The sequence below is a fragment of the Bidens hawaiensis genome, unplaced genomic scaffold, assembly GCF_021521415.1.
Source record: "Bidens hawaiensis isolate Kalapana, Puna unplaced genomic scaffold, B.hawaiensis_p1.1 tig00036699_1, whole genome shotgun sequence".
Taxonomy (NCBI): Eukaryota; Viridiplantae; Streptophyta; class Magnoliopsida; order Asterales; family Asteraceae; genus Bidens; species Bidens hawaiensis.
The window spans coordinates 86,600-158,688 of NW_027505422.1; the positions used below are offsets into that span (position 1 = coordinate 86,600).

General features: G+C 37.5%; 2 protein-coding genes across 2 annotated transcripts; one reads left to right on the plus strand and one right to left on the minus strand.

Moving 5' to 3' along the window:
- The first annotated feature begins 9,692 nt into the window (after positions 1-9,692).
- On the plus strand, positions 9,693-13,143 carry LOC143613108 (reticulon-like protein B1). Its single transcript, XM_077086914.1, has 5 exons — positions 9,693-9,941; positions 10,667-10,847; positions 10,921-11,062; positions 11,175-11,244; positions 12,820-13,143. Exons 1-5 carry the CDS (start codon positions 9,737-9,739, stop codon positions 12,984-12,986), a joined length of 765 nt encoding a protein of 254 aa, XP_076943029.1. The 5' UTR covers positions 9,693-9,736; the 3' UTR covers positions 12,987-13,143.
- Positions 13,144-13,318: 175 nt separating this feature from the next.
- Positions 13,319-18,121, minus strand: LOC143613106 (golgin candidate 4-like). The gene is made up of 15 exons (XM_077086912.1): positions 17,984-18,121; positions 17,602-17,700; positions 17,268-17,375; positions 16,949-17,065; positions 16,599-16,737; positions 16,460-16,524; positions 16,010-16,177; positions 15,819-15,896; positions 15,560-15,697; positions 15,162-15,458; positions 15,001-15,066; positions 14,713-14,915; positions 13,895-13,949; positions 13,618-13,803; positions 13,319-13,534 (listed from the first exon to the last, which is right to left on the minus strand). The coding sequence occupies exons 1-15, from the start codon at positions 18,119-18,121 to the stop codon at positions 13,424-13,426; spliced, it is 1,968 nt and encodes a 655-aa protein (XP_076943027.1). The 3' UTR covers positions 13,319-13,423.
- Positions 18,122-72,089: the final 53,968 nt, after the last annotated feature.

Sequence of the window (72,089 nt, forward strand, 5' to 3'; positions counted from 1 at the left end):
ATTACGTGAAGGTTACCATCTAAGATCAAGAATCCACTCCATTTTAGCATTGATAATTAATACTCAAACATGTGGTAAACTTGCCGTAGCAATATATGATAGATAGCTCCTTAAACCTTAAGTGAGCATCTTTGGCACTAAGGAGGTAACATGCGCATTTTAAAGTCTACCATTTCCTAATGTCATACTACCTCAAGAATGTCAATTTAAGTTGGCAAGTAGTTTCGTAAAGTAGAAAGATTAGGATTGACTTCGATTTCTCAAATACCAATTCTAACAACTTCGGGTGGTTGTAGTTTAGTCACACAACCTCCCCTTGGTTGATTTATGTAGGTTATAATTACACATTCTGTTAACATATGATTTCTTTAACTAGCACGATATCCTAAGCAAGGCCATTTTCGGATTACCAAGACTTAGAGAAATACATCATAACTTATATCTCATCATTTCTAAGTACAATATAAGGATCCATGTTTCGATAATGTATCAAAGTATTTCTATCTTTCAAGAACATGAATTGATCATGAACGATTGCCAATATAATTGGCAATCACCAACTTTGAATTAGTATTTTAAGATGGTGAAACATTTCTCATCAAAAGATAATTGTAAGATAATCATGTACTTTACTAGACTACACCACATGTTTTCAATAATCATCAAGTAAAACAAAGCTTCTTCATAGATTTTAGATGGTAAATGGAGTTTAGCTCATAATGAGCATGGTGATTAACATTAGGATGGGTGATAATAACAAACACATGATTAAACTAGAACAATCTAACCAAATGTAAATGAGTCTTCCTTCTTAATGATGATGATGATGGTTGATGGTGATAACCTCCAAGCCTTCAAACTCTTCACTAGATCTTCAATATGAGTGTTAGTGTGTGTTTTATAAGAGAAAACCGGATAGAACTCTTTTCAAGGCACACTTCTCAAATGACACAAGATCCTCTATTTATAGGTTGTCTGGAGAGAGAAGCACGGCCCCGTGCTTTATTAAGCGCGGCCTATGTCTACGTGTCCCATTTGCATGTTGTCAGATCGTACATGATGACTCACCACGGCCCCGTGCTTCCTGAGGCACGGCCCCGTGCTATTTAGTGACATGTGCTAATTCTTTTTTTTCGTTTCTGAAAGGTAACCATGGCCCCGTGCTTTTGTTCTCAGTTTTTTGTCTTTTCTTGTAGATTTTTGTCTTTTCTGGTGTTCAGAAAAATGGGGGGCGTGTTTCTTGAGGCATGGGGGGCGTGTTTCTTGTTTTTCTTGTGTTTTCTTTTAGTTTTTCTTCGTCTTTTTGCTTGTTTCTTCGTTTGGGGATTGGTTTCACCTGAAATTACATTTTATTATGATAAGTAGCCTTTTGTGCTATGTTATTTAATAGAAATTACAGTTTTTAAAGATTATTTGATGCCGAAAAAATGGATAATTTTATGTACATTAGCCAACACTTGACCCATGTAACCATCAAGCTTGGACCTTTAGGGCTTACAATGTTCAAAACTAGATCTAGGGTTTATTTTATGAGCCATATCTATTCTTGGGTTCGTTACGTTCATTTTAACATCAAGTTTATAACTTTATGGTTTATTTAGGCCCGATCTACTCTAGGGTTAAGTTTTATTGCAAACCGTTCATAAAAACGTAATCTTTAAGATAAAGAACATACCTTTACGTGTTCGTTAGGCTACGGTTTAGCTTGGTTATGAACTTAAATCTTGTATCTTGCTTGTACGTTCAAGATCGATCAAGAATCCAAGTTCGGTTTGTTCTTGGATCTCTCTCTCTCTCTCCTCGCGACCGATTAAAGAAGGTTATGTGTGTGTTTTAGAGTGTGTAGGGAATTATGAAAGGTAGAAATGAGGATTTAGGGTTTTTGGGAGGTTTAAGGGAGTATTTATACTCTCTTAAGCTCATGGACCTAAGGCCCATCTCATCCCTTATTCCATCTTTAATTTCCCAAGTCCATACACTTTATAATATTTAATCTTAATTAAATATTGACACACGATAAACGAACATAAATCCTTTTATTTATTATTATTAAATTCAGGATTTACATTAGGGTTTCTTTTTCCACCGGTGCCACATCTCCCCAAATCCAGCGCTGGCCGTCCATGATTTGAGGTGTATCTGCCAACCGAATGTTGTGCGAACAATGTCACTGTGGCCTAATTAGTGCTCCATTCTTTTTGTAAACTTTCTTTTCATTTGTTAATTCCTAATATTTCCTATTCAATTAGTCAGTTTGTTTGATTATCAAATTAACCTTATCTAGATCTACAGTCAAATGTTGTAATTTTGGAACGGTGTATAACAAATTGATTGCGAAAATGAGTTTTTTGGTTGTTAATTTGAAGATTACAAGTTTATTTTTATGTTTGCGAGCTTGATTCAGAAACTTGGAGTATGCTATAAGTCCGAAAATGATCGATGGGAATTAGAGAAGATAAGATCAATAAAAGATGAAGAAGCCACTATTTTCTTATGGAAAGGTGAGTCTATTAGTATCGATAAGATTTTGTAATTTTTGCCTGCCATCGACATAAATATACCTCAAATTAGAAAAGAATAATGTCAAAAACCTTTTCAAATTTCGAACACAAACTCTGCTCAAGCAAGCTATTCAACCCGGTTTGCTCGTTATCACGTATACTCGAGAAAAAAGTGTGCTCGCTATAATTAATGGTTTTACAAATAAAAAAAAGTCTGCTCGAGCAAGCTATTGAACCGGCTTTGTGTAACATCCCGAATTTCACATAAAAACATTTAATATATATTATTATTTCGATGGAAAAGTTTACTCGAGTTAGTAAATTAATAATATAATAATGAGGGAAAGATAAGTAGGCTAAATAGATGGAATTAATCATGGACTAAAAAGGAAAGATGGGCCCTAGGTCCATGGGCTTAAGGGAGTATAAATACCCCTTAAACCCTAATCCTTTCCATTTTCATCCATCTTATCCATAATATCCCCTACACACTCAAAACACACACACCTCCTTACCACTTACGGCCGAGAGAGAGAAGCGGGTCAAGTGAGATCAAGCAAGCACGTGTTTTGATAAATCTTTGATATACAAGCTTAATACAAGATCAAGGTTCATAGCCAAAGCTAGCCGTAACCTAGAAACATCAAAAGGTATGTTCTCTACGATTAAAGGTTACGTTTTTATAAACGGGTTGCCATGAAACTTAACCCAAAAGTAGATCGGGTCTAACTATTTCAAAAAAATGCAAACTTGATAATTTAAGTGGACTTAATGGACTCACGGTTAGATACGGCTTGTTAAAGAAAACCCTAGACCTAGTAAAGAACGTTTTATGGTTAAAGGTTTGAGCTTTATGCTAGAAACGGACTACATCTTGATGACGGATGTAAAACGGTTAAGGAGATTAGGAGATAGGAATTTAAAAGTGTGATTTTGGACCGATTAACCGTTATTTGAGCCTGAACTGGGTGTAAGGTTAGGAAAAATCTGAGCTGAAAGCATCAGACTAAGGTTCTCGGTGACCTGGGCCTCCGTCTAGGGTTCTCGATCAATGCGAGAACTCGGTCAATTTGAGTTCTCGTCAACGAGAGTTCTCGGTGACCAAGAGTTCTCAGTCACCAAGAGTTCTCGGCAACCATATGGGTTCTCGGTAAAATCAGGGTTCTCGGCCATCCAGTTCTCTGTTGGGTTTTGGGCTTAAGTCCAGTTGGGCCCAGATACCATAATGGCCAGTTGGGCTCGAATGGTAGACCGTTGGGCCTGAATTAACTAAGCCCACATGAATGCTAACCTCATATCCTCAGTCAAACAAAATAGCCCATTATCTTGAGTTAAATAACAAGCCCAACTTAGAAGATGTGTCGGTTAACTAAAATACCAACTAAATTAATTATGTGATTAATTAACGAATATATATATATATATATATATATATATATATATATAACAGTTAGCCGTGCATAATTAAAGAAGGGGATAATGATTAAAGGCGAACGCAACAGGATCCAAGTGAGTTTATAGCCCATTCCTTGTTATGTTTTCGGGGCTGTGTGCGTACTCGATGTGATTAGTTAATACACTTACCTTAAGTGGTAAGTGTATGCCTATTATGATATATGTGAATGTTATATAAGAATGTTTGACGGTACATGAACGATCTTAGGATATTGCATGTACTGTCAGGAGATAGTTGGATGATGTGATTGTTTATATATATATATATATATATATATATATATATATATATATATATATATATATATATGTTGTATGTATGAAGTATGTACATTATAGAATATGAGTATGAAAGAAACTATGTAAATTTATAAAAGAAAAGGAAAGTATGATATGAAGGAATTGACGGTAAAGGGTGGCAGACCCTAATAATATCTGTGAGGTTATGGGGTGAGAGGCTCTTTAAGGGTGGCAGACCCTAATAATATCTGTGAGGTTATAGGGCGAAAGGCTCTTTAAAACGTAAAAGTATGTATGTAAAGAAAGATAAATATGAAGTATGAAAGAAAGAAAGTATGAAAGTAAAAATGAGAGTATATACTTACGTATGTATGAAAGAAAGTAAAGAAGGACAAGTATGTAATATAAGAACGTATTGTATGTTGATTGTATTAACTAGAACTCACTCAACGTAGCTGACTTTTAGTATGCACGCATGTGAGTAGAATGAGGTAGTTAGCTTGAGGAGGATACATGGCAGGGTTGGACGAAGTTGGCATCTGAGGATTTTGTTATGATGTTTTATTACTGTATTTTACGTTATGTTTAAAAAGACAAATTATGGATGATTGTAACGAATGATTGACTATTTTATTATTCCGCGAAAGTTTTTAATTAACTCTGATATTTAGAACTGCGTTTATGAGTAAATCCAACGTTCCAATGTGAGGCACCGGTAACGGGGCCTTACACTTTGCTCATTATCAAGTATACTCAAGGAAAAGGTGTACTCGCTCTAAATTATGGTTTTATAAATAAACTAAGTGAAAATAATGAAAGTAGTATAACAAGTTAGATTAATAACAAATTATATTAATTAAGTAGAACATATGATTACAGTTTAGATTAACTTATTAATAAACAGCAAAACACAAAAAAAATTAAAAACTGGAAAACATAATAAAAAACTAACTTTAAGCCTTGAACGATTTATTGAATGAAGAAGGATGTGAATATTATTATGATTTATAATGAATAATTAACCATATTTTGAGATATGTTTTGATATAGAAATCCTACAAAATATAATTTAGATGTTATCTATAATAAAGAATATATTATATATAATTAATAATATATTTTGTTTCTTTATATAAAAGGTTTTAATTTATTTGTTAAAAAAATCCGGATTTATGGTTTTAATTCATTTAAAATTCTGTTTTGTATAGAATATCTATAATATAGAATTCAAATATATAATTATTTTAATTTAAAGTTTTGTTTTAATATATTCAGATATACAATTATTATAATATAATTATGTTTCTTTATATTAAAATTTAGTTGTTAATAAATAAATTCCGGATTTATGGTTTTTTATAATGTCTTGCTACAATAATGATTTTTAATAGATTATACATTGAGTGGCAACTGATTTTAGTAATTATTAGATGATAGTTTTGTCTACAATCATAATTAAACTGAAACTTCAAAATTGTTTTTAGTCATGTTCTGTTGTAATGAAAATAAAAATATAACTGCACTATAACTCAGCTGATGAAAGATTATTGCAGTATAAGTGATAAGATGGAATAATGCTTTCTTTTCAACAAACAATTTGAGTAAATAGCTGACTTATGAATGGTCAATGCTTTGGTCTTTGATATGCGGTTGATTTGAAGGCGAGCACATTCGAGTTCTGTATGTAGGGTGATATAACGCAGCGGATGATTTTGAGTAGTCTCTTTGAAGCTTCCACTATAATTCAGTTGATGAAAATTTATTGCAATATAAGTGACAAGATGAAAGATTAAAACTTCAATTTTCTGCAGAGTTTATCATAGTTATCTGCAGAAATCATAATTAAATGACATAATTAAACTCATTGTAGGTTAATTGTCTTATAAATATTAAATTGTATTTACTCATTTTCTACTACAATGATAAATAAAAACTAATTGCACCACAACTGACTTGATGTAAGTTTATTAGAATATAAGTAACATGATGGAAGTTTATAACATGATTTTCTGCAATGTTGTAAAATATTATAGAGTCAATTAACGAAGTATGAAAACAAATATCAAATTTGATTCAAAAGTCAATCTAATCGATTTAAGATCCTACAATCAATTAAAGAAACTCGAAAACAAATATCATCGTTTTGAGAATTTGTGGACTTCCTCTCCGTTATCAGATAGATTAGTAATTGTAGAGTTAGGCTTTAGGTGAGAGGAAGAAGAATTGGGATTATAACCCGAATTATAACGCATTTTCTTAAACCGATACTCAGACCTATGGATAGTGCTCATGACCCGCGAAACTAAAAGGAGAGATTGAATGAGAAGCCAGAATTCACGAGTGGAGCAATCTGGTGGCACGAGAGGGAAGGGGGCGACATAAGGCCTCCAATTTTAGGCAATTATCTTTACTATATATATTGCGTCACTCATGGGTAAATTAAGACACTTATTTTTAAGTAATTTACAAATCTCAAAGCATGAGGTACAACAATAAATAGGGACAAAAATGTTATTGTTACATTAAATCTCACTTGCATTTAAAATTTTTTCAAAATAATTACAATTTTCATCCCTTAAAGTTACAACATTGGTACTTAATCTTATACTTATATATTATTTTATTTTCACTTTTAACTCAACTACCCCATGATTTTTAAAATGTCATAACTTTTTCATACATTAATGATGTGGTGTAAAACCCACATGTTTTCCTAATAGTTTTTATGTTATTTTGTGCTTAAACGTTAACGAATATCAATAGTTCTTACGTGAATTTACACGTTTGTGTATGTGATAGGTCACATATTGAAGAGAGCGAGAAAACGAGTTAAATGAAGAAAGAATCAGCTTAAATGGAGCTCGGATGAAGTCAGTATGTGCGTACAAAGATAAACGAGCTGGAAGTCGAAAAACGTCGGAAAATGGCATGGCCGAGCTACGCGACCAGGTCATACCATTCAAGCAGCATGTGGTGGACTCCAACATGTCCCAAGGCTGCCAAGAACAGCCTGAAATCATAAAAACGTCTATTTTGTCTTCTAGTGGGCCTTGTAGGCTTGTTTTGACATATTTTATATTAGGAATGAGGTGTTTAAATATATATTTAAACCCTAAAACCCTATGAACTATTTTTGATCATCTTTCCAGCCATCACATCTGCTAAAGTCGAAATACCAAAGAGGAGGAGCTTCCAGATCGGAGTTTCATCAACCGGTTGTCGGTTTTGCTTGTTTTAACGTTTGTGAGTTTGTTTTTAAGTTTTAGACTTTGAAACAAGTTCCAATCAGTTTTTAATGAATAATTTGAGCTTAATTATCATTATTATCTACTGTTCATTCATCATGGTTGGCTAAATTTGTTTGAATCGCCTAGGTTTGATGTTTAATGGTTGATTTATCACTTTTCGGGTGCTAATTTCGTGTTTGATTGACATTTCTTTGGCCCTTCTAAATTGCAAAATCAAAATGCAAAAAAATGCGGGCAGGGTGGAGCTCGGCAGAGGGATTAATTCTTTATAACGCGCTCTATTTTGTTTTGACAAATAAGCCAGCAACCGTTGACGTTTTCCCAAAATTTTCCGCAGACCTCTCTGAGATAAATAGTCTTTTTTGTGCAATTCCAAATGTGAAGTAAGTCTCCGTATCTTATTGGTGAAACTTACTACTTGAAATTCAACAGATCCTCTGTTTTCTTTGTTTTCTTCTTGTTCTTTCAAAAGAATTGAAATAAATGAATTTTTTACCATAAAATAATTTGATACTCCCCTTTTTGCAGATATTGATTTTATTGATCAGTAATAATAAAACGGGTAACTAAATCAACTAAAGTGTTGGTAGCTTCTAGCCTCGAGCTGGTTTAGTTATTGTAAAGTTCATAATTTGTGATGCTATTCCATGAACCTTGCTGCCATTAGATGTATTTTAGGTTGCATGAGCCCCGAGTAGTTGATTATTGCATGAATTTGTTTCGTGTAGTCGTTAATTGCTAGTTTGGTTAATACTGAGTGTGTTGATTGATTGTGGTAGACGCGTGCCATTAGGGTTTATGTTTCTTGAATCATTTAGGTCAGTAGGATCATCCTCTTTGAGTTGTACCAAAACCTTAGGGGTTAGCTTATCTCTCCGCTTTAGTTGATTTAGTTACCCGTTGCGAGACCACGTGCGGTTTTCTACCCATCGACTAGGTTAGTTTGTAAGTTGAGTTATTTTATCCTTATTATTGAATTACCCCTCTCTTCCTAGGTTTATAGTTAGCTCGAGCGTGAGGATTGTGATTTTGATACGGACCAAGTAATAAATCATTAGGGTACGTAAATAAACAACCATAAATTAAAAGCTAAATAGACGTTGTTAGTGTTTTCTGGTAAAACTGACCGTAGGGACCCAGTTGCCTTGATTACATCTATCTTAGTTCATCTTTAGAAGCCGGTTTCAAACACTTTTTAGCACCTGAGCCGTCCTATACCCGTTAAGTCATCTTACCTAGGTGATTCGTTTTCTTATTATCGTTAAATCCCGTTAAGTTTACAGTTAGTTTCGTTAAGTTTCACCGTTAGTTAAGTTAAGTTAGTTAAGGAAGTTTAGATATATAAGTTAAAAAAATATATTATTTAGGCAGGACTTGAGTAGGGTTAGGAATCTGAGCCGCCTCACGTGTCTTTGTGTTCGATACTCGGACTTCCTTAGTTTTACATACGATCGGTACACTTGCCGGTTGTGTGAACTTAAGTTAGGATAATCCGTTTAAATTTAAATCTTAGTTGTGTGTAGTAGTTTTCATATATACATTTTCGCACATCAGTTAATATTTTTAAAATAAATGACATCATAAAAACGAGAATTTTATTATCTTTAATTTGAGTATGATATTACTATAGTTTTTGAAGTAAAAAAAACAATTTATACAAAAGTGTTTGCGGCTCAGTTTTGATGATTTTAAATTAAACCATTAGCCAACTTTACACGTTTTTTTTATCGTCGAAAATCGAAACTAAACTGTTTAAAATTAAAACCCAACTAAGTCAGACCATTACCAACGATTAGGTTCTGATATAGTTTGTACTTCAATAAAAAAAAATTGAGTTTAAAAGTTAAAATAAGAATTATTAATCTGCATGTACCTTCACTTCAAACTAAGCATCAACTAATACATTATTAAGAGAATCATACTATGAACAAAGATAACTTTGGTCACATAAATAATAAACCTTATTAGAATAGATAGAAGACGAAATCATAACAAGAACAAAGACTATAAAAAACATACTGGAAATTAGGCTAAATTAAAGTTGTAATATACGAGTTTTGCTTGTATTAAATAAAACTTTGTTTTAACTATATTTTAACTATGTCTAATATAAATTATAAAAACATATATGATACTAAATATGTAAATAATCAACATCCATCCGAGCCGCTCCGTACACGTATATAAATCCAATTTGGGCAAAATTAGGTCAACTGTTGTTGTCTGTCTACTTACTGTAAACATCAACTGTTAGGGTTTGTGATTTGATTTGTTTTGTTTGTTGTTGGTGATATGGCTGAGCACGTTGATGAAATCGACCCGCGCGAGTCGACGATTCATCGTGACGATTCTTCTTCGTCCGATTCTGATTCGGAGAAAAAGAAGCAGAAGCACGATGATGACGTGAAGAAGAAGCATGATGCTTCGATGAAGGCTAAGATCTACCGGTTGTTCGGAAGGGAGAAACCTGTTCACAAGGTTTTTGGTGGTGGAAAACGTAAGCATGCTTGAGAATCTAAGCTAAAAATAGTAGTTAATTAGCGAGTCAACCTTAGTTATTTAAACCGAGTCCAGCTCGGTTAAATAATTGAGCCAAACCGAGCTGAGCTAATGATCTAGCTGCCCTAGCTCGGCTTGGCGAGCCAATTCATGCCTTATATTTAAGATACATTTATGTTTTTTTTTACTCGGATTTTTTAGCTGCCTTGAACTTTTGTACCTGTTATTAGTTAGCGTTGTTCAAGAGCCGGGCAAGTTCAGGCCCAGCCTCGGTTTCAAAGCTGCTCAGCTTGGTTTCAAACCGAGCCATATGGACAACCTTAGTTAACTACGTTTATGTTTTGTTGGCCGTATTTGTTAGCTACCTTGAATTTTTTTAACTGTTGTTTGTTCGAGTTCATGGATTTCTATCCATTGTTGATGTGTTAATTGGTAGTTGGTGTAGTTAGTTAATTAGTAGAGCAAGTTACTTTTACATGTTAGGTGTTATGAAGTTAACCTAAAAAGATTGTCAAGACTCTGTTTATGTTATTTACGAATACAGATTCAGAATTATTGTTTACTTCAGTAGATGACTGCTGATGTTTTAGGCAATTTGAGAAGCAGGACACTGGTTTTGAGTCTCCTTAATTCACCAATGTTGCAAAAATTACATGGCGTCTTGTAACTCCTTGAAGCGGTTTTAGTCGTTCTGACACGCTGTTTTATTATGTATATATGCAGCTGCTGATGTGTTCTTGTGGAGGAACAAGAAGATATCAGCCAGTGTACTTGGTGGAGCAACTGCAGTGTGGGTGTTTTTTGAACTGCTCGAGTACCATCTCCTCACTTTGCTTTGCCACGTCTTGATACTTGCCTTTGCTCTTCTCTTCCTGTGGTCCAATGCTTCTAAGTTCATTAACAAGTGAGCTTTATGTCGAGTAACTGGATCTTAACATTGAGATCATTGACTATTTGACTGACCGGCCTGTTTACAGGTCTCCTCCACGTATCCCTGAGGTTCGAATTCCTGAAGACAAGTATCTTCAAATTGCTGCTGGATTAAGGAATGAAATTAATCGGGCTCTTGACTCTCTACGAGACATTGCCTCTGGAAGGGATTTAAAGAAGTTTCTTGGTGTATGTTGTGTGATCATTCTTCTCCCTCCCTTCGTTCTCATTTGACCGATTTTTCTCTGCTTTTTTTCCTAACGCTTTTTAACCATCTCCATGCGGCGACTTGTATTGGCAGGTGGTTTTTGGACTTTGGGTTCTATCTATAGTAGGGAGTTGGTGCAATTTCTTGACATTGTTCTACATAAGTAAGGACTATTACTTCTTACTTATTATTAGGGCTATAAACGAACCGAACCGAATGAAGCGTTGTTAATATCCGTTCGTTCAACATTAAACTTGTTCACGAATGGTTAATGAACGCTATCCGAATGGAAAATCTTGTTCATGATCATTCGTTAAGGAATTAAACTTGTTCATGAACAGTTCACGCACGCAAGCAAACATGTACAGTGTAAGAAAAACAGCAACAATCTTAATCCAAAACATCATACATAATCACCTTAATTAAATATAAAGTTATGCACTTGAGATAATGATAATCATAAACATAATCATCACACAATCAACGGTTTTATTCAGACAAGTTAAATTTGTTGTTAGTTAAAACAAGACTTTATAAAACAAACCATTAACGAAACAAACTGAACATAAAACAATACAATTATAGAATTTATTTGCTAGGTTGGTTAATACAAACAAAATATTTTAAAATTATAAATTTAACCTTTAACTAATGAACATAAATGACACGCTACCCATAGCTATTAAAAGCGCACTGGGCGCACGCCTAGGCGCTAATTTAAGGCGCAGCGCAGGTGAAGCGCCTGGTGGCGACCGAGGAGTGCTTCTGGCCAGATTCCGGCTAAAATCTGAAAATTCCGACCAGATCCCGGCTAAAACCTGGAAATTCCGGCCCGAAATAGAGGAGAATTACCTGGAAGGAAGCGGATGAAAGCCTTTTTGGTGTTCTCATTTTCTATACATGGGGTTTAAAGTTTAAAGTATAGAAAAGCTGCAACAAACAAGTTCATTTTGATTTATATTATAAAGTAATACTATAGCTGCTTATTGTTTGCACTTTGCAGCTCTGCTGCCATTGCAGCAGTGTGCTACAGTAACTCTAAGATTATCTAAATAATGATAGGTTAATTTAAATAATTGTTTAATTTAAAACTATTTGTTATTGAATTATTAAAATAATATTTGAAGGTTTTATGAATCTTTTTAGCTTTCTAGTCCCTATATTTTATAAGTAATTTTTAACTTATTGTTTAATTTTTAAATTTTATGCGTATTACATAATAGCTTTTGCTTTTTATATATGAATAATAGTATTATTTTTCTAATACATATCATATTTTTAATCTTTTTCATTTAAGTGCGCTTTTTTTTCTTTGGCCCTCGCTTTTTTTGCGCTTTGTGCCTAGGCCCTAGGTGAGACCTATACACCATGAGTGCGCCTAGCGCTTTTAATAACTATGACGTTACCGAACGTTCATGAACACAACCTTTGCTCATGTTCATGTTCGTTCATTTAACTAAACAAGCAAAATTTCTTGTTCGTGTTGGTTCATTTATTAAGCGAACGTACGTAAACAAACTTCCCACCAAACAGTTCACGAACTATTCTTGAGCGTTCGGTTCTTTTACAGGCCTACTTGATATGTTAGGCAAAATGGATTTTTGAATGTTCTTCCTCTTGTGTTTCTTTTATTAGATACATGATATTTGTGGGGGAGGATGTAATCAATATAATTCATGGTTTTTCTTTTTCTTTTTCTTGAAGCTAAAATGGATTACTTGATATGATTGGAAAACAGGTTTTGTGCTTCTACACACAATTCCCGTTCTGTACGAGAAGTACGAGAACCAAATTGATGCGTTTGCGGAGAAAGCGATGATTGAGATCAAGAAACAATATGCAGTGTTTGATGCCAAGGTTGTGAGTAAAATACCGCGTGGGACACTGAAAGAAAAGAAGGGGTAGGATTCTGGTTATCACCAAGTATGAATGTTGTTGAGTAGTTATATTTGTGTTGTGTAGTTTTCAAGTCGTGTGATCCTGATCTTGTACGCTTTAACTCGTGTTTGCTTTAATTAAGTGACCGTCGCAGTATTTTTTGACTAGTAACTTAACTTTTGAGAATATTACTGCACAAGGTTTAAGACTTGGTTTTAGTAAACAAAATCATATTGTTTTGAGAAGCTATCATGTAAAAGTGTTTGGTGATCAGAGATTATAAAAGCTTTTACATCTAAAATGAAAATATTTGGTGTTACAATGTTCAATCACTTCAGAGGTTCTGGTGTTTCATGAGCTTATCAGTAACATCATTCTTTTCCAACAACAAAAACACACCCTTACAACTTGTATACAAAAGAATAAATTGAACATGGCTATATGCAAACCAAAACCCTTGCTAATTACTTCATATCTGTCGAAGTACTCGAACCTTTACTCGTATCACCGTTCTCTCTCTTTTCCCTTTCTTCACCCTCTTTTAAAAGGAAATCAACCCACATGTCCGCAAACGACTGCAACAGTTATAAAATTACCACCATATCAGCCAGTAAATCATTTGATTATATTATTCCACAAGGATGAAGTGTTTTATTACCTGGTTATCTAATGCAGCTTGTGGGAGATTATCCGTTGAGGTTCCTCCTAAAATGCCACCTACAAGACGGCCTGGTAGACCAAAAACACCGCGAACAACACCTTTGCCTGCTCCTTGTTGGGCAACCCCGATTCGTTGTTTTTCTTCTTCAGAGAACCCTAGCATGCGTACCATAAGCTCCAGAACCTAAAACCTCATGTGTTCAGTTAACGTGTTCGTATTTCCTTTATTTTTTTGTATACGTAATTGTCTACACGATTTCTAGAATTAACCTCACCTCCTTACTGTGGTTCCTCTGAAAGTAAGTCACCAATAATTTAATCACAATACGCCTGCAAATATTGCAAGTCATTAACATGCAAAAGGTAAATATAATTTAACAGCCTATCAATAGCACAGAGTGCTCTCCAACTTGGGACGCCTACTTTGAAAATTAAGTAATAATGATAACTAATCAGTTGCTCTGAAAGCAAAAACATCACTAAAAAAACCCGCAATAGTGCATATGCTAACATCAGATGAAATCAACCTACTTCATCCTGATCGGCTGATTGTCCATAAAAAGCAGTATATCATAACCTATTGTCTCTTCGTGTTACTTTTTAGCTCACGAAGATTTCACAATAGCCTACAATTTCAAACCAAGTCGAATATGATGCAGATTATCTCCTAATTTGAATTAAGATTTTAAGATCTTTTATTATTTATGTTTATCCCGTTTCCTAGTTTATCTTTTTCATTGTTTAGTATAAATAGGGATCAATGATTGTCTATTTTTAGTTATTGATTAGAGTTTAATTTATAAGAACATTGTTCTTCGAACCTTTGGTTCGTTTTATCATCTTTGATTAATCATGAGTCTCTCGAGCCATTAATCGCTTCCGAAACTGCATCAGAATATTTCCCTTAAAATGATTCAGAATACTTATATCAAAACGGTTAATAGTAGTTGTTTGGTTCGAACATAAGATATGTCCTGACAAAACTACCATGCATGATACATGCACACAAAGATCAGAATTTCCCAAAGCTCATGTAAACCAATTCAATTAACAATAACCTGTAAGCAGAAAGAAAAACAATAATAAAACTAACCTGTCAACAGAAAAATCAGAGTCCATGGACATTCTATTAAGTCTAGTCATGCTTTCCTCTACAACACGGCGTAGTTTCGCGTTGTCTTCCTCTAACTTATTTACTCTCCCTTTTCCTTCTGCCAATAGTCTTTCAGTATGAGAAAGTTTCTCCAAACATTCCTCCTTTTCCTTCTTTGTTGTCTCCATTTGTTGGAATGCCTCCTGGTGAGGGAAAAAAAAGAGCTTGTAACATATTTAATTAACAAGAAAACATTAAACTAAATATCACCAGAGTGAAAAAACTAACCTTCAATCTCTCAGAAAGTTTAATAGATTCTCCTCTTGCAGAAGCCAATTCCCTTTCCAAATGTTCCTGATCATATATAGAAGCATAAATAAGTTTTACATAACCGAAACTATTATCAACATCTACTCAAATACGATACAATCTAGAACAGACATGGATACCTTAGCTTCTATTTCAGCATAATATTGACCAAGAGCAGTTTGAAGATTTAAAAGTTCAACGTTCTTCACATCTACGATGCTTTTAAGACTAGCCACTTTCTTGTTTAAATCATCGATGGTTTCCTTGGACTTCTGAAGCTCAATGTTGTTTGTCAACTTAACCTCTTCTTGACCGGCAATTGCTTGATTCAACGATTTCTCCAAATGTCTTATTTGAGCTTTTAACATTTCATTATTTTCTCGTAACCCTTCAATGATCTTGCTGTCTTCATCCATCTTTTCAGAGTCTTCAGACTCCTAAACAAATTCAGACCACAAGAAACAAACATACAAAAGAACAAATGACACCTACTGCGCATAAAAATAAAATAAAATACAACGAAAACATGTTTTTAAACCTTCTCCAATAAATGCTGTTTAAGCCGATTCAGCTGCTGTAATGCCTTGTCCCTTTGCTGAGCTGTCTCCTTCAAATCTTTCTCCATTTTCTGAAGAGATGACTCCAGTTCGTCTTTGCCAACAAAACTTCCAGATACCTGCTGCACATAATTTTATCATCAAAAATCAGAAGTTAGATTGGGAACACACATGTACAAAATTTAAAGAAAAAAAAAAAGTTTTTTTCGCACCAGGGTTTTATAGTTACAAGAAACTAACCTCATGAACACCATTTGAATTTGAGGACAAAGATTTACTAGCAACTTCCAAAGCAGCCTTCAGTTCATTTTTCTCTATCTATAGAAAACAGATAATTGTAAAAAAAACAATGAGCCGTGTGCCATATTCAACAAGAGAGCATTGTGTTCCAGTTTTCAATATAATTTCCAATTCTTATATGAAGATTTAACCTTAAGATCTTTGTTTTCTTTTTCCAATGATGCCACTACTCTTTTAAGACTCCCTGTGGCATCATTTGCTTCTGCATTTTCCTTTTTATTTAACTCCATCTGCAAATGTCTTACTTCAGATATTTTTTGGTTCAGCTCATCTCTTAATTTATTCATCTCTGCTAACATCTGCAGAAAAACAAAAAGTCATACCACAGAAAGAAGTCTAAGATTAAGAACACTAAAAAAGCCAGAACAAAACTGAAAATTTCCTTAGTAAACTGAGAACTAAAACCTTGCACTCTGTTAATGTCAGCAGAGTACTAAAGTTTTCTCCTGTAATACTTTTATAGCTCTATGGAGTATGTACTTTCATGTAGTTAATCTTTTTACGGTAAAAAGGTACACCAAATCATGGATCTTTGTGTGTGTCAGCTCGTAAAAATCTTTAAAAGCAAATGTAGAACTTACATTTTCTTTATTCGCCTTTAAAGAATCATGTTCCTTGTAAGAAGATCTGTTAAGTTTTTGTTCCTCTACAAATGAATATTAGCATCAGAAAAGAACCTCACTACATGAAAATGTAATCAGCAGTCAAATTTCTACACACCTTGGATCTTCAATTGCAAGCTTGCTGACATTTCACGTTCTTTGTCAAGTTCGTCTTGTAACCGTTTCATTTGTTGCTCATGTGTTGCTTGCAGTGTTGCTAGAGAATTGTTTCTTTCTTCCAGTAAATTAGATAGCTCCTAGAAGTTATCAGATATCTGTCGTCAAATTCATTCATTATGTACTAAAAAGCACATGATGAAAACTAGGATGGTAAGGAAAAATAAGGGCATCAAATTTCTATGATGTATCATCTACTTGATTACAAAGGCGAAAGCATTTACTAACATAACAGAATTATGTAATCATGATGAACAAATCATTCATATAATGTGCACAAGGAGGTGTTACCTTTTCACTGCTTTCAGTGCTTGAACTCCCTATCTTAAGTTGGGTCGTTTGTAATGAGTATGCATCTTCTTTCGATGTGACACCATTCTGCATTCTCTTTCCAAAAGATCGGTTTTTCTGCTGTTAAGTAAGTTAATATTAGCATAAAGAACTGGAAGCTAGTAAGATGTAGAAGTAAAAAAACCAAACAGACACATAACAAGGGTGAACCATGTTTTCAAAGCATGCTGAACAGGTAGTTGTATATACTCAACTGATCACGAATGTATCGCAGTCCTAAACAAATAGAAAATTACGTAACTGCTAACTATAAGCATACCTTGTTTCCAGACGGGCTATTAGGTGACGCCTTTAAAATCTCGCTTCTAGATGCATCAAGGTTTTTCTTCAATGAACTATTTTCATCATTCAATCGAGAAATACGATCCTGCTTAAGAAAAACACAGTAAGACATTTAAAGCAAAAGAATTACATTGAAATATAGAGGTGAAAAGCCGCTTTGCAAATTGCATAAAAGAAGAATTATGACTAAAGAAAGAATAGGAGGTAACACTAAGAAAGCACATCCTAAAACTGCTTCCACAACTGATTTGAGGATACTATTAGTACATTTCATAAAAGAACATAACAGACACAAGAAAACAAACAGGTACCTCTCTTTCTTTTAGTAAAGCTGCATAATTAAGTGATAGTGCCTTGATCTGTGCCTCGGATTCCTGAAGCCTCTTGATCTCTGCTTTGTAGTGTTCGATCTGGAGCATAGCATCGTTTAAAAGAGAACTGGTAAGTCTCGAAAAAAGTTCAAATTTTCATGAAGATTACTTTTAGTTGCATGGATGAGGTATCATCTTTGAATGCCATAAGAAATCACTCACTTGGATAAGGCATTCAGTGAATTATATATAAAGCACACTGAACTGCGATTGGTTATTTATTACTCGTAGCCTAGAGCAGTTAGTCTAATCAAGGAATCGGAAGAAAGTAAGTTTCATCGATGTCAAAACCCTAACAAATGAATTAGGTTAATTAATATACCTCTGAATCAAAACCATTGGCGATTGGATGATCATCGGAGTGATAAGAATAAGAATGATCGTCATCATCATCGTGAACATCCAGGGCGATTTTGTTTAGGTTTTCTTTCAAATTCGCAAGAGCCGTTGTGCTCCACATCATAATAATAAACGCACAATTGGCGTGTACAGATCGGAAGGAGGATTATCAAACGGACGTCCGTCGGTTAGGTTAGGTTAGGTTACTAAGTAGATCTGATATATGTATCATCATCATCACCATCACCATCACCATCACTGTTTCTTTGTGTTTAATAACATAACATCATTTTTATTTACGTTCTGGTAATCTTTACCTTTTTTTCAATATAACAAAATGGCAAAGGGCTTCATTTATGTTTACACGGTTTTTTAACAGGCATCCTTTGGCAAACTTAATAACATAAAACATCATTTATACTTAAAAACTCTATCACATTATGTCCGTTGACACTAACCCAGTTAAGTATTTTCATTAAATTTGGTCATGTGCAATGCACATGTGGGTATATTTGTAAATTTAAAATTAATTTAATCATCAAAACTATATTGTAAAAACATATAAAACACAATCACCACACACTCACATTCTCTCTCCCTCAACCACCACCATCACCAAACAACCACTGACTGTTGTAACCACCACCACCTACCGTAATCACCACCCGTCGTAACCACCACCTACCGGTCCCGTCGACGCCCCCATTAAACCACCCTCATCTACGCCTTGATCGCCACCGTCCTCCTCCTCTCGGTCTCCATCCTCTACCTCCGCCTGACCTCCATTATATAAACTAAAATTCTCTCTCTCTCTCTCTCCCTCTCTCTCCCCCCTAAACACAATCTCCATCTCAAACTCTCTTATCCTAAATCACGACTGCAGTCACCCCCCCACACAACACACACACCACTAATAACCATCGTCCCCGGCAGACTCTCCAGCATCATCGGCTCTCCTCCAACGCCAACGCCAACGCCATCCTTCTTCTCCCAATGTTATGCAACATCAAGTTGAGTAAAACATCATACGACACTAATTAGATACCCAAACCACCAAAATCAACCACTCACCAATCAATTGAAGATATTGTAAATATTGCCACATAGAAGCCACTTTCTGACCAATCAACTTCAAAGGCTTATTACCCCTAAATCAAACAACCACCGGCTAAGAGCGTCCATCGTTGTGCCGGACAAAGCTTGAAAGGGTTCAGATCTAGAAAACACAATGTGGCCGGAAGGAAGAAGCAGCCAGAACTGGTTTAGTGGTGACTGGTGGGTGGTTTCGGTTCTAAGCGGGGGTGGGGTACGGTGGCAGGGGTCCCGCTATCCTAGTGGTGTAAAGACAAAGGAGAAGAGAGAGGGATAATTAGGTGTTTTCGGCGACGGTGGCTATGATGTTGGATATGAATGATGGTAGTGGTGGTGGCCTTGAACTTGAAAATAATGGCTGGGAGTGTGGATTAAGAGAGAGAGAGAGATTTGGGGAAGAAGATGGGTTAAAAAGAGAAATTTTTTTATTTATTTAAAGCCCAAAATTTTAAGTCAATTACACAAATAACCCCTGAGAGGGTAAAAAGACTAAATTGCCCTCACATGAGGTGCACATGACTGGATTTAACGAGAAAAACTAACCCTCGTTAGTGAAAAGGACGAACCATGCTACGTTTTTTGACCATAAAGGATGTTTTCTGTCATTAAGTTTGCCAAAGGACGTCCATTGAAAAACCGTGTAAACATAAAGGACGCCTTTTGCCATTTTGTCTTTCTCTTTTTTTTTAAATGGAAAACTGTTTAGGTTTTTTTTTTAACGGGGTAGCTCAATGACACAAGCTGTACGGAGCCCTTTCAAGTTATCTCTAGTTGACACTTTCGGAATGGGGCGTTAATATCTCCGTTTTGGGGCGATAAATCTTTAGCCCCCACCCCCGCCCGACAAATGGGCGAAATGTGGGGGCAATGAATTATTGTCGCCCTGCTTCACCTTGGTTTTATTATTATTATAATTGTTTGTGTGTGGTATATATATAAACTAGCTTTAGAACCCGTGTAACACACGAGATGATCTAAATAAAGAAGTTACAAATAAAGCAATATATAATTTATATAGAAAAATGTGTTACATCTTTGCTTGTATCATTATACACAAATTGATTTTATTTATAATCATAAAATTATTTTTTCAAAAAAAAATGAACTTAAGAAAAAAAATAATGCACGTGCAAAAACATACACAAGAACACTCCGTCTATTGGAAATTTATTCTCAATATCATGTATGTATAATTGAAAGAAATTTGGTTATGAACCAATTTCGGAGAATACTTCTCATATAATAATAGTTTTGAGCTACATCATTAAAAAGATTTTGATAAGTTTTAGAGACTTCTCGACTTTACCAATTGACAAAATAAAAACATGTTAACCCGTTCAATTTTGTGAATGTTTTGTTTTACTTGAGCATAATTTTGTACGACATGCTTCACATACAACATTCTGATCACTATTAAAAAAAAGTCAATGTTGACACAAATGTTTCGAGTTTGATAAGAGTTTGAAGTATTGATAGGCCTGGAGGTGGCATATCAGAAGTGGTTATCATTTTTCTTAAACTTTAACAGTCATGTGGAAAATACTCAATGTGCAAAATCCCGAATCGTTTGACTATTTTCAAAAATGTCACTAAAAATAAATTCGAAACTTAGTCAAATTTAAAATTCTAACTTTCATTTGTTTTTACATTTTCAAGTCAAAACTTTGAACCCGTAACAAGTTTGACGATAAATCTATTTGCATTCTCAAAATTTTAAAAATATTTAGATTACCCTTACACATAACAAATTTGAGCCACATGTTGTTAATTTGTACCAAAAGATCTATCTATCAACATTTAACCCGTAACAATCAAATTTAAGTTTCACAAAAAACTCGAATTAATCCTGAAACTAAATATGATAAACTTTATTATATTTGAAAGTGATTGATATATACTATACTTATAATTTAACTATGTATAGTTTACTAAATTTACCGAAAAATTAAATAGATAGATTTAAATCATATATTTTTTAATTTATAAATTTATATGACAATGTATAAAAAAACCAATAGATAAATGAATTTATTTTTAAAAAACTGATCAACTTTTAAGCATATGTTTATAATTTAATGTTAAAAAAATTAATTTGTAAATTGAAAGCATATTAATGTATTTTTTTTAATTTACAATCTTCAGCAATATACATATTATAATACTTTAATGATAACATTTAAAATTATATTCTTTTCAATATTTAATAAACATGGTTTGTTGTAAATTTTTGGATTTCACCAAATATGTTGTGAAATATATTCTAACAATGTACATTAGTATAATATGTAAACAATGTACATTAGTATAATATGTAAATATTTATTTGCATAAAAGTGTATAGATATAATATAAATAGAGTTTAAAGAAAATAAATAATTTAATTAGATATAATATAAATGGAGTATAAAAGGAAAGTGAATAATTATTGATATATGTCATATATTAGTTTTGGATGGAAAAAAATTGTAAGGATTAACCACAAACTGACACGTGTCACAATTATTTTACTTTATTAGAATAGGTAGATATGTATATATATACTAGTTTGATCCTCCTGTGTTACGGGAGTTTATTTAAGTTTTTGTTTTTAATCGTTTTGCTATTTTATGATAATTTATTTTATTTTTTATTGTAGTTTGTTTTAATTTAATAAATATATATTAGTTTGTTATTATATTTTTTGCGTTTGGGTATTTTTCATTGAGATGTGTAGCTTTTTAGATTTTTAACGAACAAAAATACACGAATACGAACATGTTGATTTTTTTAAATGAACAAACATGAACACAAATATTTGTCTAACGAAAAAGGGGACATTGATGTAGTTGACGATGGCGGGTAGTATCGGAAGTTAACCGGCGATGGAGATGATAGACCATCAATGGAGAACATGTAAAGAATGTAAATTAAATTAGGGTTTGAGGATGAATGTATTTACTAATAAATAAGATCTTATAACCCATTTGAGAGCTATTAGGGTTTGGTAAGATCCATACTTGTGGAAATTATTCTTTGATGGTTAAGGGATTATTTCACAAATAAATGAGATGTTATAACCCGTTTGGGTTATCCGGGTTTGGTGAGACCTACGACCCGCTAAAGTTATTGTTTGATTATGAAAGAGTTTCACAAATAAATGAGATGTTATAACTCATTTAAAGACTATCTAGGTTTGGTAAGACCCATACCCGCGATTTCGGGTCAAATGCATGAGAAGCCTCCATTTAGAAATCAAGCAATTTGGTGGCTCTAGAGAATGTGGGGGACAACCTCAGAGCGACACGTAGCATTTCATGATAGACAATTATATAGATAGTTAGATATTATGCTACAACACCATTACACCCCAAAACAAAAAACCCATAATTTACTGATTGGGCGCCACATGACACAAAACGCCTCATTTTGTAACCCCCACTACGCATATGTAAGGCCCCGCTACCGGTGCCCTACATTGGACGTTGGATTTACTCATAAACACAGTTCTAAATATCAGAGTTAATTAAAAGTATTCGCGGAATATTAAAACATTCAACCAATATATTACATAACCATCATTTCTTGTCTTTAATGAGCATTCAAATCATTTAAACATAAAACATGGTCTTTTAAATAACATAAAATTTCATTAAGATGCCGGTGTCTTCAAGTCCATGCCATGTGCTTCCCCTCAAGCGAGTTGCCTTATTCTACTCACCTGCGTGCATACTAAAAGTCAGCTACACTGAGTGACTTCTAGTTAATCATACAACATACAATCAGTTCACATACTTGCACACATGCCCGAAGGTGTGTACATCATTCATACTTTACTTTACATGCATAACTATCCATCCTACTTTAAGAGCCTTCCGCCCTATAACCTCACAGATATTAGAAGGGTCCGGTCCCCAACATCACAGATATTATTAGGGTCTGGTCCCTACCGTCACATATATTATTAGGGTCTGGTCCCTATCCTCAAAGATATAATTAGGGTCTGGTCCCTATCCTCACAAATATTATAAGGGTCTGGTCCCCATCATCACAGATATTGTTAGGGTCTGGTCCCTTTGTTTCGTGCAACTGTACCATACCTGTCTTACATACTCTCACTGAAAATACACACAATATCCGAAGATCATTCACGTACTGTCAATACATCATTCATAATCACATATATATCATACATACATCATTCATACATCATATATATCAATCATATCTTTAACTACCACCCGTCGGTACATGCAATATCTGAAGATCGTTCACGCACCGTCAAGTAATCATCACACATGAATCATACAAATCATACACTTACCACTTAAGGTAAATGTATTAACTATCACATCGAGTATGCACACAGCCCCAAAAAAATAACAAGGAGTGGGGCTAGAAACTCACCTGAAAGCGATTACGTTCACCGTTTATGGTTATCCCCTTCCTGAGTTGTGCACGACTAACTGTATAATCATTACATATATTAAATACGGCTCTAGCTCTTCTTGTCACTTACTTAGTTAATCTTAAGTGTCTAAGCTGGTTTTAGTTAATTGAATCTTTACCCGGTCAGTTAATCGTTACTCGTTAACCTTTAAAAGTATCTTTTATCAATTATCAAAGTCCAAGGACTATTTTGTAATTATCTCAATCTTTTCTAAATCCAGGGACTATTCTGTCATTCTATTAAACTTTTAGTTCGTTACTCAGTTCTGTAACGAATTGACTTATCATAATGAACTGGTCCTTGTAACGAATTGGACCCTCTAACGAACTGGTCCTTTGACGAATCAGTCCATATAACGAACCAGTCCATATAACGAATCAGTCCATGTAACGAATTGGACCTTCTAATTCGTTATCTCTTTTTAACGAATGGTCATAGCTAATTGGGGGTTAGTTCGTTATCTTTCCCTTAACGAACTTGAACACGAACTAAGTCTAGTTCGTTAAGCTTCCCTTAACGAATCTCTTGACGAATCGCCCCTAGTTCGTTAACTTCCCGTTAACGAATTAGGGTTAGGTCAGAGAATGTCATAAACATTCTTTGACATTTCGCTAACCTCGTACGCCGTTTTCCGGCGCCGCCTTTCCGGCGCCATCATCGCCGAGAAACCGCGACTTCGCCGGAAAAACGAGATCTCACTCGTTTTCCACCGTTTTTCGTCCCGTTCGATCCAGATCTGAGCTAGGGTGACCCCAAAGCTCATCTCAGGTTCGGTTTATACCCGAATCCACCCGAATCTCGTGACTTTAATGGTTTAAAGGTGTCGGCTCGTCGTTTCGTGACTAAATCTAACGTATTTGAGTTCATACAATATCATACTATCATTACCTTGGATCGGGATCGCTTTTCTATCTTGGTTCGGCTAGAGAAAGGAGATAAATTAGAGAGAGAGCTTAAGTGTGTGTTTTGCTGGTGTATGGAATATGTGTAATGAATGATAAACGGGTAATTAAGGTTTATATAATTATGGATAATGGGCTTAACCCCATGGTCTTTCTTTATTTCCCTCATAACCCAAGTCCATAACCCATATCCATTTAACTCAACACTAACCCAACTCACAATAACTCATATTTTCATTTTATTAACCGAAACTAGAAAACAGGATTTTACAAGTCTTCCCTCCTTAAAGAGGTTTTGGGGAACTATTACTAAAACAAATCTGGATAGAACTTGCGCATTTCATCCTCGGCTTCCCATGTAGCGTCCAATCCCTTGCGATGCTTCCATATCACTTTCACCAAGGGTATAACCTTGTGTCGGAGTTGCTTCTCCTTGCGATCAACTATCTCGATTGGTTGTTCAATGTAGTTCAACTGTTCATCAACCTCAATGTCCATTAATGGCACATGAGATGTGTCATCGGCCAGACATTTCCTCAAATGAGAAGGTTGAATGAATTCCTTCTAACTCTTCGGGCAAATCCAGCTTGTAAGCTACTTCACCTACACGATCTATAATCTTAAACAGTCCAATGTACCTCGGACTCAACTCTCCCCTCTTTCTAAAACGAATGATTCCTTTCCAAGGCGCGACCTTGAGCATCATATTGTCACCAACGTTAAACTCGATTGGTCGTCGCTGTAACAACTCGGGTTTTCAAACTTATACTTTTACCCGATTCGGTTCAATGTTCGGGTTATTTTAATTAAATAAATATAATTTGCGTTTATCGAACTAAATTGATTTTTATTAATATTTAATTTCTTATAATTATAACTTTTAGGTTTTTGCATATTTAGCCCAAAAATATATACTTTTATCTTTCTTTGTACCACCTTCGAACTCTAGGGTCCAGATTGTAACTTTGTATTATAACCCATATCATTGAACTGGATACCCATTTACCAAAACCCAACCCTTATTAGTTTTCTTGAACCCGAATTCAAATCAGTTAACTTGGACCTCAATAATCGCATTAAACTTAGTAATTGATCTCGTAGTTAGTTTGTTTATGTTATTTTCGTCTTGGCCGACAATCTTAATATGTTGATTGTATCAAATTTGATTCGTTCTTCCTTATTAACATAACCGACACCGTATAACCTTGTTGGACACGAAAACAGTTGTAATATATCAATTAATCACACATATGCAACCCTCTAACCCTAGCCGACGTGTCCCCTCTATTTAATTAGATTTATTTGGTCGTTTTTATACTCGTCCATCATCTCCTTCGCCGCCACTGTTCTGCCCATTTAGCTTATCCTAGACGTCATTTAAAGGTAATTGATGATAGGGTTTTGATCGCGAGTCTATGTAGATCAAAAGCCCTAAGTTTGTTTCGATTAATTATACTCGGACTGGATCAATTAAATTTCTAGGGTTTGTTCAAATCTGAGTTGTTTATGTTATTTTTATAATCATATGAAACGAGTTTTTGAACGCACACACTGGTTAGCCCAGCTGGTAAGTCACAAGAGTTACGGGGGGGGGGGGGGGCAGGTCGCAGGTTCGACCCCCTGCACCCCCGTGTTTTTAGATACATTTTTTTTATTTAATTCTTTCAAATCATTAAGTAATTATATTATTAATAACAATATCTACATAAAACCATTTTTATGAAAACCAACTTTATAATACTTGTTTAACCCGCGTTTTCGTTCGTGTATATACGTATATTAGCATATATGTATATATATAAATATATATTAACTTAAAATCTAATATTTTATATATAAAAATCAAGTAAAGTATCTATATATATTTATATTTTTATTTATAAGAATAAAAGTAATATTTTCCAAGATATGTTTTATTAAGATAACTAATCATTTTATTTTATAAATCTTTATATAATATTATATCATTATAATATTTACTTATTAATGATTATCGAGTTGTTGCAATCAATCTTAAATCTTTACTTAAGCATATCCGTTACTCTCGTTTCTTTTAGGATTTAACGTTCGCGTGTGACCTTTTCCGTCTTTTCATTTTCTTAATCATTCTTTGTTCGTCTATCGAGGTGAGTACTGCATTCCCCTATTTTACTTGTTTTCTCACGTTTTGGGGACATATGCGTAAATATACTTTTCATATATACTTATACTCAAAACTGCAACTATTGTCTTATGTGTTAACAACTTATACCTTACGTGTTTATGTGCTTATTTGCTTTGTATGCTTCCGCATTCGGAGAGGTCCAACATAATCTCAATCTAGTATGATCATACGCTAGTCGTTATAGCCTTGTGCTTCTCGACATCTCAGTTATACTTGCTCATATGGTTATTTTGTTCTTCTCATATGACTTGTTGCAGCTACATATTTTGTTATATATACTATATGTACAACTAAACTGGTGTGTTGCTCACTCAACATGTGTTGTTGATAAAATTCTATTTTATACGCATATGCAGGCTATCACTTGAATTAGTTGCAAGACTTTGTGAAGATTTAGTGAAGAATTATGTTAGAAAAGATAAAATCAAGAATTAAATGTGTGTTTATTGTTTGTTTAATGAGTTGTATTTTGTATTTGATTTATTTGAAAATTTAATAAAATTAATAGATATTGTCATTTAAATATTGCATGATAGTACCTTGAGAGCTGTGACAATCAGTTCGCGCCCCGGCAATTCCATCGTAGGTTGGGGTGTGACAGTCGCCGCTTATCAGCATAGGACTTCTGACGATCTTTAGCAGCTTTCATTCTTGCCTTAATCTGATCAAACTTTGAAGAAGTTTCTTGCACAACTTCTAGACTTCCCATCTCTTTCTGGCCAATCTCTCCCGAACATACAGGGGTTCTACATCATCTACCGTAAAGCATCTCAAACGGTGGCATACCAATACTTGAATGGTAGCTGTTGTTATAGGACAACTCTGCCATGTGCAGATGATCATCCCAGCTTCCTCCAAAGTCTAAAACACAATCACGTAGCATATCCTCAAGGGTTTGGATCGTCCTTTCGGACTGTCCATCTGTTCGAGGATGATACGCCATACTGATGTTCAACCTCGTCCCCATAGCTTCATGGTACTTCTTCCAAAACCTCGAAGTAAACCGAGTATCTCTATCGGACACGATCGATAACGGTACTCCATGCTTAGATACAACCTCTTTAATGAACAAGCTTGCTAACGTTTCTGACGAGATAGCCTCTCGTATAGGCAGCAAGTGAGCACTCTTGGTCAAACGGTCCACAATCACCCGGATGGTATCATGATGCTTAGCTGTACGAGGTAACTTAGTTATGAAATCCATGGTGATGTGTTCCCATTTCCATTCCGGTACCTCCAAAGGTTGCATCTTTCCATAAGGCTTCTGATGTGCGGCCTTGACTTGTAAACAAGTTAAGTACTTACTAACATAATCCACCACGTCATTTTTCATTCCTGGCCACCAATAGTCTCTTTTAAAATCCTGGTACATCTTCGTAGTTCCTGGATGAATCGAATACCTTAACTTATGAGCTTCATCTAAGATTCGACCTCGGAGATCTCCATGGCGTAGAATCCACATACGGTCAAACCTAGTCTTAACACCATGCGTGTTTTCCTTTAACTCGTCTTGCTGCCCGAAAATCCTTTCTTTCTTCACTAATCCTTCATTTACCAGCACCTCTGATTGTACTTTGATGATTTCTTCAAATAGACTTGAGTTCATAATCAACTAGTATGACTTCACTGTTGCGATGACTTCCTCATTCTTACGGCCTAGCGCATCGGAGACCACATTAGCTTTACCACGGTAGTACTTAATGTCGCAGTCGTAATCCTTTATCAATTCTAACCACCTTCTCTGCCTCATGTTTAGCTCCTTCCACTCGAAGAAGTACTTTAAACTTTTATGATCCGTATAGATAGTACACTTAGTACCGTACAGATAATGCCTCAATATCTTGAGAGCATGCACTACTGCTGCTAGCTCTAAGTCATGCGTCGGATAAGTACTCTCATGGGCTTTCAACTGCCTGGACGCATAAGCTATAACCTTTCCTCATTGCATCAACCCGCAACCTAACCCACGATGCGAAGCATCAGTACAAACAACCAAGTCCTCGTCACCATCGGGTAAAGCAAGGATTGAAGCTTGCGTGAGTCTTCTCTTTAATTCCTCAAAAGCCTCTTCTTGAAACTTACCCCAATTGAATACTATCGACTTTCGGGTCATACCGGTCAACGGTGCGGCTATCTTGGAGAAACCTTCGATGAATCTTGTCACACCCCGACCAAAGGCGGAACATGCCGGGGCGTAACGTATTGATTGGACAGTAGCTCAAAAGACACTAATTAAAGTGACAATAATTATTTAATTCATTAATATCAAAACAAGTACACAATTATAATAATCAAAACAATTACATCATATTTATTGTTTAGATAAATATCCTAAGGTAAAAACTAATATCTTCAATCTTGATCAATGTAAATTACTTGTACCTGTAGCATGTATAAAAATAGAGTTTGTCAACACGAATGTTGGTGAGAATACATAAGTTTTAGTTGAGATACATATATAGATAAAAACCACAATTCATATGTTAATGTTGAGCATCACAATTCCCATGAAAAATGTAAACAACTAAATAGATGTGGACCCGTTCCTATTGATACGAAATCAAAGTACTTGGGTAAGTGTATGATCATACTAGATGAGGATAGATGAGGATGAGATACCAACCACCAAACATAAAATTAACAATTAAGCACATAGAGCATTATCATATAGCATGCAATAATCACACATAAACATATATTGAATTGTGTTATGAATAGATGAATAAATAAAAATGAGTAATTTAAATAGGGTATACATGCCACCCACAAATTTAAAAGATGAAAAAGGGGGATATGTAAACTCACCTCAAGGATGAACGAGTATGATTAAGGTAGTGAGAATGAGGGAAGGAATTACACAAGAGCGTTAAAGCCTATGAGAAAACGAGAGTAACGAATACGCATAAGTAGAGATTAATATTGATTACAACAACTCGATAATATAAAATAAAATAATATAAAATTATACATAAAGATTTATTATAAAAATAATTAATTAAATTTATAAAAATCTATCTTAATAAAATTTACTTGTAGTTTTATTTACTTGATATATATATATATATATATTAAAACATTTGTTTCTACGTATACTTTATACACACACACACACACGTATATACCTTTAAGCATATTCGAGAACGAAAACGAGAGAAACGGTATTTACAAAGTCGGTTTTATAGAATTAATCTTTATTACTTATTATTATTGTTAGTATAGAGATTAAATAGGTTAAAAAGATATAAAACAAAGAAAAATAGAAAAACGGGGTACAGTGGGGTCGAACCCACGAAACCCTGCCCCAAACCTTTACGAATTAACCAACTGACCAAAAGGTATTATGCAATAAAGGACCAGTTCGTTTATTAATAAACACACACAGGTTCTGAACCCAATTGATCAAGAACCCTAGGAAAAACAAATTGATAAACCCGTTTACAAATAATTAAAACTAGTTTAGGGCTTTAGATCCTTGCGTAAACGCGATCCAAATCATATATCTAATTACCTCAGATGATGATCAGTGATACGGTAACGTAGCTCACAAGGGGACGGCTAAGGATGATGATGAACAGGATATCAACAGGTCACGATAATCCAATTAATTATGGGGTAAAGGTTAGCGATGTTTGAATGATGATGTGGACGAGTTTAATTGTGTTTTAGATGAGTATTTATAGCGTTTTGATGTCGGTTTGGTCCGCGGTTCGTGATGAGCGAAATCGTTGTCAATTGCTGTTAATTTGTTAATGTTTACTAAAATTAAAGTGTCGGTAGACGCGTTTATTGTAGATTGATTTATCATAATCAATTTCGTGATTTAGGCCGTTAATTATGGATCAAGAAGAAGGGGGGGGGGGGGTTGGATGGTGACGACGGGAAAGAGAGAAGGGAGGGAAAATGGGTTTTGGATATTTTGCAATTTAGTCCCTGCTCTATAGGTGTGAATTCAAAAGTGGTAATAAGTTAGTTTGGGGGTATTATAGTATATTGTTCATAGATAATATTAATAAATAAATAAACGAAAAATATATCCTTAAACGAGGGCGGAAATTTATTTAGTAACGACCGTTCGAATAATAAATGAGGTAAAAAAAATAAACGGGTCGGGTTTCGGATTTGAAAAGTAACGAATGTTACAAATCTCCTATAGTAGCCAGCTAATCCTAAGAAGCTTCGTATATCAGTCGGATTCTGCAGAGTCTTCCAATTTGTTATTGCCTCAATATTAGCTGGGTCCACTGAAATCCCTTCAGGATTTATCACGTGACCTATAAATTGCACTTCTCGCAATCAGAATGCGCATTTCGAAAACTTAGCGTACAACTTCTCTTTTTTAGAGTCTCCAATACTTCTCTCAGACTCACTTTTTGAATAAATCAGTATGTCGTCGATGAAAAAGATAACTGACTTATCCAACATCGGCCGACACACCCTATTCATCATGTCCATAAATGCTGCGGGAGCATTCGTTAGACCGAATGACATTACGAGGAACTCGTAGTGCCCATACCGCATCCGAAACGATGTTTTAGGGATGTCTGCCTCTTTCACTTTTAATTGATGATAGCCTGATCTGAGATCTATTCGTGAGAACCCACTTGAACCTTGCAGTTGGTCGAACAGATCATCAATCCTTGGCAAAGGATATCTATTCTTCACCGTAAGCTTATTCAACTCGAGGTAGTCTATGCACATCCTCATACTTCCATCCTTCTTCTTGACAAACAACACCGGTGCGCCCCACGGAGAAACACTCGGCCTTATGAAACCTTTGCCGAGGAGTTCTTGCAGTTGGGACATCAATTCTTTCATCTCGGACGGTGCTAGACGGTAAGGTGCATTCGCGACGGGTTAGGCTCCTGGTATTAAATCTATCTGGAATTCTATCTCTCGCTCCGGTGGCAACCCCGGAAGATCCTCAGGGAATAATTTTGGGTATTCGCGCACGATAGGAACGACTTTCATTTCTTTCGTCTTGGTCGTAGCGCTGACAACATACGCCAGGAGGGCGCCACACCCTCGTCTCAATAACCCTTCGGTTTTTATCGTCGAAATGACGTTAAGCACTGAACTTTCTTTATCACCATAAATTGTCACCACACTACCATCCAAGGACTTTAGCTTTATTACCATACTCTTACATACTATCTGAACTTTGTATTCAGACAACCAATCCATTCCCAAAACTACATCAAACCCTCCTAAGGTCATAACATACAAAGTAACAGGGAACTCATGTCCCTCTAATTCTATCTTACAATTCTTAACCATTTTCATTATTTTCACCGAGGTGTCACTAGCGGTTTCTACTATGAAGGTTTCAGACACTCGGCAACATTTCATTTTAGCTAGTTACTAAATGTCGCAGCTACAAAACTTCAATTCTCACCCGAATCAAATAATACTGAAGCGGAAATACCTTTTACTAAAAACGTACCCTTCACAACATCAGGAATCTGTCTGGCTTGTTCCTGGGTCAGCATGTAGGCCCTAGTCCTTGGCCTTGCTTGATCAGCATCTTTCTTTCCACTTCCTCCAGCCTCGCCCTCGGTGCACTCCCTTGCCAAATGGCCTGTCTTGCCACATTTGTAACATGCTGGCTTTGCACTGCACTCATTGGCATAATGCCCTACCTTCCCACACTTATAACACGCATTAGACCCAAGCCTGCATTCCCCACCATGAGCCTTCCCACATTTGTTACAAACATCAGAACTTATACTCCACTTGCACTCACCACCGTGCATCTTTCCGCAGGTCTTACACGACATTTTCTCCCAAACTGTCGGTTGTTTGTTCTTAGAGTTCCATAATTGATACCAGGTCATTTAGCAGGAGCGACCCACTTCTTATCCTTCTTCTCTTCCACCACCACCTCATTTGCCGACAAATCATCGTAAACCATTTCTTCCAGCCCTACAGCAGAATCAAAAATACCCGGTCTACCAGCCTTGACCAAGACGCGAACATTTGGCGACAGTCCCCTAAGGTAACACTTGATCCGCTTAGCCTTAGTATTCACCATGTCTGGAACCAACCTTGAGATGCGCTTGAATTCAGTGGTGTACTCGCGGTGTGTCATCTTACCCGCCTTCATATTAAAAAATTTCATTTCAACCTTCTCAACCTCTGCATCTGCACCAAACCTCTTCATCACCAATTCCTTAAGATTATCCCACCTCATCGCTTTGATCTCCTCACGTATTTTCCTCTGTTCAACAGATTCCCACCAATACATGGCTTCGTTACCAAAAGACTGAGTAGCATAACCCACAGCTTGTTCGGAACGGCATTCGCTGATTCGGATAACCTTGTCCATCGTGGTTATCCATTGGAGGGTAGCGATTGCTTCTCCCAAACCAGTTAGATTCGGTGGATCACAGCCTTTGAAAGACATATAGTTGCATCTGCCTCGGCCTCTCTTCCTATTATCGACTTTCAACGACTTAACCACGCTTGATTACTCTTTCTCCTCATCATCATCTTTCTTACTCTTTTCCCCAGACTTCCCAGCAGATTTTTCGGGATTCATGTTCTTCACAGCAGTTGCTACCGCTTGAGCAATGGAAGCTTGAATTGCGGGATCCAGTTGAACCCCTTCGTTGTTGCTTGGATTGTGATCAGCTGCACTTCCTTCCCCCTCAGGGTTAGTAACTGATTCTACCAAAAGTTACCGGACAACGCGTGGCCTACCACGACGTCCCGTACGCCCTCCCCTTCCAGCATCTTTCTTAGCTCCAGCCATTCGTATTCTATAAGGAAACACAAACGTCGTCACTTAAGGAAACATTTAGTACAAGGATAGTAAGGCTTACAGGTAATAACAGTGGCCAGCTGTGATTAGTTGATCACGTTACTTTCCATGTCCTATACACTTTCTCTTATGAGTCTATTTGTGCTAATTCTACTCTTAAATAGTTAATCAATCAAACAATCAATAAATCCTATCCCTACATACACATATCCTTTCTTTAGCAGTTAAGCTAACATCAACATTCATTAATTAACCACACACTTTACCGTTACTGAGCTTGCTTGAGTGACACGTGGCATTCTCGTACTGGCATCTTCTTTCTTTTCTTACTTTAATCCCATTCTCTGTTCGAGTCTAAGCATGTAGGATGCTTAAATCTCTCGAACTTTGCTCTGATACCAACTTGTAAGACCCTGCTACCGGTGCCCTACATTGGACGTTGGATTTACTCATAAACACAGTTCTAAATATCATAGTTAATTAAAAACATTCACGGAATATTAAAACATTCAACCAATATATTACATAACCATCGTTTCTTGTCTTTAACGAGCATTCAAATCATTTAAACATAAAACATGGTCTTTTAAATAACATAACATTTCATTGAGATGCCAGTGTCTTCAAGTCCATGTCATGTGCTTCCCCTCAAGCGAGCTGCCTCATTCTACTCACCTACGTGCATACTAAAAGTCAGCTACACTGAGCGAGTTCTAGTTAATCATACAACATACAATCAGTTCACATACTTGCACACATTCCAGAAGGTGTGTACATCATTCATACTTTACTTTACATGCATAACTATCTGAAGAAACACTGATCCGATCCCCTATACGAGTCCTGGATCTAATGAGTCAACTGGGGTAGGATACAACAACAACTAACATGATATGAGCACAACTTCCCAAAGTTCAGTGACCGGAACCTACAAAACAGACAACGTGAGCTCGTTACGGGAAGGAAAAGAGGGGGGGTTTCCCGTAACCACCCTTCAGCTTGAGAATAAGTACAATTCTGATGTAGAGAAAGTACTAAAGTATTGAGAGTAGATAGTGGAGAGTGAATGTGTATACCTCATGTAGATTGAGAAGGTATTTATAGCCGAAGGATGTGGGAATGTGATTGGGCCAGCTGTCCCATTTTAGAAGATCTCCCGTAACCGTCTGGATGCGTGTCCTTATGTGATAGGTTAAGTTATACGTCCCATATGCATGGGTATAACAACCTTGACACGCGTCATTCTATGATAAGATGAGTGGATCCCTGGCTTTGTGCATGGTGATAACAACCTGGCCAGGTGTCCTTCATTCATCGGTTAACGGGTCACATATTCTTCAAGTAACAATCGTGGTTATTCTTCTAGAAGGTAATTAGTTATTTACAGCTGTCCTGTTGGCATTACCTTCCGGTCAACTTGGCGGATAAATGTGCTATCATGCGGGTGACGTATGAGGGTGCATGGATGCTTCCGCATGTGATGTAAGGATGTTCTTCCTTTACAAAGTTGTGTGGGTGATCCATATGTCCCGCGGGTGTCTCGTAAAGAGCTTCCTGTTGACCAGCGGGTAGTACTTAAGGGTATTTGTGTCACAACCCAACCTACGACGGAAATGCCGTGGCGTGAGCTGATTGTCACAGCTCTCAAGGTTACTATCATGCATTATTAAAAGTTTCGATATCTATTTATTAAATTTCCAAATAACCATCATCTTAACAAAAATCCAGATAAACGAAGGTACATATATCAATCAATAACAATAAGTCTCATTAAGTTTTCTTCTAGCATAAATCCTTAAGTGTCACACCCCAACCTACGGCGGAAATGCCGGGGCGTGAACTGATTGTAACAGCTCTCAAGGTTACTATCATGCATAATATAAGTTTCAATATCTATTTAATAATTTCAAATAAAACAAATATTCATGTACATCAACTTTATAAATAAACAATTACATTAAACTTCCAAAATTAAGTTCTTGTATCTTTTCTCTAACATGCATCCTAAGTTGTTTCAAACAATCTTGATAATCACGTCACACGATAACCTGCATATGCATTGAAAATAATATAGTTTGTCAACACAAGGTTGAGTGAGCAACACACCAGTTCAAAGTATAAATAAAAATATGTATTTGCAACAAGTCATATGCGAATAACAAAATAACCAAATGAGCAAGTATAACTGAGATGTCGAGAAGCACAAAGCTATAACGACTGGCGTATGATCATACTAGACTGAGATTATGTTGGACCTCTCCGAATGCGAAAGCATACAAAGCAAATAAGCACATAAACAAGTAAGGTATAAGTTGTTAACACATAAGACAAAGTTGCAGTTTTGAGTATAAGTATATATGAGAAATAAAGTTTACGCATATGTCCCCAAAACATTATGAAAACGAGTAAAAAGAGGGGAATGTGGTACTCACCTCGATAGACGAACAAAGGTGAATGAGAATATTAAGAATGCAGGAAATCACACGTGAACGTTAAAGCCTAGTAAAGAGCAATGATAATACGAATACCTTTAAGTAAATGTACAAGATTGATTTATAAAACTCGATAATTATAATTATTAAGTTAATATTATATCCCTTTAATATAAATATATAAAGATATTATATGAATAGTTATTAGTTCATTAATTGTATATAAAGTATATAAAAATAAATCACATATTTAAAAATAAATATTGTTAGTTTGTTATATTATAAATATATTTATAATTAAAATTTGCTTATAATATACATATGTTAAAACATAAACATTAGTTTTCGTGTTATTATATATACACATATGTACATATATGCATAACTACTTACACATATACGTACATACACAAACGAGAGATACAAGAAACACAAGTATTAGAGGGTCGGTTTTTAATAAAACAGTTATTTAATAATAATTATTATTAGTATGTTTAATAAAGATGATCTTAACATGCATTTACCAAAAATAAAATGGAAAACAGGATGGCAGGGGTTCGAACCCGCGACCTGCCATCCCAAACCCAAGGTCTTAACCAACTAGGCAAACAAGGCAATTGATTAACAAAAGAAAATCATATGTTAAATACAACAGCAGATCGAATCAGCTTGATTAAACAAACCCTAAGAATCTGATTCGATCCAATCTTGTATAATTAAATCAAACGAGTTTAGGGCTTTTGATCTGCATTATAATGCGATCTTAATGATGTAAATAATTACCTTGTTAGCGATCTAATGATAGGTTAACGAGGACAGAACAGAGCCGGCCAAAAGAGCTTACGAACGAGCAAGTAAACGTGAAAGTTAATACAATTAAGTATAGGGCTATTGTTGGCGACGACTGAGGGAAGGTTGGTGCGAATTTAATAGCGTTTATGAGATCGTTTATATAGAAAACGAGATTAGGGTTTCATGCATGAATAATAAGCCACGGCCCAAGTTCTGGATCCTTCTAGACGTAATTGAATGAGGGATTAGGGTCGGCTGGATGCGAATTAAGGCTTATGAACGCTTAATTAGACTTTGGTTGATGGATTTGGGCTCAAGAACAAACTAGGGTTTATAATTAATCAATTCAGATTCAGGTTGGGTTTGGATCCAAGTATAAACGGGTTAGATGAATAAAATGGATAATAATATACCATACATCTATTTAATAAATAACGATTAAGTAATAAACACGCACTAACTTTATTGATTAAAATAATCCGAATAACAAAACGGGTCGGGTTCTAGTTCGTAAATCAAAATGAGAAAAACTGGGTTATTACATTAAGTGATCTTGTACTTCACATCAAACGATAACCTGCATATGCGTTGAAAATAATATAGTTTTGTCAACACAAGGTTGAGTGAGCAACACACCAGTTCAAAGTATAAATAAAAATACGTATTTGCAACAAGGTCATATGAGAATAACAAAATAACCAAATGAGCAAGTATAACTGAGATGTCGAGAAGCACAAAGCTATAACGACTGGCGTATGATCATACTAGACTGAGATTATATTGGACCTCTCCGAATGCGAAAGCATACAAAGCAAATAAGCACATAAACAAGTAAGGTATAAATTGTTAACACATAAGACAAAGTTGCAGTTTAAGTATAAGTATATAATGAGAAATATATTTACGCATATGTCCCCAAAACGTGGAAAACAAGTAAAATAGGGGAATGTTGTACTCACCTTAGCAATAAGCAAAAGAATAAATACGTTAGGATTGGTAAGAGAATAAACGTCGCGCTTGAGATGAAGCAAGGTCAAATCCTAACAAGTACAATAACGGGAGATACTACGAATTAATAAATAGACGGAAAGATAAACGAGTTATGAATGGGCATTAAGAGTATAGCATATTTTATTTAAAGGTTATAATTAAATAAAGATTACTTATAAATTAGTATTGTATATAATATATAAAAGAAAATATGTGTACTTACATTATTAACTGTATATAAATATTTATAAACATGTCATTGATTTATAAAGTACTTAGCCAATTAATTTGTATAAAATAATATTAAGTACCTTAAATTAAGTATTTTAAATAAACATAACATTTTTAAATATTTATCATAAAACTTTTATTTTTCTTCAATAGCTTTTATATTTACCCCCATATATATATAAATACATACATACGTATAGTTCTACCCGAGACTTGGAAAAATATAATTAGTTAAAATGTCGTTTTTCATAAATTACCGATCAACTAATAAACGAATGATATTTATAATATAATTAAATTATTTATTAAAACACCAAAAACAATGGATTAAATCCAAAAAGACCAAAAAAATGTGGGCTGGGGGGTTCGAACCCGCGACCCCTAGCCACCTAGTTTTAACAGACTCCACCAACTGAGCTAATTGGTAATTTTATTATAAACACTCAACGGAAACAAATATAAACAGCACAAAAACAAACGTTTGAGCCTAAGAACCCTAGAACTCAGATCTAGTTCAATCCGTTAATGTTAATTCAATTGATGTTAGGGCTTTCGTTCTACATTAAATCGGGATTCTGACCATATAAGCAATTACCTTGGACAACGATCGGAGGTGGGTTAATCTTTGGTAGCAGTGGCCGGCGAGGATGGGTTACGAATGAGCAAGTAAACAGAAAAGTTAATATAATTAGTGATAGGGTTAATGAAGGCGACGGCTTAAGGAAGCTAGGTGTGAGTTTAATTGCAAAATTATCATCGTTTATATAGAAAGCGAGATTAGGGTTTTTAGTCGGTTTGTTTATTTAAGGAAAACGAATCAATATTGGTCTAATTAACATATTAATAACGTCGGTTAAACCAAATATAGGGTAAACAAAATATTTACAAGATCAATTATCAAAAATAACACGAAAATTGTGGTCCAAGTTAAACAATTGGACATTCGGGTGCAAGAAATGTATATGAACTTGGATCCGGGTCTTGAGTTACCCAGTTTGTAAAAAGGATTATAACAAAGTTACAAATGGGACCTTGGAGTTTGAAGATGGGTATAATATAGGCTAATAGTTATGATTGGGCTGAATTTGTCAAAAGAGTAAAGATATAATTATAAATAATTAATATCAATTTAAACTTGATAAACACACTATATTTAGTAAAAACAATCCGAACGTTGATACAAGTCGGGTATTTAATAAATTCGAAAACCCGAGTTGTTACAATTTGGGTCTTTTTGGTACCCTACCTCTATAAGTCCCCCACTCCAGTGTTTCTTCCGCGCGAAGTGTTTATGCGGGTGAAATTTTGGACTTTAGATGTATTTAGGGGTTTCTGAATTTTGGAATTTGGTAGAAAAAATCTTCTATTGGTGGTATGGATAACCACGAAAAAGGACAAGTTGACCACTTGCAGGCGCGTAAACAGGTGATGGGACGTTTATGCCGGCTGTCACTGTACCCGACTGTACGCCTTTTTCTCTTTTTCGAATTTCCCGCGTGACGTGGCGTCTGCTAAATGATCAATGATTTTCTCTCTCCATTGTTTGTATCCCATCGCATTAATTGCGATGGGTATAAATAGTGTAGGCTAACTTCTTTACGAAGTTTTATCACCTTTGATTCTCTTGACTCTTCTTTGTTTTCTCTCAACTTACTAACCGGTCCTTCGACTTTCTTTACGATTGCTCACTGTTTTCCATTTATAATCTAATCGATGGCTAGTGATACGAGATCATTGATACCTGACATTGATACTGTAGAAATCAATTGGAATCAGGCCGAATATGAAACGTTCTTTCATATTTACGGTATTCCATCAGAATGGGAGCCAGAGTTTCCTGATGCCGGTTCTGTGGCTAGTTTACCTCCTATTGGCAAGATAGCAGTATACTCTGACTACTTTGAGTATGGGAATTTCGGGTTTCTGGTAACCAAATTCATTATGAAGGTGTTAAGTGCCTATGGGATCCATTTGTCCCAATTACATCCCCTTGCACTTATGCAAATTCGCCATTTCGAATTTCTATGCACGGCGAAGGGGATGTTACCCCCGATTGACCGATTCCTGACGTTCTATCGGATGACCAACCGTGGCGGATGGTTCAAGTGCAGCCCTATAAAGGGTAGGATTATCGGCACCGTACCCAACGGAGGTTCAAAAAACTGGCGCATCAAGTTTTTTTGGATTTCAGAGGACGTCGTTCCAAATACTATGGTTCGTCATCCGGCTAACGAGGCTCTTCCAGAAGTTATTACGGCTCTCCACCAAGGTCAAGAATGGTTCCGCACCTTGGTTTCAGAACCATCCACGATGCGAGTCTTGCCCGTGGAGGCCTTAGTATAGGCAGGTATGAGCCGCCTATGGCCATATCCGGATTTGGAGCCCGTTTTTATGGGCGTGAATGAACGTAAGTTGCATTCCATTCTCTCTGTTTTGTTTCTTGTGAATCGTGTTAACTGATTTCTTATGTGTTTTTTAGGTGAAGGGCCTATGTTGAATGCCCTTTTCGAGAGTAGGGGTTGTGTGGGGAAGCGTATCCGTGACGTTAAAGAGATTCCTGTCTTGGAGCGGACACAGAACCAATTTCTCTCCCCAACGAAAGTACGTGCTGAACCGGTGTTCTCGGAAGATATCTTCCAAACAGGTGCGTATACTCTTAATCCTCATCCGCTCAATGCTCTTACTTTTGATGGGGTGATCGTCATTCTTTCTTCGTGTGATGAATCATCGTCCCAAGGAGAAGAAGGCTCTAATGACGCGTCTGAAATTTCGTCTGTATCGCGTCTATTGGTAGAGTTGGAGCGGAAGAGGAATCTTCAAACAGCCCGGGCGAGCGATACGAGTGCGTACACCGAAGAGGGTCCGTCCACCAAGAAGCAACGGACACAACGCCCGAGAAAGCAAAGAGTCAGCCTTTCTACCCGTATGAAGGGGATGGTCGGTAAGTCGATGTTTCAACTGTACCTTTCCCTTTAATGTTTTTCTTAATACTCAAATTCAACTTTGTTGTGTGAAGATTCAGCTGACGTTGTCGGTGGGAGTATTTTTAAGAAACCGGCAACTCCACCGGCGAGAGGTAATAAACTACCGTCCCCAACGCCTGAAAGTGAGAGGTTACCATCTACACCACCGGAGAAAGAAGGCAAACCACCCACTCCTCCGTCTGGGGAGAACCAAGAGGGTCCACTTCCTCCGCCCGAAGTTAAGGATCCATTGGCTTACCTGTTTGAGACTGGAACTGCTTCCAGCTCTCTTCAAGTAAAGATCCAAATGTGGATGAGGAAGCGTCCAAAACACAAGAATCTCCACCGCCAACTCCGTCAGGCTTCTTATTAACTCCCTCTCCTTCTCCAACAAATGTTAAAGGTGTGATGCATCCCCAAACGTCACACTTTGACTATTATGGGAAGCCCAATCCAGGGGAAGATAATGAGAAGTTTCTCTCGAACTGGAACATCGCGAAAGGGTTTCGTTTTACTGATCCGGATACATTGTGTAACATTTGTTAACCAATGTGTCCCGACAGCGGAACGAATCCATCAGCGCGGTCGTCCCCGCCAAGCTCTTTATCACGTCTATTCCTCATCCTTAGCCAACACTATGGCTTGTGGGCAGGAAATTTTATACGAGTGGCGATCGATGGGGTGAGTTGATTCAGTCTTCTGAGGAAGCGAAGAAGGAGGCTCAAGAGCAACGCCAGGCTGCTAACACTGCCAAGTGGAAGCAGTCTGATGCCGAAATCGCTCTCAGAAATGAGAAAGATAGGCATGCAGCTGCTGCCCGTCTATGTGAAGAGGCTTGTAAGAAGCAAAACGTCGTTCTTCAAGCTGCCCGAGCCGAAACACAAAAGAAGAAGGACGAATTGGCTAAGGCGCTTGATGCGAATTCAGCATTAGAAGAACAAGTGGCTTGCCAAGGCGTCCTTATCCAAGAGCTCGAGGCGGACTCCAAGGTGCAAAAGGAGCGGGCGACGCTCAATGAAAAGAGAGCTGATGACATGCAAGCCGCCTACGACTCTCTTTTGCAATCTCGATATGAAGCGGAAGCTCATGCGGCGAAATACTTGAATGAAAAGCAGAAAATAGCCGCCGGGTATAATGAGCTTCAGGAGCGGGCAGAGAAGGAACGACGTTGGCCGTGGGCCAAGGTCTTAACGCGATATGTTATCCCACCCTTCCGCTATTGCCCATATTTATGTGTTTTAAGAGTTGCTAATGAATCTGTTTTTCTTCTATAGGTCATCAAGCACACCAAGGAGAGAACAGAATTGACGGATAGCTTGGCTCTCTTGCTCACTACTTCTTCTAATTCCGGCCGCGTTTTGGGCTTTAACGAGGGAATGGGTTATGCCCAAGCTGGTCGTCCTTTTGAGGAGCACCCGCTGCATGGACGAAATGTTGCCCAAGAGTATGATATACGCCTTAATGAGTACGACAACTTATCATTTCCCTTGGAAGGCATGCTCCCGGAATTTGCAGCGTCCAGCGACGGCGTGGAGCAATTGAAGGAGTATTTGGGAGAAGGAATGGAAGACACTCCACCTTCTCCTCTGGAAGATTCATCCGCTCAAGATCCTAAGAATAGATATATGACTTGTAATTTCTTCCATATCTTGTAAATATCTTTATTATGAATGAAAAGAAAACTTTTGTCTTCTTGTGAGTTTCATATTGTTTCATGTTAGGATAATATCTTGTGAGATATTTTCGAATTAACATATTTGAATTTTGCAAGTGGTATGGAAGTGATGACGTGGCGGAAAGAGAAACGTCGCAAGACAACTGACAAGACGTGTATGACGTCTTTTTGGCAGTTTCTTTTTGCTTTTTCGTCTTTCCTGCCTGACGTGTCAACCTTTGATTGGGTTGTATCTTTCTCTCTCCACTGGCATCCCATCCATTGCATTAACTGCGATGTGTATAAATAGGGCGTCTCTCCCTTCCATTCATTCTTATCTCTTAATCTTTCATTTGCTCTCCAACTTCAGATCTGAGACTTCGGATTACTCAAATCATCTAGTTCTGCTTTCGATTTAAAATGGGTAAAGATAAGAAGAATGATACTTCAATAGAGAACCTCATTCTCCATTGGAAGGAGCAGGATTATAAAGATATCGTCAATGTCTACGGCTTAGCTCCTGAGTGGGAACCTGAGTATCCGGCGGATGGGTCGGTTGCTACTAAACCGCCTGCGAAGAAGATGGTTGTGTATGCGGACCACTTCACTACCGGGAACTTCAGGTTGCCCGTAATGAAGTTTATTCGAGCCATATTGACGACCTATGGGATCCACTTATCACAGATCCATCCCTTTAGGATGTTGAGAATTCAACACTTCAAAATCTGTTGTCAGGCGCACAACACGGAGCCTACAGTTGGTGGGTTTGCCGTCTTTTACAAGATTGCTAACCGAGGCGGGTGATATAGTTGGTCTACCACCGGGAAGGGACCCATTGGTACCGAGTGGTACCGGAGTCTCCATGAGTGGAAACCCAAGTTCTTTTGGGTTCGGGAAGATGTCATTCCATTCGAGATGACATATCGCAAAGCCGAAGAAGGGCTTCCTGTGGTTCATGCTAATACAGAGGTGAACCTCCTGTGGTTCGATACTTTAATTCGCACACCTAACCCCATGCGTGCGATACATGAGGGGGCACTAGTGGCTGCGAATATGAGCCGTTTATGGCCATTTCCTGATCTGGAGCCATATTACGAGAAACCCAACAAAAGTAAGTTTGTTTTTGCTTTTAAAGGGCTCCGCCAAAATTCTGAATGTTGTTTTTGTTTATGCAGGTTAGGGTTCCATCTTTAGTACGATCCTAGACCACGAGTAAGGTCTTATGGTGTGTCGTCCGATTGATCCAAAGGACGCTGATGTGCTAGAAACAGTCAATATATATTAACTAAATTAAACAAGTAATAAAAACTAGACCTAAGACTCAACTAAACAAAACACCGGCAAGTGAACCGGTCAATTATACTAAAGCTAAGTAAGTCTGGAATATCGAACCCACAGGACTCTATAATTTACGTTAATTAACTAATTAGAGTCGACTTACGACACGACTATTTATTATTGATGTTTTTAAGGGGGTTTTTAAACTAATATTAAACTAAGAAAATAAATAAGCAAGTAAACTAGAAATAAGAAATTAAACACAAGATTGAAACCAACAAGAGAAGGAATCTACCTAGGTAAGAATCCCATGCATCAACAATCATCAAGAAATGGACAAATAACATGATTATGGAAACTGATTTCTAAACATATTCATCTAACAAACCATAAAGGACCCTTGACTGAATCAAACGAAATCCCAAAGAACAATTATTAGATTATTAAGCAATCAGTTATATTGATTTCCTTACAGTTATCAAATAGGGTTAATTAATAGTATTTTAGGCAAGCAATCTCACGAAACACTAAACCCTAGATAACTTGATAAGCTAACATGACATCATGAACATGGATCAACACAATAAGCAAGAATATTGTCACTATCTATCCTAGCATGCGATTGACCAAGACACATGAACAACTCCTCACCTTACAACTATTGGAATTTAGCAGAACATTCAAAACCCTAACCAACTATCAACTAGCTTCTATAATCTAATGGGCCCATTCAATCACAATAATCAAAACACCAAGTAATGGTTAAACATAAACCCTAAATCTAAATAACACAATCAAAAGATTAAAGATCTATGTGAAGCTAAAATTAACAATCAATCAAGATAATAAACACTCATATGCATCATGAAAGAAAAATCAAGTCTTTTACTATTAAAATAACGAAACCATAATCAAATCAATTGTCCAAAGCAAGAATCATGCATCAAACATCTTCATCAAACCTAGGTAGACATGAAGTCTAGCCTAGAATAATTATTAAAAACAATCCTAAACAAGTATTGAAAACAAAGAGGAAAGACATGAAAAATAATGAACAAGGAACGAAAGTTAGATCGATAAAACCCTTTGCAATTGATCCTCGAACACCTCCGCGAAAGCCTTCTTGATCCTCCTTGATTCCTAGCTCCAAGACTCCTTCAAACCCTTGGTTTTGCTCTCAAAAACGGCTGGAAATAAGCTTAGAATCAGATTGGTTATAAAGATGTATATATAGAACGCATAATAGGCTTGGCTTGCAAAATTTGGCAGCCCAGAAGGCCTAGGCGCCGGTGGCCGCCTTGGCCCCTAGCCTTAGCGCGACGCGGCGCCCTTCATGGGTGGATTTCGGATTTTTTTATTATTTCTTGTTAAATCTTTGCCCAATCTTTGATTGATCTTTCTTGAACTCCAAGTAACACTTAGAATCTTCTAGAACTTGTTTCCTTTGCTTCTCCAAGCCATCATCTACATGACAACAAATAAAAAATCTAAGTTAAACAATCACGTAACCAATGATGAACAAAACGAACATAAACTTCGCATGAAAAGATAGAAAGAATTAAGTTTAACATGCAAGACACCAAAAGATATTAAAACACGATAAATATATAAAACTTGACTCAATACCTAAATAATAAAAGATAAACAAAACACGACTAAAACAAACTCAAACATTAAATAAACATAACTTTACAAGGGATTCGATATGTATAAATAGATGTATATCAGACGCGCCCATCCTTGAGCGTACTAGCAACAATTTCTTGTTTTCCGCCACACTCCATTCGGAACCTGTGGTTTCCAAAGCGATGTATGCTAAAGGTGAGGAGTTCGTTGAAAAAGGTGAGAGAATTTTGAAACCCCGACCAATTACTGATGTTACTTCTAGCGGGGTGATAGTACTTCTTTCGTCTAGCAAGGAGTCCTCATCCCGCGAAGAAGGAATATCAGTTGGAGCTACTGACACTTTAAATGCCTTACATTCGACTTTAGGTCTGACCTGCAAGCGGAATCAGGTTCCAATCACCATTAAAGTGGCGGATGAAGAAAGTGCTAATGACACTGCCGGAGATGAACATCGAGCTACTGATGATGTTATCAATGAAGGTGATTGTCCAGCCGTTGATGCGGGCGTTTCTAAGGCGTCTGGCAAGCGAAAGGTGCCACCCACGAAGCCTGCCGTTGCCCAAAAGCCGAAGAAGACGAAGCTAGCAGCCCGTCTTCAACAACTTGCACCCACCGATGATTCTTCAGGTGACTTTGATAATATTTAAGCATTAATAATTGATTTTTCATTCTCTTGAAGTATGTTGCTGATATAAACATGTTGCTTTGCAGACTTCCTGAAGAAATCCTCTGAGGATCTTTCTGATCCAAGGGAATCAATACCACCTGCCACAACGCCAACGTCTCCACCAACATGTGTGCAGGAGCCGGTTATTATCTCAGATACCCCTCCTTCAGGGGGTAAGAAAGACGGTAACTTAAAAGACCCCGTCGTTTCTTCACCTATCTATGTTCCCTATCACTTTAGGGATCAAGGAGGGGTTAGTGCCTTTGGCCGTGGCTCTCAAGCGTCTTCATCCCAGTATGAGGAAGAAACTCCAATGCATCTTCCGTGCTGGTCCTAACATCAGGATTCAACTTTTTCTAGCACGGATGTTTGCCTAGAATATCTGCAGAGAGGTCTTCCTCCTGCGGAAAGGGAACGACAGCGCGAGCATCCATGCCAAGAATTGCTGAACTCCTACTCCTATAGCCTTGCCAATACTATCTCCACTACTTAGGAATTATGTCGGGATTGGCTAGGCATGAATGAGGAGTGGGAGGAGTTAGAGATTAAGGCGGTCCACGTAGAGAAAGAGGCCAAAGAAAACCGCCTGGCCGCTGATAATGCTGAACGACTGTTGGTGGATGCTAAAATAGTGTTTGAGGCAGAGAAAGATCGTCGTTCTATTGCTGAAGACGCCAAAATTGCTCTTCAGCAGCAATTGGATGAGCGCGACGAGCTCATAAAAGCTTTGAAGGCCGAGTCAACCGCCAAGGACGAACGCCTTGCCACCCTTGCCGCCAAAAACAGTGAGCAGGCCTTGGAATGTGTTGAACACAAGATGGAGCTTGTCCGGGGCAAGGCGGGCAAAATATGGTTACTGGCGGAAGGGGTTCCCCAGGTTATTCTCATTCCTTTGTAAATTTTATTGAAAGTATTCGAAACAGTTGCTCATCTTTGTTGTTTTAACAGGTTATTGCCCACATCCGGGAGGGCGATAAGCTTGGAAACTGCCTCGCCACACTCTTAATCGAGTCTTCTCAATCTGTTCATCAGACGGGTTTTCGGGAAGGTTTCAAATTTGCAGAAAAAATAGACTTCTCGAGGAATACATCTTGCACGACAAGAATACCGCTAAAATCCTGGATGAGAAGACGAAGATTTTTGACAGTTTGAAGTTCGCTATTGAATCTCAGATTATCGAACTTGCGGACAAGGAAGACGGGATTGAACGGTTGAAGGAACTCCTTGCAACCACCAATGACAATCAGGAGATTGAGGAAGAAGAAGATGCAGCATTGTAGTTTTAAATTTTTGTATCTCGCATAGTTTTGTCTTCCTTGTAATTAACATCCTTTTGTAATCCCATTTGTATATATATAAGAAGTTTGTTTCATCCGGTACACTTTGTCTTACTTTTCGTAATATAAGTGTTTGTAGGATCTTCTTTTTGTCAATAAAGGATTACATCATTCCTGTTGTACAGTCGTATGAATCCCATCTGATGCAAAGACCAGAACATGTGTATTACATAAGACTAGAATGTGGGATCAACATATTCTCATAAAATGGCATAAGCCTAACAAAATTACAGTCAATGACATTACATGTTCTTCGCTAGTCTATTAGGCTCGCAGGCCCAAAATTAAAAGTAAAAAACATGTCTTGCTAAATGTAGCATTTCTTTAACTGTGCTACGTTCCAAGTTCTAGGGATCTCCGTCCTGTCCACCTTTTCTAACTTGTAGGCGCCCTTAGATAACACTTGTTTAACCTTGTAAGGGCCTTCCCAAATTGGGGCCAACTTGCCCGGGGGCTCTTGTCCGGAAGCTTCGTTACTGCGGAAGACAAAGTCTCCCGCATCAAACATGCATTTTTTGACCCGCGAGTCATAATATTTCTACAATTGGCGTTTATAGTTATGCTCGCGGATCGATGCCAATTCCCTCCTTTCTTCAAGGAGGTTGAGGTTCATCCGTAACTCGTTGTCGTTATCACCGATCAGTTGAGTTCGTGCGGATGGAACCCCGATTTTGGCTGGGATTAGGGCCTCGGTGCCGTAGGTTAAGCTGAATGTCGTTTCAGAATTACTTGAATTCTTCTGAGTGCGGAAGGCCCACAGTACATAGGGCAATTCATCGACCCAACCAGTTCGTTTAGTGCCTAACCTAGCTTTGATCCCTTCTTTGATTGTTCGGTTGGTTTGTTCAACCTGACCATTCGCTTGCGAATGAGCTACAGATGTGAAGATCTGAGAAACATGAAGTTCCTTCAACCATTCTTGTAGCCCGCTATCCGCAAATTGAGTACCGTTGTCACTTACAAGTTCCAGCGGTAGACCAAACCGACGGATTATGAATTCCCAAAGGAATTTCTTGACACTTGATGCCGTAATGGATGCGACTGGTTTTGCTTTCACCCACTTGGTGAAGTAATCAATGGCCACGATTAGAAATTTGACACGTCCCAGGGCTTCAGGAAAAGGTCCCATGATGTCAATAGCCCATTTTTGGAACGGCCAAGCGGAAGCGACTGGAACGAGCTCATTCTTTGGTCGCAGTGTGTTGGGAGCATGACGCTAACAAGAATCACATTTCTTGATTTCCTGCACATCGTGCAGATGCATTTCTGGCCAGTAGTATCCGACATTCATAAGTTTTGCTACGACCATTCTTGGGCTTGCGTGAAGACAACAAATGCCTTCATGAACTTCTCTGATTAAGTAGTTCGCGTCTTCGACATCCACACATCTAAGTAGTGGGCCGAGGAAGGAACGTCGGTACAAAACACCATCGTTCATCTGATAGTTCAAGGCTTTGTGTTTTATCTTCCGAGCTGCGGCCTTCTCTTCTGGCAGAGCTCCTGATGACAAGTAAGCCATGATTGGTGTCATTCAGGATTCGACGCCAGTCTGAATCACCAAAACTTGATTTTGCGGGACGGACGGGCGATCCAAAACTTCAATGCGAATGTCCTAGCAAAGTGCTCAAAATTTGTTGAAGCTAACTTGCTAAGGGCGTCTGCTGATTTGTTCTCGCTTCTCTTTATATGAATTAATTTACATGAGGAGAATTGGAGGATCAAATCTTTCGCCTGTGACACGTATGAAGACATTATGTCGTTTTTGCTTCATTAGTACCATTGATCTGTCCCGCGATTAACATGGAATCCACCCAAGCTTCAAGGTGTTTTACCCCAAGTTTCTTAGCTATCCTTAGGCCCGCCAAAAAGGCTTCATACTCCGCCTCGTTGTTAGTACTCTTGAAGTCTAACTTGATGGCGTAAGTAAACTCATGACCCTCGGGATTGACTAGCCTGAGGTCTGCGCCAGATCCCTCGTTGATGGATCCTCTTTTATCACAATCAAACACATACTCACGAACTATGCCTATGTAGTTCATCCCAAAAGTAAACGTTAACATTATTAATATTGAAAACCTGAAATCGGGGAAGAACATTGTTTCTCATATTGTTTTAAAACTTGTTTATTTGTTTCAGTAATTTTCGTTAATTAAAATCAACAAATCAAATACTTGAATTTACTTTTTGTACTTAGTTTAATATAGATAAATTTCATAGCTACTTAGTAACACATTTTCCACAAACTCTCTGTGTTTGACACCTGCTTACCACTATCTAATTAGTTGTAATCGGTTTATTTTTGAGTGAGTCTTCGACCTCATGTCAAATTTTGGCGCCATTGTCGGGGAGTAGTGCACAACGTGTGTTAGCTTTAGTAGTTTTTGTTTGTTATTTTCGGGTTTACGCTGGTTGTGTTAGTGTGCAGGTACTTACAGGTGTATGCTTACTAGAGGCTCTAACAGGTCATCCCCACTAGTAATTGATCCTGAGATTGAACGAACGCTTTGAAGAAACCGAGTGTTACTTAGGGAGAACAAGCTGCTTGGTTCTCCAACTGCATCACACAGCACCATGGATTGACCATTTCCCACTTCGGTTCAAACAATCCCATGTGTTAAAGAACAAACTAATTGTAATTGTTTTTTATTAATCCCATGTGTTACTTAGGGAGAACAAGCGGCTGATTCGTTACGAGTCATTTCCGGGATGTAGAGTATTGTGACTTTTTCAGTATTTTCTCATGTGTTAAAGAACAAACTAATCGTAATTGTTTTTGATTAATCTATGAGTATTGATGTTTGGTATTGTTGTGCACTCAGTCGGTTTAGGTTTATTTCGATCAAAACGATTAGTTTGCCAGTTGCTATAATAATTGGTTATAGGGTTGTTTTGTAAGGCCCCGAACTCGGTAGCCCTACTTTTGCGTCGGATTTACTCATAAACACAGTTCGTACAAATCAGAGTTCATTAAAACTTTCGCGTAATATAAAAACTTTCATGAAACGTTACAGCAATCCAAAACTTGCCTCAATTGAACATTCTTGTCTTTCAAAGTAAACGTCAATTACATTAAAACATCTTGAGTCTTCAGATGCCAGTCTCCTATTCGCCCACCATGTGCCCGCTCAAGCTAGCTGTCTCATTCTACTCACCTGCGTGCATACTAAAAGTCAGCTACGCTGAGTGAGTTCTAGTTAGTCAAGCAACTTATCATACAACCACTACATGCATCATATACGTATCCGCAGACACGTAGTCCACTATCTAACCTGCTTTCCTTACCATTTAGCCTCTTATTTACACCTACCACCTTGCCACTTTGCCACTTTAATAACGTATAACGTTATGTCACTTTGCCACTTTAATAACGTATAACGTTATGCCACTTTGCCACTTTAATAACGTATAACGTTATGCCACTTTGCCACTTTGCCGCTTTAATAACGTAGTCACGTTTAGGCTTACCCTACCACGTACTATCGTCGTGCCACTAACACTCTTACTACACTCTTGCCACTTCTAACACGCTCTACCTCTACTTGTCTACATCATGCTTCATATCATTTACATAATAAGCAAGTCACATCATAGCATTCATACACACTAATAACCACTTGGCAATCACTATTCTTGGCGATGCGTGCAATATCCGAAGATCGTTCACGCACCTGTCACACCCCGGTCGTAATTGGCGGAAAAACCGAGGCGTGGCGACGGGGTCGTGATTGATTGAGCACAATAGATTAAAAAGTCTAAATGCATAAACTTAAAACATGTCAACATTACAACAATTCAACAGGTAGCAAATTCGTTCCATTACAACGGATAAAGCTAACATCAATCCTAAATGTCTTCCATCTAAGGCCTCTATCAGCTATTTGCTACTTCCTGCTTCATTTCCTGAAAACATGTAACGAAAATGTCAACTACATAAAGTAGATGAGTGAATTCATAAGTTTAAGGAAAAAGGGATTATACACAAGCATACTAGACTAAGTTGTAGGGGTTTATGTATAGGGTGTACCATCGGCTAACCCACCACTCCTACAACTTATCCTACCATGCTCGGGTATAAAGCCCGGTTTTGAAAAGGTTTGTAAGACAAGACAAGCGTACCAGACTAGGTTGTAGGGGTTTTTACATAGGGTGTACCATCGGCTAACCCTCCATTCCTACAACCTACTCTGCTAAGCTTGTTTATATTTGTAAATCCAAGGTATAAAGATAGGTCAACTAATAATGTAGTGATAAGCCTTACACAAGACTGCAAGAGTTATGTATAATGATCCCATGTATTGTTCCCATGCATAGAGGTGTAATGATATCAAGGTTATATGTATAAAGATACCGAAGAATCATATGTAACCATGTCTTGATGATAATGATGAATATGCATAATGATCACACGAGACCTGACAACAACCCACACAAGACCACCCGATGCTACTTGATTTCCATGATGGTAACCCAAATCGATCACTTTGGATACCATAAGAGAATTCTAAAGCGTCCACTTTAGTATCTCTTGGATTCCTAATCGATCACTTAGGAAATCCTTCGGATTCTTAATCGAACACTTTAAGAACCCCATAGGTCACGTGTATTCTAAATCGAACACTTTAGGATCCCACATCTAGTGATGGCCTGTCTACCAATCGACCACTTGGAGACCAAACATATGCACTAGTGTGACCTATACTGCCTATGTTCACACGACCACTAGACTGTCCAATGAATGATGTGTTTTCATGATAATGTATAACGGGCATATGACTTTGTTTTCCAAAGTCCAATGTTCCCTAAGCGATCAATGATTCCCATGTTTACTCCTGAATAATTGATTAGACATACACAACTTCCGAGAAAGTTAAGGTATGAGTAACCTGCCATGCTTACTTGTTTTCCGCAATATTCATTGTTTGCAAAAGATTTGCCAAGAATGTCTATGATAAAGAATGTTTAAATAAATGAGTTTTGTCAAAACGTGTGCAGTTACCATGTTTCCATCCCAATGATTTGAAAAGCTTAAAAGAAAAAGGGGGCTATGAACTCACCTTGTTGGCTAAGAATGGTTGCTAGGGTGGTCGAGTGCTGCCAAACGTCGATCCTCTAAGTCTAGACAAGGACATAATAGGTTAACAACACGCTTTAAGTCTAAGAGTATAAGCCTACGCGACCTCGAGCAAAAACCAAGTTTTAAAGTTGAAAACAAGCTGATTCTGGCACATTCGGTCGAATAAGGGCAGGTTCGATCGAATCTGCTACCTGTTCGATCGAATATGGTACTGGTTCGGTCAAAAGGGCTGGGAAGAACACGTTCAGTCGATTGAGGACTCGTTCGGTCGAGTAGGATGTACATTCGGTCGAATACAATCGTATTAGATCGAATGTATATTCTGATCCGGTTAGTCTGTTCGTTTGCCCACTGGTTCAACCGAATGGTCTCTTGTTCGACCGAATAGGAGATGGTTCGACCGAATGGTCAGGTTCGATTGGTCTATTCGACCGAATAGACCTATTCGACTCCTTCAAGCCGGATGACGGAGAAACCTACGGGATTTTGACGATTTTCATGATTTTTCGCCCAAAATCAATGTTTTATACTTGGAAATGCTCGGAACCCATAGGGCTATTGATTCCTAACGTTTATAACAACAAAAGTATGCTTTTTGACACCAAAAATGACGATTTTTGACCAAGAACACACTTGAAACAAAAGTTGGGGTTTTTGCTCGATTCGGGGCCGGATTTGATGATAAAAACGTATGATTTTCAAGAAGATCTTACCAAAAACAACAATAAACAGATTGGTGGACTCGGATTTTGGATTGAATAACTTTCTCTCACTACTCTCTCTCTAGAATTGGGGTGCTTGGGTGTGGGTGTGGAAGAGATGAAAGGAAAATGGTGGAGTTTGTTCTTGCACTACGCTTATATACTTGGTTCTATCGGGTTTCGGGTTTCGGTTACCTACGGGTCAAGGCTAGCTGAGTTCATAAGTTTTAACGAGCTAGAACTTTCCAGTAAGAATTTTATAAAAATCATTTTTCAAGTAATCGCTTGGAATCTTTTTAAATAAAAACCTTTTATTTTTCGAAAACACAAAATTAATATTTTTCAAACGTAAAAGTTCTTTTTATGAAATAACATTTTTAGCTGAAATAAACAGATTTTCCAATGATATGGATTCCGAACTTATCGTCCAGAACCCAAAGTGTATAGTTTCCGATGATTTCTTGATTTTAGTTTACCAGTAAAATTCCAGGGCGTTACATCCTCCCCAACTTAGAAGAATTTCGTCCCGAAATTTAGATTTTTAGTATACTTGATGCAACGATGATTTAGATTTCATGATCCCATGATGACCACTAGGCGCCACTACTTCTAATATTCGTCTCAGATACCACCCAAATCAAGCTGAAGGGGCTTATATATAGGGTGTACCAGCGGCTAACCCACCACTCCTTCAACCTTACTTGAGTGTTTCCTTCGACTCCTATTAGGTCAATGACACACAGGACGACACACTATTTTCCACTACAAGGCATCACCCTCAAGCTTTACATCAGACATATTCATTTCGGATTGAAGGGGTTTATATATAGGGTGTACCAGCGGCTAACCCACCACTCCTTCAATCTTCTGTGAATAATTCCCTCAATAATTCTTGAATTTAATGTCTCACAGCTGCCACGCTAACTATAAGTCCCTAATTCCAAGTTTCGCTTCAGACATATTCAACTCGTGCTGAAGGGGCTTATATATAGGGTGTACCAGCGGCTAACCCACCACTCCTTCAACCTTTGTCGAATACTTCCCTACACGAACCTTGAGTTCACGACTCCTAGTTGCACAATAGCATATTGCTTATACACGTATACACCTGTGACCTTGATGCAATTATATTCCGGACTATAATTGCAAGCTCACCTTGTATCAATGTATAAACTCTATTGCGTGCGGCTAGAAAATTTGACACGACACCACACACATACACACAACCATGCTCCATGAATGCTAGAATGATAACAAATTTTTAGCTTAAATGATGTATAAATTCCCCAAGGTTTATATGATTGAGTAGATATGACTTGTGCTTTCCAGCATGAGCCCTGAGTAGCCAAAGTTTGTGGATGCAAATAAAAGAATACTTATAAGCATAACAAGGCAACATGATATTCATTGAATAACACAGTTATTTGATACATGCTGCAAATTTATATTGACTTCTAGACAATTAGATTACAAGAATATAGATTAAGAGAACAGATAAGGGTATTTCTCCTTCATCTGATCCTCGCGTTCCCAAGTAAACTCGGGTCCGCGTTTGTTATTCCATCGAACTTTCACAAGCGGTATGCGGCTACGCTTGGTCTTCTTGACCTCGCGATCCATGATCTCGACGGGTTCTTCAACGAAAAGCAGATTGTCGCTAAATCGAACCTCGTCGACGGGAATGTGAAGGGCCTCGTCAACAAGACACTTCTTTAATTGCGAAACATGAAAAACGTTGTGAACTCTACTGAGTTCCGGTGGCAGCTCAAGACGATAGGCAACTAGTCCGATCCTTTCAAGGATTTTGAATGGTCCAACATACCTAGGAGCGAACTTTCCCTTCTTCCCGAAGCGGACTACGCCCTTCCAGGGGGAAACTTTCAGCATGACATGGTCACCAACTCGAAACTCGAGTGGCTTGCGTCGTTTGTCGGCGTAGTACTTATGTCGGCATCGAGCGTCTTTGAGTCGCTGCTGAATGAAAGCAATTTGATCGGATGTCTCCTGTATTAGTTCGGGGCCGATGATCTGTGAATCCCCGGTCTCGGACCAACATAAGGGAGAGCGACATTTGCGGCCGTAAAGAGCTTCAAACGGCGCGCATTTAATGGTAGCGTGGTAACTATTGTTGTAAGAAAATTCTGCCAGTGGCAGATGAGCTTCCCAACTACTGCCGAAATCGAGGATACAAGCTCTCAACAAGTCTTCTAGGGTTTGTATGGTCTTCTCGCTCTGCCCATCCGTTTCTGGATGATAGGAAGAGCTAAGCTTCACACTTGTCCCAAAGGCCTTTTGCAAAGATTTCCAGAACCTGGAAGAAAAACTGCTGTCACGATCAGACGTGATGCCCTTAGGCACACCGTGACGGGAAACGATCTCACGAATGTATACCCGCGCCAACTTCTCCGTAGTGTAGTCTTCACGAACCGGGATAAAGTGGGCGGATTTTGTTAGAATGTCCACAATAACCCAAATTGAGTCATAACCGCTAGGCGTCCGTGGTAGCTTGGTGATGAAATCCATAGCTAACTCTTCCCACTTCCACTGAGGGATAATAGGTTGTTGAAGTAGCCCAGACGGCCTTTGATGCTCTGTCTTGACTCGCGAACAAGTCAAACATCTCATCACATACGAAGCGATATCTTTCTTCATCCCGGGCCACCAATAATGGGGTTTAAGATCTTGATACATCTTGTTGCTGCCTGGATGAATCGAGTATCTGGACTTGTGGGCTTCATTTAGAATAAGCGTCCGAAGAGGCTCGGAGTTCGGGATCCACGCTCGGTCAAGAAAATAGAGGATGCCGTCTGACTTGGTTTCGAATTTCTGCTCGGCTCCACAAGACAAAACGCCCTTGAGATCACCATTTACAAGCGCTTTATTCTGAGCTTCACGAATTAAGGAAGGAAGGTTGGATTGAATCCGAATAGAGTGCAGCTGGGTCCTTTCTTTACGACTCAATGCGTCAGCCACCACATTAGCCTTTCCCGGGTGGTAGCGAATTTCACAATCGTAATCGCTGAGAAGTTCGACCCAGCGTCGCTGCCTCATGTTCAACTCTTTCTGATTGAGGATGTGTTGTAAGCTCTTGTGATCGGTAAAAATGACACACTTCGTACCGTACAGGTAATGTCTCCAGATTTTTAGGGCAAACACCACTGCACCCAACTCCAGGTCATGTGTGGCGTAGTTTTTCTCGTGCACCTTGAGTTGTCGAGAAGCGTAAGCGATGACCTTCCCTTGTTGCATTAAAACGCAACCGAGGCCCTGATTCGAAGCATCGCAATAAACGGTAAAGTCATCGTCACCTTCCGGAAGTGATAGGATCGGTGCTTGGCAAAGCTTATTCTTCAGAGTTTGGAAAGCTTCCTCTTGATCTTGTCCCCACACGAAAGGTTCCCCTTTCTGGGTCAAAGTGGTTAAAGGCAAGGCAATCCTGGAGAAGTTCGAGATAAATCGGCGGTAGTAACCGGCCAGACCAAGAAATGAACGGATTTCGGTAGGTGTTTTAGGCGCTACCCAATTTCTGATGGCTTCTATCTTGGAAGGGTCGACGTGAATGCCGTCGACATTGATGACATGTCCCAAGAATTGAACTTCCCTTAGCCAAAATTCACACTTGGAGAACTTGGCATATAGTTGCTCTTTTCTGAGAAGCTCCAAAATAAGCCTGAGATGAAGCTCATGATCGGTCCTCGAACGAGAATAAATGAGAATATCGTCTATGAAAACAATGACAAACTGATCAAGATATGGACGGCAGACGCAATTCATCAGATCCATGAAGATGGCGGGAGCATTGGTCATTCCAAAAGGCATAACCATGAACTCGTAATGACCATAACGAGTTCGGAACGCAGTTTTCGGGATATCCTCTTCCAGAACACGCAACTGATGGTAACCAGAACGCAGATCGATCTTAGAGAAAAACGTAGCACCTTGGAGCTGATCAAATAGATCATCAATTCTCGGTAATGGGTACCGATTTTTGATAGTGAGCTTATTAAGCTCCCGGTAGTCAATGCACATACGGAAAGTCCCGTCCTTCTTTTTGACGAAGAGTACTGGGGCTCCCCATGGAGATGAGCAAGGGCGAATGAATCCCTTGCTAAGAAGTTCTTGAAGCTGATTTGATAATTCTAGAAGTTCCGACGAAGCTAGACGATACGGTGCCTTAGCAATAGGGAGAGCACCAGGAATAAGATCGATACGAAATTCCACCTGCCTGCTAGGAGGAAGTCCAGGCAGATCTTCAGGAAAAACATCAGAAAATTCACGCACAACAGGAAAGTCCTGCAGTCTCTTGTCTTCGGATTCCCTGAGAGTAACATGAGCTAGAAATGCGGGATACTTCTTTCGAAGGTACCGACTGGCCTTTAAGCAAGAGACGATCCTTAGGCATCCACCCGATTTTTCGCCTTGAATAGTTAGAATTTCGCCAGAAGGTAAAGGGATACGAATAAGTTTCTCGGCGCAGATTACCTCCGCGAGATTGCTGGACAGCCAGTCCATTCCCACAACTAGATCGAAGCTTCCAAGACGAAAAGGTATAAGGTCAATACTGAACGATGTGGTGACAAGAGTAAGAGTGCAATTTCGGATGACAGACTTCACTTGTTTGGACTCCCCACTAGCAAGTTCAACAGAAAAGGCAGGGTCCAACTCGGAAATTTTTAAATTCAGCAAAGGAACCAATTTGCAAGAAACAAAGCTCCTATCAGCTCCTGTATCAAAAAGGACAGACACCCAGTTGTTATTAAGAATAAACGTACCAGTAATAACATCGGGGTTTTGGCGTGCATCGGCAGCTCCAATGGTAAAAGCCCTTCCGCGAGCCGGAGGGATGCTGGTGATGCGGGGGCATCGATTTCTGTAATGGTCCATAGCGCCACACTCGAAGCAGCCTCGAGCAGGGTTAGGCTGAGGGTTAGCATTCCCCACAGCCAGTTGGTTGCCAGGACTCCTGCATCGCTCCACCAGGTGCCCGAATCGTCCACAATTCGTGCACTTGCGGCACGACTCCCTAGTTGGGTGATGATAAGAACATAAGTTGCACTTGGGATGAAGCCCAGTATATTCCTTTCTTGGTCTTCCCTGAGCTGTTGTGGCTGGAGCGGGGGCTATGGAGTTGATAGGCGTAGCATCAGTGATTGCAGCTAAGTTGGTCGCCTTCCGCTTCCTATTGCTCCCCTTTTTCGCCCTCCAGTCGGAGAATTTGCCCTTATCCTGATGCAGAACACCAGACTTGAGCTGTTCCCTGGTCAGACGGGCAGTGAGATCGATCGCTGCCTTAAGTGTAGTGGGGTCAACTCCAACCGCAATGCCCCTCATGGAGTCCGGAAGACCGCTGATGTATTGCTCGACAGCACGGGAAGCTGGGGTAACCATATGGGGCACCAATAAGGAGAGTTCATGAAATCTCTCCGTGTACTTCATGTGATCCGCGCCCTTCATCGTGTGCGCCCTAAACTCAGCCTCCAGTTTCTGGATCTCGGTTCTCGGAACGAACTCCTGCGTGACTAGCTCAACAAACTCAGCCCAGGGCAGGGCTAGAGCCACGTCTCGTCCCCCGGTTCTTATCTCGTTATTCCACCACGTGAGAGCCCGTTTGTGGAACATACTCGCTGCGAATTTTACCCTGAGTTCATCCGGGCAGGAGCATATGTTGAATGAAGCTTCGACTTTCTCGAACCACTGGAGAAGACCAGCGGCTCCCTCGGTTCCGCTAAAACTTGTAGGCCTAGTGTTGGTAAAAGCCTTATAGAGCTTATCGGCCTGAAGCGTGGGATTCGGTTCTGGGGCTTGGGGTGCACCCGAGGTTCCTTCTTGCCTCATATTGTTTACCAGACCCGGGAGAACTGCTGCAATTTGCTGCGCTATGAGGGCAGCGAGGTCAGCGGGGTCAACATTGACGGATGAGCGACGAGGAGGCATTCTATTAAAAGAATAAGAATGCGCATTAGTTAAAATTGAGAATAAAGAATAACTGGATAAGGAATTGCCAAAGAGTACATCGCTACTAGATTTACAGTTAATGATGCAACACATAAGCACATAGCAAGCATATAAGTGTGGGCATGTGATAGTGATGCATGAATTATCTAGAGTCAAGGGTCCTAGGTTATAGTCTAGGTCGGTTTCCTAATTCCCTATAACCATTGGCTCTGATACCAATCTGTCACACCCCGGTCGTAATTGGCGGAAAAACAGAGGCGTGGCGACGGGGTCGTGATTGATTGAGCACAATAGATTAAAAAGTCTAAATGCATAAACTTAAAACATGTCAACATTACAACAATTCAACAGGTAGCAAATTCGTTCCATTACAACGGATAAAGCTAACATCAATCCTAAATGTCTTCCATCTAAGGCCTCTATCAGCTATTTGCTACTTCCTGCTTCATTTCCTGAAAACATGTAACGAAAATGTCAACTACATAAAGTAGATGAGTGAATTCATAGGTTTAAGGAAAAAGGGATTATACACAAGCATACTAGACTAAGTTGTAGGGGTTTATGTATAGGGTGTACCATCAGCTAACCCACCACTCCTACAACTTATCCTACCATGCTCGGGTATAAAGCCCGGTTTTGAAAAGGTTTGTAAGATAAGACAAGCGTACCAGACTAGGTTGTAGGGGTTTTTACATAGGGTGTACCATCGGCTAACCCTCCATTCCTACAACCTACTCTGCTAAGCTTGTTTATATTTGTAAATCCAAGGTATAAAGATAGGTCAACTAATAATGTAGTGATAAGCCTTACACAAGACTGTAAGAGTTATGTATAATGATCCCATGTATTGTTCCCATGCATAGAGGTGTAATGATATCAAGGTTATATGTATAAAGATACCGAAGAATCATATGTAACCATGTCTTGATGATAATGATGAATATGCATAATGATCACACGAGACCTGACAACAACCCACACAAGACCACCCGATGCTACTTGATTTCCATGATGGTAACCCAAATCGATCACTTTGGATACCATAAGAGAATTCTAAAGCGTCCACTTTAGTATCTCTTGGATTCCTAATCGATCACTTAGGAAATCCTTCGGATTCTTAATCGAACACTTTAAGAACCCCATAGGTCACGTGTATTCTAAATCGAACACTTTAGGATCCCACATCTAGTGACGGCCTGTCTACCAATCGACCACTTGGAGACCAAACATATGCACTAGTGTGACCTATACTGCCTATGTTCACACGACCACTAGACTGTCCAATGAATGATGTGTTTTCATGATAATGTATAACGGGCATATGACTTTGTTTTCCAAAGTCCAATGTTCCCTAAGCGATCAATGATTCCCATGTTTACTCCTGAATAATTGATTAGACATACACAACTTCCGAGAAAGTTAAGGTATGAGTAACCTGCCATGCTTACTTGTTTTCCCCAATATTCATTGTTTGCAAAAGATTTGCCAAGAATGTCTATGATAAAGAATGTTTAAATAAATGAGTTTTGTCAAAACGTGTGCAGTTACCATGTTTCCATCCCAATGATTTGAAAAGCTTAAAAGAAAAAGGGGGCTATGAACTCACCTTGTTGGTTAAGAATGGTTGCTAGGGTGGTCGAGTGCTGCCAAACGTCGATCCTCTAAGTCTAGACAAGGACATAATAGGTTAACAACACGCTTTAAGTCTAAGAGTATAAGCCTACGCGACCTCGAGCAAAAACCAAGTTTTAAAGTTGAAAACAAGCTGATTCTGGCACATTCGGTCGAATAAGGGCAGGTTCGATCGAATCTGCTACCTGTTCGATCGAATATGGTACTGGTTCGGTCAAAAGGGCTGGGAAGAACACGTTCAGTCGATTGAGGACTCGTTCGGTCGAGTAGGATGTACATTCGGTCGAATACAATCGTATTAGATCGAATGTATATTCTGATCCGGTTAGTCTGTTCGTTTGCCCACTGGTTCAACCGAATGGTCTCTTGTTCGACCGAATAGGAGATGGTTCGACCGAATGGTCAGGTTCGATTGGTCTATTCGACCGAATAGACCTATTCGACTCCTTCAAGCCGGATGACGGAGAAACCTACGGGATTTTGACGATTTTCATGATTTTTCGCCCAAAATCAATGTTTTATACTTGGAAATGCTCGGAACCCATAGGGCTATTGATTCCTAACGTTTATAACAACAAAAGTATGCTTTTTGACACCAAAAATGACGATTTTTGACCAAGAACACACTTGAAACAAAAGTTGGGGTTTTTGCTCGATTCGGGGCCGGATTTGATGATAAAAACGTATGATTTTCAAGAAGATCTTACCAAAAACAACAATAAACAGATTGGTGGACTCGGATTTTGGATTGAATAACTTTCTCTCACTACTCTCTCTCTAGAATTGGGGTGCTTGGGTGTGGGTGTGGAAGAGATGAAAGGAAAATGGTGGAGTTTGTTCTTGCACTACGCTTATATACTTGGTTCTATCGGGTTTCGGGTTTCGGTTACCTACGGGTCAAGGCTAGCTGAGTTCATAAGTTTTAACGAGCTAGAACTTTCCAGTAAGAATTTTATAAAAATCATTTTTCAAGTAATCGCTTGGAATCTTTTTAAATAAAAACCTTTTATTTTTTGAAAACACAAAATTAATATTTTTCAAACGTAAAAGTTCTTTTTATGAAATAACATTTTTAGCTGAAATAAACAGATTTTCCAATGATATGGATTCCGAACTTATCGTCCAGAACCCAAAGTGTATAGTTTCCGATGATTTCTTGATTTTAGTTTACCAGTCAAATTCCAGGGCGTTACACACCAACAAGTATTATATAATAGCTACCTCATATAACATCTATAGCATACACTTACCACTTAAGGTAAGTGTATTCACACTTCACATCGAGTATGCACACAGCCCCGAAAACATAACAAGGAAATGGGGCTAGAAACTCACCTGAATCCTGTTACGCTCTCCGTCAATAGTTATTCCCTTCTTGAGCTGTGCACGGCTAACTGTATAATATTTACACGTATCAATTAACTACTACTACTCATGTTGTATTTCTATCTTTATATGACCCACAACGAACGGGGGTCCGGGGGCAGCGCCCCTGGCAGCGGGGTCTAGGGGTGGCAGCCCCTAGCAGGGTCCAAGGGGCGGCAGCCCCTAGCAGGGTCCAAGGGGCAGAGCCCCTGGCTGGGGTCAAGCTGCCAGGTCAGCTTGGAAAAATTTTATTTCCATTAACTGTCTTAACACATTTTTCATTAGGTTTTTAATTTATTTTCTAATCGAACTTAACTTTAGGCGAAGTTAAACCTTAAGCGAACTTAGCTTTAGGCGAAGTTAAACCTTAGGCGAACTTAGATTTAGGCGAAGTTGAACCTTAGGCGAACTTAGCTTTAGGCGAAGTTAAACCTTAGGCGAACTTAGCTTTAGGCGAAGTTAAACCTTAGGCGAACTTAGCTTTAGGCGAAGTTATCATTAGGTGAACTTAGCTTTGCAGGCGAAGTTCATCAGGCGAACTTAGCTTGCAGGTGAAGTTGTCGGCTGCAGCTACTGTTCGTCCTTAATCATCTTCGTTTCTTAACCAAATAACTCGATTTAGGTATCCACGGAATCGTCTGACCAGTGCCTACAAACCCCAACCATCAAATCGACCTAACATCGATGTTTAAAGGGTGCGATTTAGGCATATAGGTTACGGGTTCTTTTATCAATCGATTAACCCATCAAATCGTAACCATTTTCAGTAAGTTTAGCTTTGTTGGATTCGTTTTTACCATACAAACACAGATCTATCATTTCTATACTAATCCAAACCTAAACGAACAAGTTCTATATATAAACGTACCGTAAACGAGTCGAACTACGAACACGAGCTGGTTTTGTTGCTTTGGTTCGTCACGACGATCTAGCACCAACGAGCTCGGGTCCTCGCTTTTGGATCTTGGTTCGGGTTGTGTTTTGGGGTGTGTAGAGATTAGGATGGATAAATGGATGGAATGGAAATGATTGGGGTTTAAGGGGGTATTTATACTCCCTTAAGCCCATGGACCGAAGGCCCATATTTCCTTTTGGTCCCTATCTAATCCCATCTAACTATCCTACTAAGTCTTCATATTTTGCTATTATTATTATCGTTCCACTAACTCGTTTATTTCACCCGACAAAATAATATATTAAATATTACTTTAGAAATTTCGGGATGTTACATGTTTTGACTAGTTTGAATATCATGAAGCATACAATTGCCCTTAGTTGAGTCACAGTAGCAAGTTTTGTTTGGAAGCAACAAATACTTAAACAAGTTTAACAATTAACAAGAACATGATCACACCTAGGGTTCAAGCATGCAACTAAAAACAGTAATCTCAAATCAGATTGACTAACTAGGCAAACCTTAGGCATCAACAATCGCTAACACACGACACTGCTTATCAAACAGTCTCTGCTAGTATGACTCAACTAAGGGCAATTATATGCTTCATCCTATTCAAACTGGTCAAAACAACCATATAATTAATTATTATAGCAAATGGCAAACTAATCGTTCTGATCGAAATAAACCTAAACCGACCGAGTGCACAACAATACCAAACATCAACACTCATAGATTAATCAAAATCAGTTACAATTAGTTTGTTCTTTAACACATGAGAAAATACTGAAAAAGTCACAATACTCTACATCCCGGAAATGACTCGTGACGAATAAGCCGCTCATGAGTTTTCTCCATCGTGTATCGCGATGGGTATGAAAATCTGCTTATAAAAGGGGTGACGGGCATTGAGACTTTCTCATCCCAAAACACACCCAATTTACATATAGTTAATCTAGGGAGGCATGCCCGATCGTTACGCCAAGCTGACGTTCCGTTTTCTCGAAGTTAGTGCAACTGTGCAAGTAACGAAGTTATAATCGAGTTATCAATCATATAAGCGAGTTAGATCAAGATCCTACCCGTCAAAGTCTCTTTTCTTATTATCATTCCGAGTACTCGTATTAAGGTAGGAGTTATGTTTAAGATATTCAACTATAGCTTAGACATTAATCGAGGCTATTGCCTTTAAACTTGAACATATTTTATAAACATACACAAACGAGTTTTCATAAACGTTACTTCTTAAGGAAGTAATGGTAACAAAGGATATATTTTGACGGGTATGTAGTAAACTGTAAGGGTAATATCATTAGTAATGAGTTTCTTGCCTAAAGATAAGTAATTCGTACAAATCCCAATCAACCGCGGGACCCGATTACTTACCTGGAGAAACTCACCAACATGTTAGAACCTATTAAGCCAAAGCATGCTATATCAAATGTCACATAAAACAAAGTGTTTTCATTCACAAAAAAAGTTGTAAACTATTTCAAGGTAAAGCTTATGAGTAATAACTTAATCAGGAAACACCATTCGAATATTTATACAAACCTATTTATGTATAGGTTAATAGCATTCTCAATCAAGAAAGGTTTCAAACGCACTGACGGTACATGTGAATACGTTAACCTATACAAACAATCAAAACATATTTAAACTCTATAAGATGAACGGGTTGTTTGTCTTAAAGAGTCAGTCAACATTTACATGAGATTACGTGATCTCTAAAATGTTATAATACAAAGTAGAAAATAAAAGCAACTCAAACCAATTACACATGTGTATGGATCCAAACATAACTGGTCAGCCTAGACAGTCAAAGGCTACGTGGCCGCGGGCTAACAGTCATAACTAGTTCTCCATTAGGGGCTACGTGGCTCGGGGAACACTTTTGTGTGTGTAGGGTAGTGGTACAAATCCCGGAAGTAGAAATACTTCTGCTAAGCTTTTACAGAAAACTATATTTGTATTGTAACTGTTATTCAATTAGACTTTTGAATTGATTTTTTTTATATTTGGATTTTAGAAAGTTATTTTTCAATAACTCTTTAAACAAAAACATTTGAATTCTGTATTTCGATATCAAAATCATTTTAAATGTAAACAAAATGTTCGTTAAAAATTCGAATTCTATAATTTGATATTAGTAGCATACCTCCAATTAGAACATGATCTAAATTGGTTAAATTTGAATAGCTAATTAGTTGGTCTCTGCAATAAATAGAAAACAGTTTCAAACCATTAATGTTTACATTGTAAAACCCTAATTTTACGAATTTACCTGATTTGCTGAACCTGAACTATTCTCGTCGGAATATTGGTTCCACGGCTGGAACCAAAATCGCCGCTCTCACTGACTATCTTCAACGGTTCCACCACCGCCCTTGCGTGTTCTATATGGAAATTAACACAATAAAAGTAAGGTAACCACCACAAGGGATATAGGAACCCCGTCTAATTTCAGCAAAATATGAACCTATATGCTTGTTGTTCTTCTATTTCAAGAAGCCGGAAGGGATTTTCATAAGCAAATTTGAGAGATCTTAGACTTTTTCACAATTGAGAATCTATGGAGGATGAAGAATGAAGTTTGATGATGAATTGTAAGACATGAAGGATGAATAGACGGTTTACAATGAGTGGTTCTAATTACGCATAAAAATCTATGAATGAACGTTGAAGGAGGATGATAGAATTAGGGTTTAGAAGAATGTTTTACAAAATTTGAATTTTTAATGGGTAGGAGAAAGAGAAAGCAGATCAGATCTATGTGTGTGGAGTATGTAATACCAAAATGCTTTCAAAAGAAGCTATGTAAACCTTTCAAAAGAAGCTTTGCGTATAACTAAGTTTTCAAAATACCCGGTTTTATAGAATACGTATAACTAAATTTTCAAAATAACTAATGAACGAGTAAAATAGTTATTAGAAATATAATACAAATATCTTTTAGTAACAATTGATAATAAATAATAAATGTGATAAATAAATATTGTGATGAAAGCCATGTTCTCGTGTAAATGGATCAAAAATAATATAATAATAATAATAATAACAGTACGTATAAGTATAATAATCAAGTTTTTAATATATGTTTGTATGTGATAGAATTTATCCATAAAGGAATATAATAATTATTTTTAGGACTCGGCTTTATGTGCACGTAAAGTATAAATTATCCACAAACAATATATATTTAATTTTTATATAGTAAGCCGACTCATTCACATTTTCCATTAGGATTTCAAATTATATTCTAATTCGTTAACTCATTTTCTATAACGAATTAAGCCTAATTCGTTGGCTAATTCGTTATCAATTCACTGTCTAATTCGTTACCAAATCCTCCTTCATTCGCTATAACGAATGGCCTAGTTCGTTATCTCAATTATAACGAATTGAGTCTGATTCGCTAACTGATTCGTTACCTTATCTTCATCTGATTCATTACCCAGACACAGCTTAATTCGTTATCTGAATTATGACGAATGGTGAGTAACGAATCGCTTGATTCGTTATTTGAATCATAACGAACTGGGTAGCTAATTCGTTATCTTGACAGAACGAATGGGTCGAGTAACGAACTACCTGATTCGTTATCTTAATTATAACGAATCATCTAGTTCTTATCCAGACTTTGACTCAAAATCGTCAAGAACAATAACAGTCAACGTATCTTAGATCTGCAATTAAACCTTCAATTCTTAACGAAATATCATGATTTTGGTATCATTGGAATCGCCTATGCAGCGCCTACAAACCCTAACCATCAAATCGGCCAAACATCCATGTTTAAGGGGTGCGATTTGTGCATCTAGTTATGGGTTATATTATGTTAACAATTAACCTATCAAATGCTAATCAAATTCAGTACGGTTTGTTTCATTAGATTCGTTTAAATCATACTAACACAGATCTATGATTTCCCAAACCAAACCAAACCTATATGAACGATTTCTAAATATAAACGTACCTTAAACGAGTCGTTCTACAAACACGAGCTGGTTATGATGTTGTTTAGGTTTAACACGATGATCTAGCACCAACAAGCTCGGGTTTTCAACTATGAATCTAGGCTCGGGTTAAAGGATGGTGTGTGTGTTTCTCAAGGTGTAGGCTATGGTGTAGATTTTGGATAAAAATGGAAAGGATTAGGGTTTAAGGGGTATTTATAATCCCTTAAGCCCATGGACCTAAAGCCCATCTTTCCCTTTTGGTCCATAATTAATTCCATCTAAAAGCCTACTTATCCTATCATATTTTATTATTATTATTAACCGAACGGAAAATTTGGGATGTTACAATGTTTATACCTGTAATAAAAGCGTCAAAACACTCTAAGGAAGGCAAGCGTAGTATATATGATTTCGGTAATCACTATCGCCAAAAGAAATGAGTTAAAGGAAATTTCGGTAGTATCGGAATACTTTGACGTCTTTCCAGAAGATCTACCTAGACAACCACCTGATCATGAAGGAGAGTTTAAATACATGTAACCACGTCAACTGCTAAAACACCATATCTATTAGCACCAACAAAAATATTATAATTTAAGAAGAAATTAGATGAGGAACTAGACAAGGTTTCATACGACCAAGTTCATCACCGCAAAAAAAAAACAAAAAAAAACCGGTGTTAATTGTCACAAAAGAAAAAAAAGATCGATACGTATATGTCCAAATTATAGAGAATCAAGTTAGGTCACAACTAAGAATCGGTATCTACTACCAAGAATTGATGATCTATTTCAAAGAGCTCGATATTTGGCAAAATCGTTTACACTCAGGATACCACCAACTAAAAGTACAAGAAGAAGATATTCCTAAGACTGTTTTCAGAACGAGATATCATCACTACGAGTTTACATTAATGCCATGGGTCTAACTCATGCACCAGCCACAGTTATGGACATGATATATAGGATAAGTTTATAATCATGGACGATATACTTAATTACTCCAAAATAGTAAGGACCATGCCAAACTTATTGATACACTCTTAACACTACTGAGAAAATAGAAACTTTATGCTAAAATTCTCAAAGTGTGAGTTTTGATTACAAGTACAATTTTTAGGCCACTTGATTTACTATTTGGAGTTTACACATACTGAATCAGACCGGGTGAGAGACTGTCTTCGTCTGTCCGTTAAGCTTTTGACGAACAAAAGGACGGTTCATAAACACTCTACCAAACGAAAACTCATTTAAGTCCATTAAGAAATTGAGTTTGCCAGTGCCTGTCCGTTAATATTTTAAATGAATGTTAATGGACAAACATACAACAATGGCATTAATGGAAAAACGGCCATACGAACATTAATCGACAACGGACACTAATAAACGGTTACATATTAATTCCAAACCTAAATCCAAAACAACTTTAACTACAAATTTGGAATTGCATCATATAATATCCAAATATACTTAACACTTAATGTATTAACATAAAGTGGATCACACTATAAGAGACATCTAACATACAAAAGTGTGATTGATAACACTGGAAATTCCACAATTAATACTGGATAGATCTAAAACTTACAATACCGAACGGACATTACCGAACATAATCGGACGAACGTTACTGTACGTTCACGAACACTATCGAACGGACTTGGCCCTTGTCTATGTTTGTCCGTTAAGCTTCCCGAGCGAATTTTTTTTCATGCCCCCTTATTAAACGGTCGAACATTTTGTAACTTGAAAACAAAAGTTTGCATTACGAGAAGAAACTTTGAGAACTTCTCAATTTTTTGTGATCACGATTTGGATGTGTGTTAATGCTACATGAAAAAAAAACAAAATAAAATAAAATAATTGCTTATACATTAAGACAACTAAAAAGAATGAAAAATGAAGAGAATTACGCAACGCATTGTGAACGTTAATTTTGTCTTAAAGATCTAGAGACATTATCTATATGATGGTAAATTTGAAATGTATTTTTGGCAAAAGAAGCTTAACATGACGCAACGACGCTAGATGGAAAATATTTAGCAAGTATAATTATAAGATTCAGTATCATGAAGGTAAACCTAATGTAGTAGCAGATGCTTTAAGCCGTAAGCACCATAAGAAATAAAAAAAGAGTATGTGCTCTCAGATTAAATCTGCAAATTGATTTAATATAGCAAGTAAGAAGCATTCATAAAGCAGCTATTACTGATGATACTGAAATATTAAAAGGAATGATAAAGGAATTGGAAAGAGAGAATATTGGAATTTGGAAATTCTAGAAAAGAAGAATCTGAATACTTATTCAAGGAAATTTACGAGAAACGATTCTGGAAAAAGTAAATACACAATGCATTCTGAAAGTAATAAGATATATCAAGTGGATTACATGACACATTTCAGGTGTCAAATTTAAGAAATGTTTGGTAGACAAAAACTAGTAAGAATAAGAAATGATAGCATCTTAAGATTTGACAATCGAATACGGTTCCTAGTTTTGGCGGAAAATAAGATATGATATTAGATGAAGCCCATAAATTTAAGCACATAGTACACCCTTGTAGAGATAAAATGTATAAGGATTTAAGAAACGATTATTGGTTGGGAATAAAAAGATCTATCGCAAGACATGTAGAAATGCCTTACATGCCTAAAAGTCAATTTGGAGCATTGGAAACCATCTAGTTACCTACATAAATTCCCAAGATCGAGTCATGTACACAATGCTATTTAGGTGGTCATGTACACAATGCTATTTAGGTGATGATCGTTAGGCTTACCAAATCAGCATACTTTCTTCCTATCTGCTAGGACGACGACGACTACTACTACTACTACTGCTGCTGCTGCTGCTGCTGCTGCTGCTGCTGCTGCTGCTGCTGCTGCTGCTACTGCTACTGCTACTGCTACTGCTACTACTACTACTACTACTAATAATAATAATAATAATAATAATAATAATAATAAAATTAGCCAAATTATATTAAAGAGATAGTAGTTTCACCTCGAGAGTTTTTGCAAAATTTTAGATGAAGTTAGGAACTGAATAAATTTGAGCACAGCATACCATTCCCTGATTGACAGTTATAGTTGAATGAACTATCCAAACAGTAGAGGCCATACTTTGTTTTAGCATAACCGACTTCGGTGGTAGTTTTGGAACAACCATCTACCATTGTTTTAATTCTCATACAATACGAATTACCGCATCAACATTAAGGCATCACCCTATGGGGCGACCGCTATATGGGAAGGAAATGTAGAACTCCGGCCTGATTGGACGTTCTAAGCAAAAGTAAGTTATATGGACCTAAGATCTTCTAGTAACAACTAACATTATAAAGAATATTAAAAGAAGCATGTAAAGCGCACATTATCGCTAAAATAGTTATGTAGATCAAAGGCGTAAACCCTTAGATTTTCAAGTAAGGGATAAAATGATGGTAAATGTATCACCTTTAAAATGAGTAATACGACTTGGAAAGAAAAGAAAACTCAAACCCCGATATATTGGACCGTTTGAGAAAATGGTCAGAGTTTGGCCATTGGCATACCGAGTAACACTTCTTGAAAGGTTAAGAAAGATACATGATACATTTCATGTGTCTAACCTGAAAAGTGCTTAATATATAAAGCACAATATATACCCCGTGAGAATATACATGTAAATATATAAAAAGTTAAATTACGTCTATGAACCATTGCCAATCGAGAATTAAAAAACACGAAAGTCTCATAATAAAGAATTTTATCTAGTAAAGTAAAGTGAAATGCACAACACGGCCCTAACATAACAAGGAAACTTGAGGACGAGATGAAGGAAAGAATTTTAAAACATGTTTCAGGTGAGATATTAAAGACAAAAGGAATGATGCACGCGGGCCTTCCAGCTTAACTAAGTGGCTTATCACCAGAATAAAGAAACGTGTTTTGTAAATTAGGATTATCCCTATAAAACATTTGCACGTATAAATATGAATTTTATCCAAGATTATGAAATAAAAATCATGGTGTTTTATACTCTGATGATTTTTCCTAACTACGGTCCTGATGAATCTTTCCGCTGCTAAATAATAAACATCGATACCACTGCTCGCGTTCACTGCTTCCCACCCGGGGTATGGGATCGAGGGCTGTGACACCTTAGCGCCGCGCTAAGGGAGGTCTGCACAGAAATCGTTTCTGTTGTTTTATGCTTTGTTTTGATCCATTTTCATGCAAACTCTTGTGTTTAACACCCATCTTTGACCTAACTCCTTCCCCTATATATACACCACTAATTCACTTCATTTTTCCCTGCTACATCTCTCAATTCTCTCTCAAAACATCAAAGATTCAAAGGTTGTTTATTAGTTGTTCTTGAAGGTTTGACTTATAAAAGTCAAACTGAGTTTAATCTTTCACTCTAACTTGTTTATCTAACCTTAATAATACTCGTTTATGGTGGCACAACATATATATAATATAATACCCCTTGTTACCTTTGGTAGTTACTTCTCCGGCTCCGGTCAGTGAGGTTTCGGACCTCGTAAGGCTAGGCTTTATGGAGAACTTCGTGTTCTTGATATATATATACTTATCTAACTTTATTATTGATTACTAACCATGCTTAACTTCAACTCATTTTAGTTCGTTAGTCACATGAACGAGTCTTGGGTATGTGGAGACCATCTATAAACTCATTGTGAGATGCAAACCGAACCAAACCGAACTTTTCTTAAAAAGACTTGTTGTTGACTTTTTAGTTGTAAAACTTAAATATTTTTATTTGTACATTATTATACAAGATCTATGATATATGGGTATGTGGAATCCATCTATGAACTTGTTGTGAGATGGAAACCGAACCGATCCGATTTTTACTCGCTAAAAACAGACAAGTGTGTTTTTAGCTATCAAGACTTGTATATTTCTTTAAAAATAGTTTTCAAACTGATTTTAATTATTTTCTTAAGTACTTGGAAATGTTGGATCCAACTTGGTCTCATAACATAGTTTGGACCGACAAAACCGAACACTCGCTTAACGTAAGTTGTTAGTTCTAAATCAATAGATCTACATACTTGGTTAAGTCTTAATAAGTTTTTATGAGTTATCTCATAACATTTAATATTTTGGAAAGTTGAATTTAGGTTTGACCATTTGTCAAGACCCGAACCAGCAACCCGAACACTCGTTAAAGACCCGTTTTAGTATCT

Coding starts and splice junctions, on each gene's coding strand:
- LOC143613108 (XM_077086914.1), top strand. CDS start 9,737: ATGGCTGAGCACGTTGATGAAATCGACCCGCGCGAGTCGACGATTCAT. Junction 10,848..10,920: donor GCTTCTAAGTTCATTAACAA/GTGAGCTTTATG, acceptor GCCTGTTTACAG/GTCTCCTCCACGTATCCCTG. Junction 11,063..11,174: donor ATTTAAAGAAGTTTCTTGGT/GTATGTTGTGTG, acceptor TTGTATTGGCAG/GTGGTTTTTGGACTTTGGGT.
- LOC143613106 (XM_077086912.1), bottom strand. CDS start 18,121: ATGTGGAGCACAACGGCTCTTGCGAATTTGAAAGAAAACCTAAACAAA. Junction 16,738..16,948: donor GCACTGAAAGCAGTGAAAAG/GTAACACCTCCT, acceptor GATAACTTCTAG/GAGCTATCTAATTTACTGGA. Junction 13,804..13,894: donor AGAGGAACCACAGTAAGGAG/GTGAGGTTAATT, acceptor ATGAGGTTTTAG/GTTCTGGAGCTTATGGTACG.